At 35.3% G+C, this 72,089-nt stretch overlaps 2 protein-coding genes across 3 annotated transcripts; one reads left to right on the plus strand and one right to left on the minus strand.

The window, feature by feature from the left end:
• The first annotated feature begins 13,729 nt into the window (after window positions 1–13,729).
• On the plus strand, window positions 13,730–23,518 carry LOC127075217 (uncharacterized). Of its 2 annotated transcripts, none has more exons than XM_051016706.1 (10): window positions 13,730–14,364; window positions 15,202–15,276; window positions 15,386–15,948; window positions 16,786–17,418; window positions 17,524–17,678; window positions 20,962–21,173; window positions 21,268–21,401; window positions 21,530–21,792; window positions 21,885–21,988; window positions 22,935–23,518. In XM_051016706.1, the coding sequence occupies exons 1-10, from the start codon at window positions 14,061–14,063 to the stop codon at window positions 23,003–23,005; spliced, it is 2,514 nt and encodes an 837-aa protein (XP_050872663.1). In that variant the 5' UTR covers window positions 13,730–14,060; the 3' UTR covers window positions 23,006–23,518. The 2 variants fall into 2 exon arrangements, with proteins under 2 accessions (XP_050872663.1, XP_050872662.1); XM_051016705.1 differs by having other exon boundaries at window positions 13,731–14,364; window positions 15,199–15,276.
• A 673-nt stretch (window positions 23,519–24,191) lies between these two features.
• LOC127075218 (uncharacterized) lies at window positions 24,192–26,651 on the minus strand. Its single transcript, XM_051016707.1, has 2 exons — window positions 26,389–26,651; window positions 24,192–24,789 (listed from the first exon to the last, which is right to left on the minus strand). Exons 1-2 carry the CDS (start codon window positions 26,501–26,503, stop codon window positions 24,500–24,502), a joined length of 405 nt encoding a protein of 134 aa, XP_050872664.1. The 5' UTR covers window positions 26,504–26,651; the 3' UTR covers window positions 24,192–24,499.
• Between the last annotated feature and the right edge of the window lie 45,438 nt (window positions 26,652–72,089).

Below are 72,089 nucleotides of genomic sequence, written 5' to 3' on the forward strand. Positions count from 1 at the left end.
ATCATGTTATCCTTAATATCAATCATCCATTTTGGTGGATTATGGTTCACACCTTATCAACACCCAAGTTCCATTGATATTAAGGATACACGAACGTATCAACCATGAATCAAGGGTTTGTTGTAAGTCACGAGCATGGAGTTTCGGTTAAGAACCACCCAAAGGGAGTGTACTAGGGTTTAACCTGCCAAACATGTTCTATAAGAGGTTCCCATAGTCATCATCCCATCTTTCGGATATTATCGAAGAAACGACTACTCGTATTCCAAAAATATTCTCAAGAGAGACTCTTATGAGCGTAGTATCGTGTAACAATCGTATCAAATCTTACACTTGAACGATTTTCGCACTACATCCTAAGAATAGGCCAAGATGGGCTTAGTAAGCTAAGGTCATTGGCTTCTAAGGTCTATATTGGAAAGAGTAATTTCTAACCATAACTACTTGTGTGACATTATTGATCCCAACATGACCTCCACCAAGTGAATGGGCTTGCAAGTCAACTTGATAAGGAATAACTCCACACAAGTCAACAAGATTATGCCATTCTCCTATCCTAAGTGTACTCGAGTTCGGGTATAGAACTCATCTCACAAAGATCACCAAGCATACGAGGAATTAATATTCAAGTAATTCAATTATTACATACAATACAGTAATCCCAAATTGCACAAAAATATGTCACAAAAACAACATACAATATAATACAACAAAGGTGAAAAGTAGGCAAAAACGATCCCCAGCAGAGTTGCCACTTTCCTGTAGCAGGGTATTCGTTACCATTAGAGATATTGACTAAATCCAAGGTAAATCATACAAGTCGAATCACCACCGCACTTCTATTTATCCAAAGGAATGGTTAGAAAGCGAACAAAAACCTAAAAGTTTTATCGAATCAAAAACTAGTAAAAGAGAGTCAGAGATCTGGGTAAGGGGGTTGGTTATGTAATGGGAAGGTGTTAGGCACCCAAAACATCCTAGGTACTCCTAGGGAGCCCTTTTCACATTTGTCGTAAGGTTGTTGTTTTTGTGAAAAATTTATTTGTGCAAACATGATTGAAGAGATGAGAAGAGAATATACAAGTTTATTTACATTTTGTGTTTGGATGGATAAACCCATTGCCTACGTACCCTCTTAAAAAGATTAGGATCAAAACCTCGTAGTTCGGGGTAAAAATCTAAAAAAAAATGAATTGGTGAATTGATTGGTCCAAAAGCCTTAAGGTCTTTTGTTATCAAAGGGAGAAAACTCAACCTAAAACCACAAGTCCACCACGTGAGGATAGCTTCAACATGCTAGTGAGGGGTTAACCCTATAATAAGCATGGAAGACTCATTGTCCACCACTAAGGATATAGGTGAGTATTACATCTACCACAAGGATAACTCGAACCTAATAGCTAAAGGTTATGAAAATTTTGATTAAGAAAGTGGCCATTGAAACCACAAAAAGACATTTGAATGGGTTTTATTTACCAATGAAAAGTATTTACAAAGTACGGTCAAAGTTGACTTAGAGATTCAATTCAAAATAAGTATTAAGAAAAGAAAGTTTGAAAATCAAAAGCATAAGGCTTAGGTTTCTAATGTTGAAAACAAAGGTTAAATGTTTGCACAAAAAGTTTTGGCTTGGGTTAGAATGGAGAGAAGAAGAAGAATGGCTAGAGTCCTAAGCATACAAGAGGTAAGGAATAAGAAGCAAAACCACAATGGAGTTCCTCTCTTGAGATCATATTGATGATCCAAGTAGCTCCCATCCTTTGGAATAAGCAATCACATAAGCATAAACTCAAGTAATCATCAATCAAATACACTCTTGGGAAGCTCCTCAATGTGTCTTAGGCCTCTCTCTCTCTTGGAAGCTCATGGCAATGGTTCCTCAAGTTGGCTCAATGTTAGAGTCCCTAGCACAAAGATAACACACATCAAAAGGTTCTATTAACAATCAAAGAATGGACAAGAGGGAGTTTAGAATATGGTCCTTTCAATGTTCATCTTCAAGCTTTAAGCATTCTAAAGGCATGAGGCCTAGTTGCTCTTTGACATTTAAGCATTCTAAAGGCATGAGGCCTAGTTGCTCTTTAACATTTAAGCATTCTAAAGGCATGAGGCCTAGTTGCTCTTCAAACTCCATTAGCTTGGGTAAAGTCCTAAGATCTAAGTCCATTTTGTCCAATTCTTTGCATTTGGTTCACAACAATCAAAATAAAATACAAGCACAATAGTATATACACAACTATATGCTCAAGTGAGCAAAAGGCAAATGGCATTAGCATAAACATGTGCTCAAATGAGCAAAGGGAAAAGCAAATGAATAATATGTGCAAGAATAGTAAATTGCATAAAAGTAAAGAGCAAAAAGTAAATGTTAATGGTTAATGATTAGTGTTAGTAGTTAGTGTGCCATAAGGCAAATTTAGCGCTATGTTAAGCAATCGTAATTGGACTTATGTAGAAGTCACAACTATCTGAGGCCGGTCAATAATAATGTAGGCAACAACACAAGTTAGAAGTCTTGATTAGTGAACCAAGTTCCAACAACTTGTCATGCCAAAAAGAAGAAGAGAATTGATCTTGTATTGGTTTAAGTCTTTTGCATGATTTAGGAAACAACCTATCCTTAATGCAAATCCATTCACTTGATCAATTGATCAAGATGAATTAGATTTGAATCAAGGAAGATTAAGTCTCCCTAATCAATGCTAACTTATCAACCTTCAACTCATTGATAAAAAAAGAGAAAGAAGAAGAAGAAGAAAGAGATGAATAATGGAAAAGGAAATGGAAAGAATGAAGTGCATAAGGTGAAATAAAATATATAAATCCATGTGTGTTATCCAAATGACATTGAAAGTCAAAGTCAAACAATGAGAAACCAGAAATGGGATGAATATTGGAGGTCAAACAATAAGCAAAATATTTTTGGCATTTTTAATATTAAAATAAACTTGAATTAAAAATAAAAGAAAGGTCAAACTTCAAAATCACTTCAAATCAACCTTGAAATGTCCAAGTGATTTATCCCAAGTTCAACAAGGTCAAACAAAGTTTGACAAAAAATTTCAGCATTTTTAAAAGTCAGAAACTATTTTTAATCAATTAAAAATAAATAAAAATAACCTAATTGAATTAAAATCTCAAATAAATCTCAAATCAATTAAAAAATTGATGAGAATATTTTTCATAGATCCATCATCATTCAAATAGGTTAGGAAAATATTTTTGTATTTTTTGAATATCAAAAACTATTTAAAATGAATTAAAAATAACCAGAAAAAAGAAAATTCACAAAAAATATCAAATGAGAAAATAAAAAATATTAAAAATCAAAATTAGAAACTAGAAATTATTTGGAGAAGAATGCAATTGGTCCCATATTTTTTGGATTTAAAATGAAGAAGTTATGAATTTTTGAAAATAAAGGAAATAAAAGAAATTAAAACAGAAATTAAAAAATTCAAAAAAAAACAAGGAGCGTCTGATCAAGCCTCATTAATTGACGTGGCTGATCAAACGCTTCAGATATGCGCGCTCATGGTGGTCTCCAGTCAAACGCGTCACACAAGGCATTATTAAAAGTCATAAGATCCAAAGGCTGGGATACAAACTCGAGATCAGATCCAATGGTCCACAATCCGTCTGGCAAAGGGACGGTGACCGGAGCCACCGTCTTCTCCGGTGAGCATGAAGATTCCGGCCAAAATTGCAGGTTTCAAAAGCTTAACCAAAATACACGATCCATACATCATTGGAAAGCTGGGATGATGTACATCATCCCTGTACCATTGGTTTCTCCTCTAGATCCTCATAGAGAGAGAGAAATCAAAGAGAGAAAATCATGGTGTTCATGCTGAACTTCATGGATTTCAATAATTGAGTATTCAAAACAAATGCCTTTATGAAGAGGACTTCAGCCAACACAATATCCAAGCAAATAGATCTAGAAATAATGAGTTTCGAAGAAAAAAGCAGTTGAAGAGAACCTTTGGATTGTGGTGATCTGAGCTTGCTTCCTTGCTTCCTTTGGCCAAACAGAAGTACAATGGACTATGAGAGAGAGGTCTAGGAACTTTAGATCTAGAAATTCAACCAGATTTAGTTGAATTTCAGATCTGAGAAATTTGAGTGAAAATGAAATAGTTCCTTTGGTGAGAGGTTTGGTTTTCAGTTCAGCAGCATTTCAGGTTGATTCATGGATGGAAATTGAATGGAATGATGCTTCTATTTATAGATGGAGAGGCAAGGCAAGTGTGATCAAATCCGTGTGCATGAAATTGGATATTCATTGCATGGGCTTGCATGATCATGCAAAAGTCCCAAATGCAATCTGCAGTGTAATTGAGCTGAAATGGACGTGTAATTGGCAATGCACAAGCTTGTGTAACGAGTTCCAACATGTTATGCACAATTATGCCTAAAACTTCTCCTCTTCGAAAATGCCATTTGCCAATCCAAACATGAGCATGTGAGTAATGGTTGGAAAGGTCTTGATGTAAGGAACAAATGTTATGTTTGGCAAAAATCTATTTGAAGTGTGGAAATTAGTGAATTTTGAGTTTAAAGTGTAAGGTGCAAAACATGCAAAGGCAAAGTTTCCAAATTTGAACAATGTTCAAGCCCCTCTGTTTTGATGATGCAAGCCTCAAATGAAAAAACCTCCAACATCAAAGTTGTAGATCTTTTCAAGAAAATCAAAATTGACTTATATTTTGCATCATTTGTATTTTTTATGAAAGAGTTATGGGCACTTGAAGTTGGACTTTTTTTACTTTCAATGCATTTGGTCCAAAGTGACCTATAATGTTTTGCATTATCACATGTATTTCCTTTGAGATTTTGAAATTTTGTTCAACATAACATTTGAAGTAGACACCTTAAGATTTTCAATTCATTTGATCCCACCTCAAAATCACAAAAAATGAATGAGTTATGTTCTTGGGAAGTTGACCTAAAATTAGGGTTTCAGTCAAAATGACCTATAATGTATTGGAATGGGAGATGACCTTCCAAGCTTCAAATAAATTTTTCATGAACATGAAAGTTGTTCACATTGTCCTTAAGAACATTTTTGATTTTGGGATCATCCCCATTTGACCAACACATAAAAAGTTAGGTCTCAGTGCACTTCAAAATAGTTAGATGAATTAACTGATCCACTTCTCAAGTTCATGACTCATATCTTGATGAATTGATGATTGAGGACACTAAAATAAGTTCAAATATGCATTAAATGATGAATTAAATAACTTCCCTTGATTGTATTTGATCATGGGCTGAGGTTGCTTCAAGAGCAAGGCATTGTGAATGATCAGATGAACTAGGGTTTCCTTGGGGAACAAACCTCAAACCCTTTGACTTGCTTTGATAAAAATGATGAATTGAGATGCTAGGGAGGCATATTTGATGGATGAGAACTTTGGGAACCATTACCATGCTTGCTATCATCTTCACTTGACCATATTTCCGTACAAAGGATCTCCTTGAAGCTCTTGACCTTGTGATTGCTCAAGCTACAAACAAGACATGTTAGTGACATATTTTTTGTGCTTTTGGTTAGTAAATAAAATGAGAAAAGCAATAATATACAATTCAAGCATGCTTGGTGATCTCAAACCACTCACAAGGGATCCCACCCAAAGGTAAAGGGAACCAAGATGCTTATGATCCTTGAGGCAATGCAAATGCAATGTTATGGTGCCATGAGGGATCTTAGGGACTAAATTGGGGTCTTACAGATGGTGTATAAACCAATAACAAAAATTAAAAGGATGGTGTCTTAACCAAGAACTGAAATTAAAAGTGTGGTGTCAAAACCAAGAACAAGAATGTAAAAGTGGTGTCTAAACCAAAAATTGAATTGAAAGTGGTGTTGTAACCAAGAACTGAATTGAAAGAGGTGTCATAACCAAGAACCGAATTGAAAGTGGTGTCTTAACCAAGGAATTGGTGTTTTAAACAAGAGATGATGATTAAACCAAATAGAGAGGTGTTTTGACCAAGAGATGGTGATTAACCAAAGAGAGTGGAGTTTTAACCAAGAGATGGTGATTAACCCAAAAAGGGGGACGTTTTAATCAATAAATGGTGATTAACCTAAATATGAGGGTGTTTTAACCAAGAGATGGTAGTTAACCCAAAAAGATAGGTGTTTTAACCAAGAGATGATGATTAACCCAAAAAGAGGCGAAGAGAGAAATATTATGAAATAATCTTCGATATTGGTTGTGATTGATTTTAGTCCAAAGATGAATGTTAAAAATTGTTTTGATTTGAATTGAACTAAAGTCTATGAATGAAGGTGAATACTTTGAACAACTGGGTCCTTGCGTCCTGTATTCAAAGATGTTCAGAATAAGGATAGGAATGTTCCCTCTCATTCTTCACCATTTCTTAAGGCTTGTGACATATAATTCTTATCATATTTGTTAAGTGTTTTATGGTTTATACTTGACATTGGATCAAGTTTATTTGCAAAAAATGGTTTTAGTCTTGAATGGATAAAGAGAGAGATATGATTAAAATAATGGGATATGATACCGAAGATAGGGAATGAAACTTGATGTTGTCATGTATTAACTCTACCTAATTCTAGGGTCTTAAAATGAGGATTAAAAAAGAGTTTTAGTCTTATATGGATGAGAAAATAACATGGGGAAATTATGATATTAAATGGGAATAATTCCTAATGTTCAAGTATTTCATCAATTAATAGATCATGAATTAACTAATTAACTAAGTAAAATGGATGAACTAATCCATATAATAATTGAGTTATCTCAAGTTAAAAACTAAAATTAAACTAATTAAAAATTAGTTGCCAAAATTAATTCCATTAAAAATTGATCTAATTTGATTAGCAAAGTTAATCCCCTAAAGACTAAAATTTAGTCAGATAATATTGGTAATAAAAAATAAATAAAAGGATAAAATAAGTAAAACAAAAGCATATAATTATTTCAATGATTTAAACCCATTACCAATTAAACTAGGACATATAGTAAAATAAAAAAGTTGTCTATATGTTGATAATTTGTCAAATGCTTGAGTGTTAGTTATTTAATTACTATTATATAATTACATATGTTTCTATATGACTCATGTTATTAGCAACAAATACATATATATCACTCACATAATAACAATATAAAACTTAATAGAAATAAATGAAGAAAAATATGAACAAACATTATGTACACATGACTCAATTGAGATAATAAAAAATGAATAAAAGGATAAAATGAGTCAAACAAAAGCATATAATTATTTCTACCATTTAAATCCATTACCAATTAAACTAGGACATATAGTAAAATAAAAAAGTTGTCTATATGTTGATAATTTGTCAAAAATGCTTAAGTGTTAGTCATTTAATTACTATTATATAATTGAAGAAAAATAGGAACAAGTATCATGTACATGAGACTCAATTGAGATTTTATGAGCAGAATTTTTCTGCGTTTAGTGTAGAAATTTCCGAGTTAGTGCAGAATTTTCAGCGTGTAGTGGAGAATTTTTTGTGCAAAATTTTCCGGTTTAGTGTAGAATTTTCTACATGTAGTGCAGAATTTTCGGTGCAGTTTCCGATTTAGTGCATAATTTTCCGCGTGTAATGCAAAATTTTCGGTGAAATTTTTTCAAATTTGATGCAGAGTTTTCCGCGAGTAGTGCAGAATCTTCCGCGTGCAATTCAGTCTCGGTTTAATGGTTCTCGTTCTTGCATTTTTTCGATTTTGATATAATTACAGGTTCGAATTACATGTGATTTGAGACTGATTTTGATGAAATTTTTTATTCTTACATAACAAACAACAAGTATACAATTCTATAATAATAAATGAGATGAGAATTCGTCGATGAAATTGAATAAAAATATATATTTCACTATTGCACGCAAGGGAGAGGGTGATTATGGGTGGAATAATTCTAGCCCTAGGATAGTGATCCTATGGAGAATCTTATCAAGAGTTGAGAATGCTCCTCAAAATGGTAGTTATGATTTATGTTAGTTTGGAAGTTAGTAGTTGGTTAAACTTTGATTTGTCCTAGGTATAAGGACCATCAGATTATGATCCAAGTAAGAGATTTATCAATGGTTGGAAATTAATTTAAGCTTTAGTTGCGGATCACTATTTTCAATCCTTGGATTGATTTTTATGAATGACTGAGATTGAATAGAGATTTGGTTGAAAATAGAAGTTGAAATTTGTGTTAGTCGGGTAGTTATGGTAGTTAAGGGATAATTGTGTAATTGAATGATTGTGAGTGCATAGGTAGTTAGAGACAAATGATGCTTGGTTTTTGCAAAAATATCAAGTTGGAATGTAAGATTGAAGGTCATTGGTGATTATGCATGAAACTTAGAATTTTTTAATGCTTTTGTCTTTGATTTTTTTGTCATGAATTTTTGGTGAATTATCACATGACTATAAGTACTTTTAAGAAGTGATTTTACGTTGAAAAAGTGAACTTTTGAATGGTGTAAACTTATGGATCAAATTCTGACTTTTGGGGCATGAATTAATGTTGGAAAGTGTTGAAAAAAACAAGTATTGAATTGAAGGAATAATGCAAAAAAAATTGTGTAGTGCAAAATTTTGTGAAGTATGCAGAATTTTTTTATGACTTTTTCATAGCATTTTGATGATTTTAATTCATGATATGAATGTCTAACTTGATGTACATTCTTCGTTGTAGCAAAGTGAGTATTATGGTGGAAGAATGAGCTTGAGGGGACACCGAAGAATGAAGAAAAAGTCATGAGAATGAAGTTCGATGGAAGATAAAATCTTAAGTTGTTGGAAATTAACATTTGTAACATAATCATAGAATAATTGGTTTTTAATGAATAATAATGAGTCCTTTGGTAAAATGTTTGCAGAATAGGTCTAAGAAAATTCAGGAGTGAAAATTGAGTCAATGGTCAACAATTGACCAATAAGTCAATCGTTGACTAAAAATCAACTATACCAAAATTTTGTAGTTTTTTTCTTGTAATTGATCCATTTTCTTGTAATAAAGCTTGTGATACTTGTAATGTATTACAATTACTCATGAATGAAGATATTCCCTTTATTTTAAAAAAAGTCAACAAAAGTCAAAACATGGTCAAAGTAAAAATAATAAGAAAATAGTCAACAATGATTAATGTTCATAACGATACAAATTCAGTAACATCCAATCAATGATGAAAAGTCAATAATAATTAAAAGTAAATGGTAATGATAAATTCAACAATTATGATAAAAGTTGAATGCGTGAAAAAAGTCAACATTAATGGTAAAAGTCAACATTGACCATAACATGATTACCAATATTGAAATGATCAAAGTTAATCAATAATCAATTATAAGTCATAAACCAACAAAATATAAAGATTAACGGAGAACCTTTGAACCATTAAGCAAAATGAAATGTAAGGTGAACCAGATGAAACTTTTTATGGTGTATTAGATGAATTTAGTCTGAGCCAGAAAATAAAATAAAGAAAATGGATAAAAGAGTGGGGCAAAAAATTGCGGTATGACAATTGCCTTTATTTAACTATCTTTAATCGTATGATATGATTGAAGGTAGTTAAATATAGAAGACCCAAATTTTCTCCTTGAAAGAAATAAAATGCAATATAATGCAATGAGACTAGATGCATTTCTTTTGATAACTTATTTGATGAGGATTGACTAAAATACTTTGTTGGGGAATAAATCAATCGTAAAAGAGATGTATGTAGTCATATTTTGTGTGTTGTATTATTTGCTATGCATTATGCTTGATTTGCATGCAATGCAATGATGCAAATTTCTAGGTGAAAGGAGTGACTAGTATTGATAGAGGTGGACTCTGGTTCTGATTTTTGGTATGGTGGTGAATTAAAGGTGTAACGGCAGTTGAGGCAGTTTGACCCAAATTGGAAGCGTTCTCAGCATGTCATTCTTAAGATTGAAATCTGGCTTCCATTCTCTCAACAACATTGGCATGTTCCTGATCGTATAAGGCCCCCACTCATAAGCACCGTATCCCTATCAGCATAGGAATGAAATCGCAGTATGAAGTAACCTTCTTCATTATAGTACATGTCTGGGAGTTTGACGAAGTTCCACATTTTCATCATGAGTTACTTTACTACATTCATGCTTAAATCTCCTCCTAGCACATACATGATCAAAGCAGAATCCCAAAATTCTACCTCTTTCTCTATGTCAGCTTCTTCGATTCCAATTTCAATCTCTTTGTTAACGATCTTTGGCGTAATAAACTCGATTGTCATTCCATTCCATGGGTTCCTACTTTCGCTCAGCATTTCAACCCATAATTTTCCGCTCTCAATGTTCTCGTCTAGTGTTTTTAGGGTTTCTGATTCAATTTGTATTTCTTCACTTCCTCCCCTTCCGTCTTCATAACCTTCTTGCGTATCATTCTTCACTACTAATTCCTCTTGTTGATGGCCTCTTCCCGTTCCGACGAACGCATTGACCGATGACGACGACACCTGCTTTTTTGGTCGCCCCAGTCCTCTCAACTTCGTCATTTTCTTTATTATTTTGTTTCTGGGGTATTTTTTAAATGATTATGCATCAAGTTCTAAAATATATGCATTAAGAATAATAAAATGATATTATGGGAGGAAATCAAACACCACATATATCTTGATTGAATTAATAACGGAAATACAAACTATCAAATTAAATTTATATGTGTGTGGTTGAATTTATAATTTGAATTTTTAATGAATTGACCGTTTCATAAAACTCTTCCTTTTCTAAACATTAATTTTTACAATCATTAAAAAGAATATAATTAAAAGTGTAACTAATATTTGTATGAAAAATAAATTATAACTAATATACAATATAATGATGATAACGTTAAAAACTAAAAACTAAAAATTAAATGAATAAATAATTACTATTGAAACACAATTTTCAACAAAATAAATCAAATAAAAATACAGTTATTTGTTACTTTATATAAATTTTAAATTACTTCATTTTTCAAAAGTATTTGTAAAACGGTTACTAGATACTTTATTGATACTAATCAAAAAGAATATTGTTGGTAGATTTTAAGAATAAAATAATATAATAACATTATAAATAAAATTAAAATTTGTAAAAAATAATTAATTAATTAATTAAATCAAAATCCCCTTTTTAACACTTTCTCTTTTATTTTGTCACTCCAAACTCTGATTTATTTACTAATGAAACCTATTTACATTCACTCCTAAATTAAATGATTTCATTAAAATTGTCTAAAATATCCTATATTATTATCATAAAAAAATCAGAAAAGAATAAAATGATTTTTTATTTTACATATATTGTTTAAAGAAAAGTATGGGTATTTTTTAATTGAGTTACATTTTAATAATGTATAGTACTCAGTTTTAGTTACTCGTCTTTTTATATATCTTTTATATTATTTAATTTTAAAAATTAATTGTAAATAAATTATCTTTTTATTTTGAGTAAAAATGATAGATCATAAGACATTATATATATATATATATATATATATATATATATATATATATATATATATATATATATATATATATATATATATATATATATATATATATATATATATATATATATATATATATATATATATATAAATATATATATATATATATATATATATATATATATATATATTTTATATATATATAGCTTATATATATATAAGCTATATATATATATATATATATATATATATATATATATATATATATATATATATATATATATATATATATATATATATATATATATATATATATATATATATAAGCTATATATATATATATATATATATATATATATATATATATATATATTGTAGCTTATTATTATCATTTTTAATATTGTAGCTTAATATTCTATTATTATTATTAATTATTAATGTAGAGTCAATTTAATAAAAAGTATATTATTTATATTATTATTATTATTAGTGGTTGAATATATTATTATTATTATTATTATTATTATTATTATTATTATTATTATTATTATTATTCATTTTTAATATAGGGTCAATTGTCATGACAACTTTGAATTTATATATATTAAGATTAAGATTAAAATAAAAATAAAAATAAGATTAAGACAAAATTAAGAATAAGATTAAGATTAAGATAAAATATTAAGATTAAGATTCTTAATATAGGGTAAAATTAATAAAAAATAGAATTATGATTTTTTTTTTCAAGAGGTGCTATCTTGATGACACATGGTTAGGGTTGCCATAATGACAACTTTAAATCAATATAAGATTAAGATTAAGATTAAGATTTGATGATTTAAAAAATTAGAAGGAAAACGTAATATTTGATAATACAATACTTCAAACACAATTAATTCAATTTCATAAATATGTTATTGTATTTCTAAACACTCGTGTGTGTGTGTGTGAATTACGATAATCATCGTGAGTGTCACTACGCATAAGGATAACAAAATTAGGGAATTATTTAATGCACTCTATGGATTAATAGCATACCTCATAAAAATACAATAATATTTTCAGATTTTAGAAATGTATTTCCGAAAGCACCTCAACTCAATACATTTCTGAATCAAGTTCTAAATTAATGGAAAAAATTTACGGAGATGTATGTCCGTGTAACTTATGGAGATGCTTCTCCGAATTCTGTTTGTTCAAAAATGCGCCAGAACCCTTTCTCCTTCCTCAATTTTAAAAAACACTTTGAAAGTTCTCAAACCCTCTCAACTCACATTCTCTCAAAATCATTCAACCAACTTCAAAACTTCTTTCATCAACATCAAATTCATTAAAGAGCTCATTCAACACTGAAGTAAACTCATAATTTGTAAGTTTTTTATTTTTCTAAACTTTTGAGTTTTTATATAAATTTGTAGAAATTGATGATTAAGTTATGAAATAGATAATTTATAACAAATTTGATAGTTTATACATAATGAGAAATATGTTTGGTAGGTACTTTTATTGATTAATGCATTATTTTTGCTCTTTTGGAGAACTGCATTACCACCGTTGACGTTAGTGCGAGTTACAGAAAATTTCGGAGATACATCTCTAAATTTTGTCAATGTTTTGATTCCCAGAAATTGGAGATGCATCTCCGGAGTATTTTAGTCTATTTTTTTTGTTGCTTGTACTCATTGTGTAACGCTTGTGTGGTTTACTTACATACATTATAAATGATGAAAAAGATCGATTGAGGCATGCCAGAATCCCAAAGCATGCATCTGTTTAGAGGAATGTCACCTACTTATGCATTCCTGCCTCCATCTTCCCGTAGGCGATATGTTTCACCTTTTCAAACATCTGAGACAACAAAGATAACCGAGTCACCAAAGGTACCTTAAATAGAGATACCCCGGACCCAGAAGGCAACAAAAGGGTATTTGAGGCATCCTAGATCCAGAAGGCAACAGAGACACCACAAAGGTGTGGAGGAGACCCATTAGACTTGTCACTATTGTCTTTTTATCCGATCGATACCGACAAATATGACAAATATGACAAGTATGTCAGGAACGGGAAAGATAAACTTAGTTAAATTCATTGTTGTTAATGTATTATATATTGTATGTGATGAAAAAATACCCATTAAAAATTTAAAATTATTTCTCAAATTCTATAGAAGTATCTAAAATAATGTTTTGATGCACTTTTTCATAATAACTGAACAATTACATTCATATAAAAGAAAAGTTAAGTGAAATCTAATAAAATTTACCCCGAACCCAAACGGTGCGTTTAATTTGGCGAATTAAGAAATTGATTTTCAGTGTACAGAGAGAGTGTAAGAGTTGATAGCAGATTCAGATCGAGATTGAAGTGAATTGGTTGATCGTACTTGGTGGTTGCATCAAGCAACTCCACTTCTTACAATCAATCCTCTTTGCTTCAATTCAATTCCACCCTCCTGGTATTCCCCCAATTTCATTCCCCATAGATCCTTCAATTTCCATTTTCATTCCTCAAATCTTCGATCAATTCACAAAAACTCTTAAACCCTAGCCACTGATTTTGAATTTCTCAGGTTTCAAAATCATACAAAATCATACAAAATGAATTTCTTGATGCGTTCCTCAACACACGTACAAGCAGATAGAGACAATAAACCTTCATCGATTCCAGAACCTCGTGTTGATGCGCTTCCTCCTCCTTCTCCTCCTCCTCCTGTTCAAGGCTCTCACTCTTTGGAGAGTCTATTGTCGGAAGATCCATATGCTCGGTATGGTACAACAGTGGAGCAGTTTGAGGGAGAGATTGATGGGGAGAATGGAGTTCATGATTTGAAAAATGATGCTGCTTTGTTGGCTAAGCATTTGGATGTGTCTGAAGAAGAAGGATGGATTGCTATTCCTTATAGTATGTGTTACTCAATTAGTGTATTGGTGTTATGTTTTTTATTCTTTGAGTAGTTTATGTTAGATTTGTTAGAAAGTTTTATATGTTGTTGTTATATGTGCTATGTTTTGGTGTGCTATGTTCTAGAAAGATGAGAGATCTTGGAATGAAATGAAAAATATGGTTAATTTTAGTTTGATTAGAAAGGTGGAACAGAATGACTTCAGTTTTGTTCTGTTTTTTTCACTTAATAATACCCCGGGTTGACATGTTGGAGTTTGACTAAACTTCATAAATGATTTTTATTATTTATTCGTGTTTTAGAGGGATTCAGATTCGGATTCTTTATTATTTATTCACACAGTTGGTTATTGGCTGTTAGATTAAGATCACACCGATCATATTTCAAGATCTATTTAAATATTGATTTGGTTAATTTAGTATATGAGCTGTTTGATTTCATCTAACGGTGGGTCAAGATCCCTTGACTGCGTGGTTGTGTGTTTTCTTGACTATGAGGAATCTGAGTTAGTTTTAGAGATAGAACGTTGTAGGACACAAGATTAAAAAGAGGTGCGTAACATTTTCATCATTCTATTTAGGGTGGTAGTACTGAAGAGGACTGAGCAAAACTTTTTTTATTCAGTTATGACTGTTTGTCAAATTCTACTTCAGTGGCAACTGAGTTTCGGATGAGTGAAATTACGAGCACAAGATGATTTTGATTGGCATTCATTTTAGAGGGGTAGTGTTTACAATTTGAAGTTAGGGGAATAGTTTTTTTATTGTCTTTACTTTTAGATTGTCTGTTCAGCTTGTTCTAACTTGATATGTTTGTTTCCATTTTTCTAATAGAAGAACTTCCTGAAGACTGGAATCATGTGTCAGATATCCAATCCCTGCGTCCTCTAGACCGTTCCTTTCTCTTTCCTGGTAAAATTCTTTCCTTCTTTGGAGCACAATTCTCTGTGTTCAAATATGTTATTTGGTCTGCCAGGTCGTTCAGAAAGTCACATGGACCTAATTTTAACTTATAACACAGGTGAACAAGTTCATATTGTGGCATGCTTGTCTGCATGTAAGAATGACACAGAGATTATCACCCCCTTTAAAGTTGCTGCCTTGATGAGTAAGAATGGCATAGGTCACAGCCCTAACAAAGAAAATGGGAACATCGAGCACAGAAATAAATCAGTAGCTGGAGAAGAGCAACTTAGTCCTAGTGGTCAAGATGAGAACAAGGAAAACCTGCCAAAGGCAAAGGCTGATCACCCAGCAGATGTTTCTTCTGGTGAATCCCTTCTAAGAATGGAGGTTCATAAAAGACAGACTGCATCGTTGTTGGACAAATTCAAGAGTTCACACTTTTTTGTGAGGATTTGCGAGTCTGATGAGCCACTTTGGTCTAAACATGGTTCTTCAAAAAAATCCATCTCCTCTGAAACAAATGGCCAAAATATCTCGTCAATTGAAGTGAAAGAAACTGTAAAACACGAGTCTTCTATTAGTGCAGTTATTGATAGAGCAAATTTTGATGCAACTATTTCTGGTGGAGTGGCGAGAAATTCTGTAAAGTGTTGTGCCCTACCTAATGGAGACATAGTGGTATGTGCCATAGAATGTTGATAATACAATTAAGCATTTTCTTTAGCTGAAGTTTTTGTAATTCTCTTAAGATCCACTGTCAGTTGGGGCATTATTTCCTGGTTCAATATGGGACTGATTACAAATCCTCCTCTTCTTCCCTTTTGATCACTTAAAATTTTCATTTTCCCAACATGCACACTTACTAGAAGCTTGGCCATCTTTTACTTAAAGTATAAAATTGTTTGTAACTTTTATAAACGTATGTGTGGGCATGCACCAATGTCTTGTGTATATTAAGCTAGAAATAACTCTTAGATGCAAAACATGGAATCCAGTTCATTTGTCTATCCTGATTGTAAAACTCATAGATGAGGTTGTGCTATGGGCTGTTGCATACTCAGCTCTGTTTTGTCTTGTAACTGCATTATCAACATTTAAAATCCTTACATTTCTCTAGGGAATTTGGAGCAAACAATTTCTATATGGTACTTGGCCTATTAGGGAGTATATTAACTTATGCAACTATCATTGTTAATTATTAATGAAATTTCTAGGACATATATTTGTGTTGGGAAATTGTTGCACTAATCTAGTTAGCTTCTTCTCTTCACTGAACATGAGATTTGTTAAGTTTTGAATATATTTCATGGGCGTTTTCCAAGTTTCTTTAATACTTCGAAAGATCTTTGTGAAGTATTCTTGTGAAACTCATGTGGATCAATAAATGCAGTTTTTATAACTTGATTTGTGGCATATTTTGTTTTCAATACACAAAATCCCCCTAAATATGCTGTTGAATAATTTCATTTGCTCAGATTACTGATCTGATTCTATTTCCTGTTTGGAAGGATCCAGGTTCTTTTACAGGTGAATGTTGGTGTTAATTTTCTTAGAGACCCTTGTATAGAAATTCTCCAATATGAAAAATATGAAGGGAAAATATTGTCTTCTGAGAACCAGGACAATTCACTTTATACAAATCAGGATCCATGTGGAGACCTATTGAAATGGATACTTCCATTAGATAATCTCCCCTCTGGGTCTCGCCCATTATCTCCTTCTCGTTTGCCTACAAACTCAGGAACCAGTAGCACCTCTCAGAGGTACAATTCTTCACCCTCATCTGGCCCTCAGATATTCTCTTTTGGCAGCCATTTTAGAAGTTATTCCATGTCATCATTACCTCAAAATACTATTCCGCCGCCTGGTCCTTTGAAAGCAGCTAGTTCTAAGCCAGATTTTGACACTGATGAGTGGGACCAGATCTCATCTCAGAAGTTTTTAAGGAAAAAAAATGAGGCTGAAGAACTTTTGTCTTTTCGAGGTGTCTCATTGGAGCGAGAAAGATTTTCTGTTTGTTGTGGGTTGCAAGGTATCTATACCCCAGGAAGAAGGTGGAGAAGGAGACTTGAAATAATTCAACCTGTAGAGATTCATTCTTTTGCCGCTGACTGCAATTCAGAGGATCTTCTGTGTGTTCAAATAAAGGTTTGAACTTTTGTACCTTTTTTGGGGGGTGGCGGAAAGGCCATTTATACTGTCAATTGTTGCCGGCTTCTGTTTTTTATTAATATTTTACAAGTTGTTCTTCAGAATGTTGCTCCTGTACATGCTCCGGATATTGTCATATTTATTGATGCCATTACCATTATATTTGAAGAAGCAACAAAAGCTGGACCACCGTCATCATTACCATTTGCATGTATTGAAGCTGGAAACGACCATTCTTTACCAAATTTATCCCTCAGGTTGTTATTCTTATTATGTTTCTTAATATTGTTTTTATTGTTCCTTATCCGATATCATGTTGCGCACCCTATGTTGATCAGTTCTATGTATTCTCTTGCTGAGTGATCCTAATCCCGCAAAAGGGGGGAAAATTGTTTCAAGATGCTATGTAATCTATCCCCTTGCCCTCCTGCAAATTTGGGAGGAATGGTTATTTTAACTTTTGGCAAAGTAAGGGAGGAGGGTCCAGTTCTTCTAATTTATATGAATCATTTCCCCTCTTCTTTTGGTAAAAGTTGTTCCTTCCTATAACTTCTTCCCCTGTTAACCCAATCCAAACATTAGCTTTACTAAAAAAGTTTTGCCAACTTTGCGCTGCTGTTATTGTTCCAGGGATTTGGGTTGGAAAGATGTAGGATTAGGGTTATAGAATGCAAGAGTAATTTAAAAAAATATATTAAGATGAACTGTGGTTTGAAATTATTAAGAGAATCTGTTGGACAAGTATCATTTAATGTAATTGACGCCTTTTCAGGCTAGAGGTAAGTATCTGGTTTTGAGGGTGAGTTTTTGTGTTTAGACAATTTTATAAAAAGCTTTTTTTTTCTTTGAAAAAATTGCGTAAAACATTAAAAAAAGGGTATACTTTTTTAAAGTAAAAAAGGAAGAATGTAGGTATGAATAGGAATTAATTTTTTGTCTTTGAAAGCTACCGACATATAAAGGGCTTTCTTTATTTTGATTAGTAAAATGATATAAATTAAAAAGAGGATGATGAGATATGGTTGATCAGGCTAACGGAATTTACAAATGAAATATTTTACTAGTATGAATTTATGCTGCTGTTCAGGCATTAAGATGAGGAAAGACTGAGTTCAGTCTTTAGTATTAAACTAGACTCATGGAACTAGATAAGTTAAAGATGGCACATAGGACATGAATTTTATTAGAATGTATTTTCCCGTTTATCTAATTTGACTAGTCAGTGCTTTACAACAGCTACAGTTCTCTCTAATAAGAGCTGTAACTTGTAACATCTTGGTTCAGTTGGTATTCCTACTGTACCTTGCGTATAATCCTTTGTATGAATGAATGGATAAACATGATCAAGGTTTAAGTGGAGTGGGGTGTTAAGGTAAAAGGCACAATTAGAGAAATAGGGAAAAATAGAAAGGTTTCAATCTGAGAATTTTATAGTTTGTGTTAAAGGGGAAACCCTTTGTAAGGGGCAATCTTTAGAGGCGATTCTTTCCTCTTGTTATCACTAATACAAATGATAGGAAGATTTCATAATGTTCAACCATGATCTCAATAACTTCCAATAATGCTCTATCATATTATATCATGAAGTTATGGGAAAAAGTGATTGAACGGAGACTAAGAACTCAAATTTTCGATAATCAATTTGGTTTATACCTAGGAGGTCGACCATGGAGGCAATTTATCTACTACGGCGTGTGATGGATCGGTATTGGATGGATCAACAAGACTTGCATTTAGTGTTTATTGACATGTAGAAGGCATATGATAGATTGCCTAGAGAGATCTTGAGAAAAGCTCTGGAAAAGAAAAGGGTTAGGATTGTGTATATTCGAGCTATCCAAGATATGCATGAAAGAGTCTCGACTAGTGTGAGGACACAGGGTGGAGAGACGATCGATTTTTTCATAACAGTATGATTGCACCTCGGTTCAACACTAAGCCTTACCTTTTTATTTTTGTTTTGGATGTACCTACAAAACACATCCAAGAGCTAGAACCACAATGTATGTTTTGAGAAATGATATAGTTCTATTTGGAGAGTCGACGAAGGAGTTAAATGAGAGGTCAAAGACTTGGAGACTAGACTTAGAAGCGTAAAGCTTTCACCTAAGCAAAAATAAGGTGAAGTATATGGAGTGTAAGTTTAAGAAAAGGAAATGTGTTTCTAACCTATAGGTGAAAGTTCGATATCATATCATACCACAGGTTAAATATCTTGTATCCATAGTACAAAACGATGGAGAAATAGAAGGATACGTAAACCATCTAATTCAAGTTGGGGTGGTTGAAATTGAGGAGGGTCTCAGCCTCAGGTGGTTTATGTGACACAGAAGTACCACTCAAATTGAAGGGAAATTTCTATCGGACAGTGGTAAGACCAATGGCATTGTACGTGACGGAATGTTAGGCGGTAAAGAACCAACACAAAAATAAAACAAATGTGGCAGAGGTGAGGATGTTGCGTGGATGTGTGGTAAAATTAGACGAGATAAGATTAGAAATGCCAATATTAGAGTGTGTTGTGGTAGCACACATGGTAGAAAAGATGGTGGAAAATTGAGTTAGGTGGTTTAAGCATGTAGAGAGAAGACCCGTGGACTTTGTAATTAGAAGAGTAGATCAAATGGAGGGTAGTCAAACAACTAGAGGTAGGGGAAGATCTAGAAAAACCATAAGAGAAACTATTAGAAAAGATCTTGAGATTAACGAGTTGGATAGAAACACGGTTTTTGATAGAACATAGTGGTGTAGTTGGATCCATATGTAGCTGATCCCACTTAGTGGGGTTGTTGTTTGTTGCATTGTTTTATTATATCATATGTTCAACCAAAACATATGTTCCACCAGATCAGATGGAGGGTAGTCAAACAACTAGACGTGGGGGAAGACCAAGAAAAACCATAAGAGAAACTATTAGAAAAGATCTTGAGATTAACGAGTTAGATAGAAACATGGTTTTTGATAGAACATAGTGGCGTAGTTTGATCCATATGTAGCTGATCCCACTTAGTGGGGTTGTTGTTTGTTGCAATGTTTTATTATATCATAAGTTCAACCAAAACATATGTTCCACCAGATCTCAATAATTTCCAATAACATGTTCAACCAGATCGAAATAACTTACAGTAACATATGTCATGAGTCATATCTCTATCAAACTATTGACGTCTAAGTCTTTCATAATAGTTTACCCTAATTTATTTTATTCATGTGCCTCTAGCGATTATAATGAGAGGGTTGTGTCGGGCAATCAACATATTGATGGTCAACGTAAAACTTAGTTGAATCTCTATGACATAATAAGGCATGAAATAATCCAAAAAAAAAGCCTCGGTGAATGCCATGTTTATCTTTGTTTATGGACCTACAAATATTTTCCACTCATAATTGGGAAAGAAATTGTGTTTCACATACACATGTCTACGGATCTTGGGGTTGGATCAATCTGATTAGCGTTTATAAAGAGAATGTGAAATTCAGAATTTGGTTTATATAGTTAAGTCTACTATTCTTCATCTTATTTGAAGTTTCTAATTACAGGAGAGGTGAGGAGCATTCTTTTATCCTTAAACCTGCAACATCTGTTTGTAATCATCTAAAGGTTCTGGATGAAAGTCCTCGCTTTTCAAAGTTGCAATCTGGAAGCTCGGCATCAAAACCAAGTCTTTCTTCCATAAGTCTTGACAGAAGTAAGATTCCTTCAATTGACGATCAGTATGCAGTTATGGTATCATGTCGATGCAATTATACAAGTAAGCCTTTTATCCCCCTTGATTTGTTCTGTTGTACCAACGACTATAAAGATGTTAACTAGTGTTCTTTTCTCTCGTTCTGTTCTTAATAAAGCATCAAAATTATTCTTTAAACAACCAACCAGTTGGCGTCCACGAATGTCGAGGGATATTATGATTTCTGTTGCATCTGAAATGTCAGGAGAATCTCCAGGACCTTATGAAAGAAACTCCCAACTTGCTGTGCAGGTCAATAGATGTTTAAGTTTTGACTATCTTGAGTTGAGATCTTGCATTAATGCTCATATTTTGTTTACTGTGATTATTCTCCTACTAAAATTACAATTAGATTAATCTAAATGCCATTTCTTTGTCAGGTTTTAACTCTTCAAGCTTCGAATTTGACATCTGAAGATCTAACTTTGACAGTGCTTGCTCCAGCATCTTTTATTTCACCCCCTTCAGTGGTTTCACTGAGTTCACCAGCCACTCCATCGAGTCCTTTTATTGGTTTCACAGAATTTCTGGGAAGGATAAATGACGATGGCAGACCTCAAACAGTTTCTAAGAATGATGATGTCATCCCTAATTCTGGCATGAGTTGTACACATCTGTGGCTCCAGAGTAGAGTTCCACTGGGGTAATATATTATGTCTTGTTTTTATTTTTTTGGTTTTGTTTAAAGTTTAAATGCGCATTGATCAATTTAAAACCATGTATTCTCCACATCAGATGCATCCCATCTCAATCCACATCCACTATTAAGCTTGAGCTACTCCCGTTGACTGATGGCACAATCACGCTTGACTCTCTGCAAATTGATGTCAAAGAAAAAGGTATGGATCACCATACATTTGGATGATGCTTTTTTTGTTAGGAAAATAGACATTTGGGAAATTGTACCCAGTGAGTTGTTGGTCCCTGAATTATGCAGTACAATGTATTATGGTGGACACAATCACCCTTGATGCAGCCCAACCTGTATCAAAATAATTTACTTTCGCTTTGACCATTTTTTATAGAGCCCCATGGCTCGATTTTTTTTATAGATATCTCAAGATATTAGAAACTGCATCCTTATGAGAACTTCGGAGGGATGAAATGAATTAATTGACGGCACTTCCTAGGTAGGAAATGTTTGGACATATAAGTCAGATTGTTAAATCACCAATACCATTTAAACTTGTGGGAGTTTCTAGATCAGATTTTAACTGCCATCATCTGTAGCGTGTTTAAGATTTGGAACCATTGAAATATCAAAAAGTATAGCTCCCCACATGCTAACCTCAGAAGGAGATTCTGAAAATTCCCATTTTACTTCTGAATTTCTCATGAACTAGTGCCTAAATCCTTGGTCTGGAATCTGGTTACCCACATACTAACCTCAGTGGCTAGCATGTTGTGTCTATGAAGGGTTCTTTTGGAATTTTTGGGAAAAAGGGGAAAAATAGATGGACTATTAAAAGCTCTACTCTACCAATACTTCATATTTGACCAATCACTTGTCTGCATGACAAAAATTTGCAACTTAAATGCATCAAATTTTAGTCCTGCATATTATATGATATGGTCTTGTATTGGTTCTCCCCGGCATATATTTCCTTGCAGAGCGTCATTTGGGTCCATCCTCTGTTATTTATTCTGCATTATAATTTGTTTCCTGTTCTCTCTAGTCATTACTTTATGTATTTCCATGTGCAAACTGCAAAGCATGTTTTTACATATATGTCCCTCAAATATTTTTACCATGTTTGGTTTATCATGCATTCTGGTTTTAAACAGGTGTTACCTACATCCCTGAGCGCACACTAAAGATAAATGCAACTTCTAGCATTTCTAAGGGGATTATTTAATATAGACAAGCCGGTTGAATTTCATTGAACATGTCATCTGGGGCTGTAGGGGCAAAGTGGAATGATTTGTTTGCTTGCATTTCATTTTAGAACCGCGACTTGCTCCCAGTGGCACGGAAGTATCTTCCCTTACTAGAGCATTGTGATTGAGTTGGTGTGTGATTTGTTTGCTTGCATTTTAGAACTGCAGTCACAACTTGCTCCCAGTGACAGAGTTGGTGTGTGGATTTATTTAGAAATAGAGCTTCACTTGTGCATTGTAAACCACGAGGTTAAGATAGATGATTGTTTCATACCCCTTTTAAGGGGAAAAATGTAATCTTTATAGATAAATCTATTTTTTATGAAGATGTACGTATGTGACTTCATATTTAAGGCAATGTGGCATCTGGATCCTGGCAGTGGCACCTGCAATTTATTGTCTTTCCATGTTTCAATTGACATCAGTGGAAGGAAAGCATTGTAACATGGATTTTATTTTATTCACATTAATAGACATTTGATGTGACTCAAGTGATTTGCTTTCTGTGGCTGCTTATTTTATGGAGTAGAATATTTACAATATCTGAGAAGTTAGTCTTGTATTAAACATCTGGTTCTTATGTATGGGAAACATGGTTCCTTCCAGCATTTTTGCAATGTTTTCCCAACTACCGTTAGATATATACCCAAACAAAAGTCATTTTGTCTGATAAGTTGTTGACAAGAATTAAGAAAAGGCTCATTGGTGTAATATACTTGGGTTGGAGACATGGAATCATTCTCTTGCAAATGTCTAGAATAAATTCATAATTGTCTTTTTACCTGAATTTTTTTCTATGGCGAGAAATCAAACTATTAGTTAGGCTTACCCTTATGCAATGTAAATTTAACTCATTGACGATTTAGTAAATGTATCTTGATTATACTTGAAATTCGGAGTATGCATGAGAGCTTATATCAAGTAAATTGGTAATTGGAATACAAGTCTGTTGTCTGATAGTCTTAACAACAGTATTAAACTAAGTTATTGGTTTTATTCTGTTTTGGATATGGTAAGCTTTTCTTTCATTCTTTATTGCTTTAGTTTAAAGTTAAAATAACCACAATAATCATTTACTCGTCAACTAAGTAAATGTTATAAATGAGAAAACATTATTTTACTCTTTATATTTATGTCCTTGTGAAATTTGAGAAAAATTACTCCTTGTAAATGAAATATGTCATATATATAACTAAATACTATAGGAAGACCGAGTTACATAACATTAGGAAATCACTCAGTACACCACACGATGAGGTAATGTGTATACTAGTTATCTCCATGCTTCAGCTTCACACATTATCAGAAGAGAGAGAGAAAAACAAAACACATTATATTACACTATCTTTGCTAGCAATATTTACACACCAACATCTCTATTTGAGTGAAATTCATATCAAATCCTACTATTTTATTTGAAATCCATTCTCAAAGTGATGGAAAGATTGTGTTGCTATTAAGAAAATTTCATTCTATAGACGAGACCGGATGAATACTCTTTTCCCATTTTCCTGTATTAGATTAATTCCCTTAAAGCCATTATCACCCATTTTATTTGGAGGCTGAGAATCTTCAACAAGCTTGTTTGATGTTTTGTACTGCTGCTTAATATTATTCATCTCTTCCTTCACTCCCTCCACTTTTGTTTCAAAAAGGAGTTCATTTGCAACCTTTTTATCAAGGTGTTTCTTGGTCTTTAATGGTGTCAACATCGGTATATTTATCAGTTCTTTCCGCACTGTCTTATCTGCATGTTTTCTGTCTGCAATAATCATAGTAATGATATTAGAGGGATTACTTGAATTGTTAAAATATTATGTGAAAAGTAATAGAATTTGTTTGAAAGTTTGTTTGGACAGAGGAGATTTTAGGTTTCACAGTAAAGAGAGTAAATTAAATAGAGGTAGTCCAATTAGTACCGGTAGAGAAGGAATAAGAACAACCAAGGAAAAGCTATAAAAAAGGACTTAGAAGTCAAATGTTTAAATAAAAATATGATCAATAAAAACACATTATTAAATCGTTTGATCTATATACCTGACCCTTTGTGTCGTCAAATATGCATACACACGTTAAAAATTGTTTGAATTTCAATTCTCATATGTTGATTTTTCATTCAACAGATATAACTCATCAGTTTTTCTTCTCAGTATTGATTTTAGAGGTGGTAAATCCCATCACGTAGATGATTGCCTTAGTCATAAAACAACGGTAATCTTAGGACATAGTATCGGAAAAATAAATGACAAGGACAGACTATTAAAAAAAATAAGATAACGAGAAGGAGCAATGCATCATAAAAAAAAGGGACAAGTTGCATAAGAGTTGTCCTCCTACCCATATGCTCAGAATTGTAAGATAATTTTGAAAATATGTAACATGATGATACATACAACAAAACATTTGCACATCTTCAAATTAAATCAGATAAACTTCTCCAGGACTTATAACCAAAGAGAGGTTGAAAAGGTTTTACATCTACTTATAAGTTATAACTTTTGTCAATTTTTACAAAACTGTCTCATCTTCTTCCATAAGCACTTGGAAGAGTTTTCCCTTGAGAAGAAGGGTCAGGGTTTGATCCCCGCGGCTAACAAATACCTCTTTCCCAACCAAATCAACTACTAAAATTTCCTATCAAAATAAAAATTTTATACTTTTGTGCATTTCATAATCTATCTCATTCAACTTATTTACATTACATATTCCAGACCAAACTTTGGGCTGGCCTAAGCCCACTTATTATTGGTGAATGTTTGATCTTAGCCGACTATCACTTCATCCTAACAGAAAATGGTTACACTTTCAAACAATATATGATATCATCACAAATCCAAAGCCATCTCAAGTTTTTAGAGGCCATCGGTAGGTTAGCCGCAACTTAACCCTGACAAAACAAATAGAGGTATATTTAACTATGATTTAACCGTGACTATTTTATGAGGCCCTATTTAGTCGTGGGACAAATTTTGGACCATGTGCGGCCTTGCACAAATCAAGGCCTTTTTTATTCTAACCCTATACCTCTATGCATCAATCCCCTACTGACTTGAGCGTGAGACTCGTTGGGCAGGGCAGCATAGCCGCCATGCACTCCGATCATCTTTCACCATCTCTTGCAGCCACTAAATCTTTAAATTCAGGTTTATAACAGAACAACATGCAGTTAAACTTATAAACTTTTGTAAATTAAAATCCAACAAACTAATTTTAAATTAAAAATCATACAAATATACAATTCCTAACTAAAACGATTCCATTATTCTGAAAAATAACCGAATACCATTTCTTTATCAAAAGAATGATCCCGAAACAAAACGGAAAAAATATGGATTAAATCGAGTAAGAAAGAAAAACCGACCAGGGATGATTTTGATATAGCCGTCGATGGCGGAGTCTACGGCGAACTTGACGAAATCGGTAAGGATTTGGCTTAACGAGTGGCGGCCAGCAACGTTGGACACGGCGGTGGCCATCCCGGCGATGAGTAACTTTCGATTCCGATAGGATTTTTATCGGGCAAACCAAGGTGTGTGTGGTTGTGCTTCGCTTTCAATTTTGTATTGATTATGGTATTTCAATTCTTTACTTGGTCTTGGCCTCTTTGGTATAGATGATTTACTTTCAACAAAATAAATAAATTGCTCTAAAAAATTTAAATAAATAGATTTTTATGATTGATATAAAGTTTTTTTTGTACTTTATAAAAATTATTTCATGTGAATTAAGAAGGATATAAATACATTTTAGTTCAACGAATACAAATTGAATGTAAATTTTTAGTAATATTTGTCACTTCATCTATTAATAAAAAAGAATTTAATTATTACACATTATTGATGTAAAAGTATCCTAGATGTTAAGAGTCCTGTATCGGACAATATATGGCCTGAACATGTGTTTATAATGGGGGGCAGTCCTCACTCTACCAACCGATTTTGTAGGGTTGAGTTAGGCCCAAACCACACATTCTTAACATGGTATCAGAGCCTTGTTTAAGATCCGGTGGGCCACCTACTATGGTTTCCATAAGTGTTTAATAAGATCCGGTGGGCTTTGACTTCCACTTTTATTGTTCTTAGCCATAAAGACAGCTGCTGAATTATCGCAAAAAATCTTCAGAGGTTTAGAAATAGAATCCATGATTCTAAGCCCAGAAATAAAACTCTTAAGCCATACACCATGAGAAGTAGCCTCAAAACAGGAGACAAACTCGGCTTCCATAGTAGAAGTAGCAACCAAGGTTTGCTTAGTACTTCTCCATGAAATAGCTTCATCAGCCATCATAAAAATATATCATGATGTTGATTTGCGAGAATCAACACAACCAGCAAAGTCAAAGTCTGAATAGCCGATCACATCAAAATTGTCCGTCTGCCTATACATTAGCATGTAATATTTTGTTCCTTTAAGATATCTCAACACATTCTTTGCAGCTTTCCAGTGATCCATACCTGGATTACTCTGATATCTTCCTAAGACTCCAACAGCAAATACAATGTCGGGCCTTGTGCATACTTGAGCTCTTTCTCTAATGGCTAAATACTTTATGTCGATGTGCTTGCTTTGACTTCCACTTTTATTGTTCTTAGCCATAAAGACAGCTGTTGAATTATCGCAAAAAATCTTCAGAGGTTTAGAAATAGAATCCATGATTCTAAGCCCAGAAATAAAACTCTTAAGCCATACACCATGAGAAGTAGCCTCAAAACAGGAGACAAACTCGGCTTCCATAGTAGAAGTAGCAACCAAGGTTTGCTTAGTACTTCTCCATGAAATAGCTCCATCAGCCATCATAAAAATATATCCTGATGTTGATTTGCGAGAATCAACACAACCAGCAAAGTCAAAGTCTGAATAGCCGATCACATCAAAATTGTCCGTCTGCCTATACATTAGCATGTAATATTTTGTTCCTTTAAGATATCTCAACACATTCTTTGCAGCTTTCCAGTGATCCATACCTGGATTACTCTGATATCTTCCTAAGACTCCAACAGCAAATACAATGTCGGGCCTTGTGCATACTTGAGCTCTTTCTCTAATGGCTAAATACTTTATGTTGATGTGCTTGCTTTGACTTCCACTTTTATTGTTCTTAGCCATAAAGACAGTTGCTGAATTATCGCAAAAAATCTTCAGAGGTTTAGAAATAGAATCCATGATTCTAAGCCCAGAAATAAAACTCTTAAGCCATACACCATGAGAAGTAGCCTCAAAACAGGAGACAAACTCGGCTTCCATAGTAGAAGTAGCAACCAAGGTTTGCTTAGTACTTCTCCATGAAATAGCTCCATCAGCCATCATAAAAATATATCCTGATGTTGATTTGCGAGAATCAACACAACCAGTAAAGTCAAAGTCTGAATAGCCGATCACATCAAAATTGTCCGTCTGCCTATACATTAGCATGTAATATTTTGTTCCTTTAAGATATCTCAACACATTCTTTGCAGCTTTCCAGTGATCCATACCTGGATTACTCTGATATCTTTCTAAGACTCCAACAGCAAATACAATGTCGGGCCTTGTGCATACTTGAGCTCTTTCTCTAATGGCTAAATACTTTATGTCGATGTGCTTGCTTTGACTTCCACTTTTATTGTTCTTAGCCATAAAGACAGCTGTTGAATTATCGCAAAAAATCTTCAGAGGTTTAGAAATAGAATCCATGATTCTAAGCCCAGAAATAAAACTCTTAAGCCATACACCATGAGAAGTAGCCTCAAAACAGGAGACAAACTCGGCTTCCATAGTAGAAGTAGCAACCAAGGTTTGCTTAGTACTTCTCCATGAAATAGCTCCATCAGCCATCATAAAAATATATCCTGATGTTGATTTGCGAGAATCAACACAACCAGCAAAGTCAAAGTCTGAATAGTCGATCACATCAAAATTGTCCGTCTGCCTATACATTAGCATGTAATATTTTGTTCCTTTAAGATATCTCAACACATTCTTTGCAGCTTTCCAGTGATCCATACCTGGATTACTCTGATATCTTCCTAAGACTCCAACAGCAAATGCAATGTCGGGCCTTGTGCATACTTGAGCATACATAAGACTTCCAACAACAGAAGCATATGGAATGTTCTTCATTTTTTCCCGCTCAAAATCATTCTTAGGGCATTGATTTAAATTAAATCTATCGCCCTTGACAATGGGTGCAACACTTGGTGAACAATCTTTCATTCTAAATCTCTCTAAAACTTTATTAATGTAGGTTTCTTGTGATAGACCCAAAATTCCTCGAAGTTTATCTATGTGGATCTTAATGCCAATGACATAAGATTCCTCACCCATATCCTTCATATCAAAGTTTTTAGATAGGGATTGTTTCACCTCATGTAGAAAACCTTTATCATTGGTTGCAAGTAGTATGTCATCCACATACAAAATGAGAAAACAAATTTTACTCCCACTGACCTTCTAGTATATACATTGATCCATGGGGTTTTCAATAAACCCAAAGGAGGATATCCTTTCATGGAATTTAAGATACCATTGACGAGAGGCTTGTTTTAACCCATATATGGATCTCTTAAGCTTGCAAACCAAATGCTCACCACTATTAGAAGAGACACCTTCAGGTTGTTTCATATAAACCTCCTTCTCTAAATCACCATTAAGAAAGGCTGTTTTCACATCCATTTGATGCAACTCAAGGTCAAAATGTGCAACTAATGCCAAGATGACACGAAGAGAATCTTTCTTAGATACAGGAGATAAAGTATCAGTCTAATCGATTCCCTCCTTTTGAGTAAATCCCTTAGCAACGAGTCTGAACTTGTATCTCTCAATGTTGCCTAATGAATCTTTCTTGGTTTTAAAGACCCATCTACAACCAATGGCCTTTGTCCCATTAGGTAACTCTATAAGATCCCATATGTCGTTGTTTTTCATGGAATTCATTTCATTATTCATGGCATCATACCACAAGTTTGACTCTTTTCAACTCATGGCTTGTCTAAAGCTCTCAGGATCATTCTCAACTCCAACATTATAGTCAGATTCTTGTAGATACATAATGTAATCATTAGGAATAGATGATTTTCTTGTCCTAGTAGATCTTCTTAATGTTTGATCAGCATTTTCTTGTGGATCTTGTTGTTCAACTAATTGTTCATCATCTTGATGACCAACTTGATTTACTGGATCATCAGTAGCTTGTGGAGTCTCGATGATTGGTTGATCAACATCCATTTGAACTTGAGGGATGTTGTAAATAGTAACCAATCTATTACTTGAAGTGGAAGGTTCATAGTCTATATGATCATGCACAGAAATTGAATTTTTGATTTGATCGCTCCCACTAGTCAAATGATTTTCAAGAAACTTTGCATTTCTTGACTCCACAATCCTAGTTGTATGAGATGGACAATAAAATATATAACCTTTAGACCTTTTGGCATATCCAATGAAATACCCATTAATGGTCCTCGAATCTAGTTTCTTTTCTTGTGGGTTATAAATCCTCACCTCAGTCGGACATCCTCAAATGCGCATATGTCGTAAACTCGGCTTCCATCCTTTAAATAACTTAAATGGTATCTTTGGGACAACCTTGGATGGAACCCGGTTTAGAATATATACAGTCGTCTTTAGTGCTTCATTCCACAATGATTTAGGAAGATTAGAGTTGTTAAGCATACTCCGCACCATGTTCAATAATGTTCAGTTTCTTCTTTCTGCAACACCATTTTGGTTCGGAGAACCGGGCATGGTGTATTGGACAACAATTCCATGTTCTTGAAGAAACTTAGTAAATGGACCAGGTGCTTGTCCACTCTCAGTGTATCTACCATAGCATTCACCACCCCGATCTGATCTCACTATCTTTATTTGTTTTCCACACTGGTTCTCAACTTCAGCCTTAAAGACTTTGAAGGCATCTAATGCTTCATATTTATTGTTAAGCAAATAAATATTCATATATCGTGAGTAATCATCTATGAAAGTAATGAAATATTTCTGACCATGTGCATCCATATCAGGACAGCATATGTTTGTATGAATTATTTCTAATATACTTGAACTTCTATTGACACCTTTCTTAGACATGTTGGTCTGCTTTCCCTTAATGCAGTCAACACAAGTTTCAAAGTCAGCAAAATCTAGAGCATTAAGCACCCCATCTTTTACTAATCTTTTAATTCTCTCTATGGAGATATGTCATAATCTCCGATGCCATAACATAGAAGAATTCTCATTAATATTATACCACTTAGTGCCAGTTTGAACATGCATTGAACTATAAATGGATTCGATTTATAAATTAATACGATAAAGACCATCAGACAATATACCATTCCCAACACATTCCGAATTATAAAATAATTCAAACAAGGTGTCTTTAAAATTAAAGGAATATCCAAAAGGTACAAGTCTAGAAACTGAAATCAAGTTTCGTGAGAAACTTGGTACATAAAAGGTCCTTTCTAATTTCAAAACAAAACCATTATTCAAAATTAAATTGCAAGTTCCAATAGCTTCCACATGTGAGTCCATTCTGCTTCCTGATAGGACAGTCCGCTCACTTCCCACTGGCTTCCTTAGGTTTTGAATACCTTGTAAGGATTTTTTATATGGATTGTTGATCCAGAATCAATCCACCAGGTGTTAATATTAACATCGGTCATATTAGATTCATAACAAAGAAATGAAAATAAATTACCTTTCTTCTCAAGCCATTCTTTGAATCCAGGACATTCCTTCTTCATGTGTCCTCCCTTTTTACAGAAGTAACACTTTGCTTCTTTCTTGATATCACCTTGCGGTGGTATTTTGAATTTCCCTTTCTGATTGGCTTGTGACTTGTCAGTTTTGAAAGCTTTATTCTTCCTGCGAGTGCTTGTCAGCAATGCACTCTCACTCTGTTCCATTACAAGCCTTTCTTCTTCCTGGACACACATGGTCATTAATTCATTGATTGACCATTTGTCTTTATGTGTATTGTAGGAGACCTTGAAAGGCCCATACTCAGACGAAAGAGAGTTCAGAATATAGTGCACCAGGAAGGAGTCATACATATCAACCTCAAGTTTCTTAAGTTGAGCTGAAATGTCACGCATTTTCATTATGTGCTCACGCACACCTTTCACACTGGTGAGTCGGTAGGAGGAAAATTTCATAATTAATGTGCTTGCCAAAGCCTTTTCAGAAGTGATGAACTGATCGTCAATGGCTTTAAGCAAATCACATACATTCTCATGTTGATCGACAGAACCACGTATTCCACCCGTGACCTTAGCCTTAATGAACATCACACTGAGCCGGTTGGATCTCTTCCACCGCTCATATAGTGCGATTGCAGCTGGAGTACTTTCATTTGTAATTGCAGGTGGTTCGTCTTTCCTAATAGCATAATCTATGTCCATCCATCCTAGATAGAGGAGAATTCTTTCCTTACATACCTTATAGTTATCTCCTCTGAGCTCGGGAATATCACATCGGATATCATAAAAATTAGCAGGTTGAGAAGCCAAAAAGATAAACAAAATTGATGTCAAAATTTGAGGCATAAATATTATCCAAATTGTATGTATTATCAATATAAACATACCATAAAATAAATCTTGCAACATAAAAATTACCTGTGGGCTAAATTTTAATGTAATAAGATTTTTTTAAAAAATTGCGATAGATTTTTCAAACCTCACACTTTACGTGCATGATATAATTTTGTTTTTCTATCCAAAATTAATACTTTATGATAAAACTATCAAATTATGTACCAATTCATAATTCCTGTGGGCAAGTTATGAAAATATTTTGACATTTTATCCTAATTAATCATACAAATATAATAAAAATTCCTGTAGGATAAAATTCATTATACCACGCATAATTAATTACAATTTTATGTCTAATAATTTATGTGATCTCAAAATTTTAAAAAAACAATCTCAATTAATTTAAGGATGTTGTGGCTAATCCAAATTAATCAAAATTATAACGATCACTAGACATAGTAACTCAATTATATGAGAGAACAAAATTAAATAAATAAGATCTCTTGTATAATTGTTTAACAAAATAATAACATTATAAATAAATTTTAATTTATGCACAAATTTAATTCAAAGATTAAATAATAAGGCATAATGATCAGTAAAAATGAAATCATATGGATATGAACAGAATCAAAATACACGTTTAACAAAGCAGCCTAGCGGTAACATTCATGAATGCCATGGATTAGGACCTGAGTTTCAATACCTAGCCATAGAAAAAGAACAACAAGATTAATAAAACAAAATGCGGAAATAGAATTAGAGGTTTTACCTCCAAGCTCATGCGGAAATAGAATTAGAGGTTTTAATGCGGAAACAAAATATGTATTTCTTTTTCTCTGATGAGAGAAAGCTTTGGGGACCAAAGACTATTTATAGGCTTGATTCTAACATCAAGAATTTAAAGCCATTAAAACTCATTACCACCCAATTAAGTAGTCATATCAATTTACATTAAAACCAAAATAAAACATACCCTTTTCAGAACCAAAATCCCAAAACTATGAACCACATTAAAATTGTTTTTTTATTTATTATAACATGCAATCACTATGAATATAAATGCAAGAATAAAGTTAGAGAGATGACATCGAGATTTATAGTGCTTCGACATTAGTCCTTGCTTGACCTACGTGCACTCTTCAATGGTTACCCATTGGAACCCGCATAGTTCCTTGTAATTGACAAATATTTTCAAGAGTTCATACAATCACCAATCCACGATTTACAAATGAGAAAATAAATCTCCTAATTTGGATGTTGAGTTGTATCTAGCAAACTTGTCAAACTCTTATACGTAATCTTTACTCGAATATGTTTCTTGAACCTTCCAATAACACTAATTCTGCTCCAAGCATTCGTGTGCAGCTATCAACCCCTTGATCCTACCAATTCTTTAAACGGTAATATTTTTCGAAGATTCAAGAAGAACTCCGCCATATCTGTAGCCTTCTACACAGTTACTACTAAGGCAATGCTAGAGAGAAGAATCTACTTCTTTTCAATGGAATTTGTCACCACCATTAATAATCCTTTTTTTTCTAGCAACCTGAAAGCTTAACAAGATATCCAAGAACGACTAGTTTCAAGTACTCGCCTCTTTTAATTTATCTCAGAACTCTAATTGATAAGATCTGAACTCAACTGAAGTGGAAGATGTGAGATATTCGTAGTAAGACTTTGAACACTCAAAACCTAGCAAATTGATTTTGACATAAAATCACACTGAAAAATATTAACACAATGATGTATGTTATGTTTGAATGATGACATAAAATGATTTATATGTGCTTGAGATGAAACACACAAAGTGGTTGAAAAAAGGTAGTTAGATTCAAATCAAGAAAAATATGATTTGAATCAAATGAGCAAAAATGGAGTGAAATGAAAGAAATACCCAAAATTTTAAAATTATGCTAGTTGATTTGAATAAATGAATATGTGATTCAAATCACAAGCCTTATGATTCGAATCAAGAACAAAAAATGATTTGAATCAAATTGCCCATTATTGACAGGATTTTTAGGCAAAATAATTTGATTCGAGTCATGTTGAAAGTTTGGTTTGAATCAAATCAAACAGAATCAAACATGATTTGTGAAAAATGAAATTGATTCAAATCATGTGCAAATTTTGATTCGAATCAAATCAAACAAAATCTGTTCACAAAAAAGTGATCAGGATCAAGTGAAAACTCTCATCAGGATTGTCGCAACCCTAAAAAAATAAATAGAAGTGCAAAAAAGAGAAATGACAGAAGAGTCGCCACCGTGCGTTATTTATCCCAAAGGAGGGAAAGGAAACGCTCGAAGTAAACTTGAAGAAAAGAAAGGAAAAGACAAGGTCTCGCAACCAAATCTTGGGTTCGGGAGTCGATTATGCGAAGGGAAGGTATTAGCACCCCTACGCATCCGTAGTACTCTACGGGATCCACTCTTGTTGTTCTTGTCTAAAGGGTGTGTGTATATCTAATGTACTATTTACTAAAAGAGGGGTCAAAAGAAAATGACTCGCACGGATGTTGCATCCACTGCATACGTATCTCATTTAAATATGAGAATCAGAGTCTTCGTAGCTCGGCTACCTATGGGTGAAAGAGATGTGTGCTCGCTAAGACATCGCGTCTTATGCCCACGTATCTCATCTAGAATGAGAATCAGAGCAAAACGTAGTTCAACTAACTACGGGAATAAGGGTCTTGATTGCAACTAGGGCAATAGAAAGGGAAGGTCTCGATCGCAACGAGGGCGAGAGAAAATAATCGCAACGAGGGCGAAAGCAAGCAAAGATTAGTTGTTAGTTGTCAGTCAAAAACTCGGCAAGATATCGCATCTCGTGCCTACGTATCTCATCTGGAATGAGAATCAGAGTTGCCGTAGTTCGGCCACATAGGGGTTGTCATCTGAACATGGACTTACAAAGGAGGACACCAGTTGTGTCAAAGGAGAGTGGGCAATGTGTTCATGTCCTAGCAGCAGGTGTCGTAGCTCGCTGAATCGAGTCTTAGGCAGTTACCTCTTTGCAATAGAATGGACTGACATGCCACAGGATCAGAGACGCACGGTGTAACACCCTTCTAAAATACCCCAAATATTTAATTAAAATAGCAATATATCAATCAGAGTAATTATGCAATTAAGGGTGTCACACAATCATTTCACACCATTCACCATAATAACTGTCATGCTCTTTTATTAATTCAAAACATAAAGCATTTGCACAATACGCAGCGGATAGAAATCAAATCAATCATGCAGAACATGTAACACATTACATATAAAATTATTCAACAAGGTAAAACATCCCGTCTCGATGTTACATCTATCAGAGCATGACCCACTAAGGAGACTACACTAGACTCCAAGCACTAGCTTCTACTCAATCACTGCTCGTTACCTGAAAAATAGTTGTAAGGGTGAGTTCCTCAATCGATATAATAAGCATTATAAAATATCATGTAATGCTAAGTAAATAACACATTAATCACCCTAATCATATCACACATTCGGTAACGGCACATCAACTCAAATGGCATACTCAACACCCACACAATTCATACTCATACCCAATGCCAACACAAACACACGTATAATATTGGAATACAACCATTCATATTATACGTCATACATACATTATACAATGAGACTCCATGCATGCGGTACCGACTATTCGTGAACATATAGTTCACCTCACCGATCAAATCCAGATACGGCTACCAAGCCCACTAGTCCCACTCATTTGAGACCTAGTGACTCACTCACTAATTCCTCACCACGGGAATTAGCTACCACCAACTCACTAATTCCTCACCACGGGAATTAGCTACCACCAACTCACTAATTCCTCACCACGGGAATTAGCTACCACCAACTCACTAATTCCTCACCACGGGAATTAGCTACCACCAACTCACTAATTCCTCACCACGGGAATTAGCTACCACCAACTCACTAATTCCTCACCACGGGAATTAGCTACCACCAACTCACTAATTCCTCACCACGGGAATTAGCTACCACCATAAAGACTACAATATGCATGCTAAATCACCTAGCAATGCAAACTCATCAACAATAATCCACAATGGACATATACTCACACTCTAAGCCATAAACAGTCCATTCACAATTGCATACATAACATATACATTCACAGCATTATGCATACCATCATACATTCATCAACACACGTATCAAAACATCATATCATGTCAAATAATTAATCACAGTATTAGCACACTCCACTAATACCTATACTGCTCAAAACAGCGGGAATTAATCCCTATTACATCATACGCCAATATAGGCCAAACACCAATTATGCACACATTATTCAAATATTAATTTTTCCAATTTCCAACAGTGTTAACCGGTTAACGCCCTGGGTTAACCGGTTAACGCAACACAGAACACGCTTTCTGGCAAAACTCAACAGTGTTAACCGGTTAACGCCCTGGGTTAACCGGTTAACGCAGACAGAACAGCAATTTCTCAGAAATCACAACAGTGTTAACCGGTTAACGCCCTGGGTTAACCGGTTAACGCAAGCAAAACAGCAATACTTCACAATTCCTAACAGTGTTAACCGGTTAACACCCTGGGTTAACCGGTTAACGCAAGACAGAAAGATGTTCCTGCGCTAACACGAAGCAGAATGCAGAATTCTCCGCATTTTCCGCCGTTGGAGGACTTCCGGACCTCCGATTCCGATTCCGTAAAAAGCTATACGTTCGGAAAATCACAACTAACCCAAATACAAATTCAATTACAGTTTTCACATCATCTAATCATCACCATTTTTCAACATTCATAATCCAATTAGGTCAAATCAATGGCTTATCACTACCCATTACATGTTAACCCATAATACCCATTAAACGACGATAAACCCCCCTTACCTGAGTTAATCCGGCAATCCTTTAGCCTCAAGCTCTTCTCTTCTCCAACCTTCTTCCTCTTGCTCTGCCTCTTTGCCCTTTTCCTCTTTTCAGCCGCTTCTCTGCTTTTCACGTGAAACCCTTTCTTTATCAAATGGGACTCTTTTCTTATTTCCAACTTATATATATTTTCCAATAATTATTATTCCAATAATAATAATAATAATAATAATAATCCAATAATTCCAATTATTTAATTAAATTAATAATTATAATATTAACTTAAATTAAATAATTATCTTATTTTTATCGGGGTGTTACAACTCTCCCCCACTAAAAGAGTTTTCGTCCTCGAAAACATACCTCAAGCGAATAACTCCGGATAAGACTCCTTCATCTGACTCTCCAGTTCCCAAGTCACATTGCCACCTGCTGGTCCTCCCCAAGCTACCTTCACCAAAGCAATCTCTTTACCCCGCAACTGCTTCAACTCTCGATCCTCGATCCTCATAGGTGATGTTTCAACAGTCAGGTTATCTCTCACCTGTACATCATCTACTTGGACCACATGCGACGGATCAGGAACGTACCTCCTCAACTGAGACACATGAAAAACCTCATGCAATTTTGCAAGTGACGGCGGTAAAGCGATACGATAGGCTGCCTCTCCTATCCTCTCCAAAATCTGATAAGGACCAATAAATCGAGGTGTCAACTTCTTCGACTTCAAAGCTCGACCAACCCCAGTTATCGGAGTAACACGAAGAAACACATGATCTCCCTCTTGAAACTCAAGTGACTTCCTCCTCTTGTCGTGATAACTCTTCTGACGACTCTGAGCAATCCTCATCTTCTCCTGAATCATCTTAATCTTTTCCGTAGTTTGTTGAACAATCTCCGGTCCAACCACAACACTCTCACCGGACTCATACCAACATAAAGGCGTCCGACATCTCCTACCATACAAAGCTTCAAACGGTGCCATACCAATGCTCGAATGAAAACTATTGTTGTAGGTAAACTCAATCAAAGGTAAATAACTATCCCAAGCACCTCCCTTTTCCAAAACACAAGCCCTCAAAAGATCCTCTAGTGACTGAATCGTCCTCTCAGTCTGACCATCAGTCTGCGGATGATATGCAGAACTCAATCTCAGCTTAGTTCCCAAAGCCCTCTGCAAACCTTCCCAGAACTTCGATGTAAATCTAGGATCTCTGTCCGAAACAATACTCGACGGGATACCGTGCAAACTTACAATTTTCTCAATATACAACTCGGCTAATCTCTCTAACGGATAATCCATTCTGATCGGAATGAAATGAGCCGATTTCGTCAATCTATCAACAATCACCCAAATGGCTTCAAAATTCTTACTTGTCCTCGGTAAACCAGAAACAAAATCCATACTGATACTATCCCACTTCCACTCTGGAATAGCCAACGGTTGCATTAGCCCAGACGGCTTCTGATGCTCAATCTTTGACTTCTGACAAGTCAAACAAGAATAAACAAAACTCGCAATTTCTCTTTTCATTCCCGGCCACCAAAATAACTTTTTCAAATCATGATACATCTTCGTAGCTCCAGGATGAATACTCAGGCCACTACGATGTCCTTCCTCAAGAATACTCTTCTTAAGTTCGGTAACATCCGGAATACACACCCGATTACCAAATTTCAAAACACTATTCTCATCAACTCTGAATTCACCACCTTGACCTTGATTCACCAGAGTCAACTTATCAACCAAAAGCACATCGGATTTCTGACCCTCTCTAATCTCATCCAGAATACCACTCGTTAACTTTAACATTCCCAATTTAACACTATTGTGAGTACTCTCACACACCAAACTCAAGTCTCTAAACTGCTCAAATAAATCCAATTCCTTAACCATTAACATAGACATATGCAATGATTTCCGACTCAATGCATCAGCCACTACGTTTTCTTTACCCGGATGGTAATTCAAACCAAAGTCATAATCCTTCAGAAACTCTAACCATCTCCTCTGTCTCATATTCAGCTCTTTCTGATCAAACAAATACTTTAAACTTTTATGGTCACTGAAAACCTCAAATCTTGACCTGTACAAGTAATGTCTCCATAACTTCAGAACAAAAACCACAGCTGCCAACTCTAAATCGTGTGTCGGATAGTTCCTCTCATGAACCCTCAGTTGTCTCGAAGCATAAGCTATAACCTGCTTATTCTGCATCAATACACCACCCAAACCCAACAATGAAGCATCACAGTAAACCTCAAATGATTCCGACGAACTCGGTAATATCAGAATAGGAGCAGTAGTTAACCTTCTCTTTAACTCTTGGAAACCTTCTTCACATTTTAAGTCCCAAACAAACGCTTGCCCCTTTCTAGTCAACATCGTCAACGGTAACGCCAACTTAGAAAATCCCTCGATGAATTTCCTATAATAACCAGCCAAACCAAGAAAACTCCTTATCTCAAAAACTGACTTCGGAGCTTCCCACTTAGATACCGCTTCTATATTAGAAGGATCAACAGCAACACCACCTCTTGAAATCACATGACCAAGAAAACTAACCTCTTCTAACCAAAATTCACACTTTGACAGTTTAGAAAATAACTTCTTTTCTCGTAGAACTCCTAAAACCACTCTCAAATGCTCAGCATGCTCTTCTTCAGATTTCGAATACACCAAAATATCGTCAATAAACACCACAACAAACTGATCTAGGTACGGATGGAAAATCCTATTCATATACTCCATAAACACTCCAGGCGCATTAGTCACACCAAAAGGCATTACAGAATACTCATAATGTCCATACCTCGTTCTGAAAGCAGTCTTCTGAATATCCTCAGTTTTCACACGTATCTGATGATAACCCGATCTCAAATCTATTTTGCTGAACACACTCGCACCAACCAACTGATCCATCAAATCATCAATCCTCGGCAAAGGATACCGATTCTTGATCGTCACTTTATTCAGTTGCATGTAGTCCACACACAACCTCATAGTACCTTCTTTCTTCTTAACCAATAACACTGGTGCACCCCACGGTGACACACTCGGACGAATAAAATTCTTATCCAACAGATCTTCCATCTGACTCTTCAATTCAGTTAACTCAACAACAGACATACGGTACGGAGCCATCGACATCGGCCTAGTACCAGGTACCAAATCAATCGAGAACTCAACTTCACGCTCTGGCGGTAATTCATTCACTTCTTCCGGAAACACATCAGGAAAATCACACACCACAGCTAGATCGCAAATCACCAGTTTATCTTTAGCCTCCAAAGTCGCTAACAGCATAAACAACTCTGCCCCATCTACTACTGCCTCATTCACCTGCCTTGCTGATAGAAACAAACTCTTTCCTTCCTCATTCTCAGGAAAAATCACAGTCTTATCAAAACAGTTGATATAAACTCGGTTAAACACCAACCAGTTCATACCCAGAATAACATCAATCTGCACTAGTGGAAGACACACAAGGTCCATCCCAAAGTCTCTACCAAAAATACTCAAAGGACAATTTAAACAAACTGAAGTAGTAGTCACTGAACCCTTCGCAGGAGTATCAATCACCATACTTCCATGCATCTCAGATATCTCTAACTTAAGTTTCACAGCACAATCCAAAGATATAAAGGAATGAGTCGCACCTGTGTCAATAATAGCTACAAGAGGAAAGCCATTAATATAACACGTACCTCGGATCAAACGATCATCTGCAGAAGTCTCAGAACCCGATAAAGCAAAGACCTTGCCTCCCGACTGGTTCTCTTTCTTCGGCTTAGGACACTGTGGACTGATATGACCCACTTCTCCACAGTTGAAACAAGTCACAGTCTTCGACCGGCACTCTGCAGCCAAATGACCACCTTTTCCACACTTGAAACACTTCTTCTCATTACTGGTACACTCATGGATACGATGTCCAGCCTGACCACATCTGTAACACTTAGCAGGGGCACTAGAGTCTCCCCCACTAGGCCTCTTCATTCCACTCTGTCTCTGGAAACCTTTGCCAGCTGCATACGGTTTCCCACGATCATTCTGATTCTTGCCTTTCCTATCAACCCTCTGTTGATAGCTCTCCGCTCTGGCTTTGGTATCCTGCTCAAAATCCTGCAACAGTCAACCAAATCAGAAAACACTCTAATCCGTTGATACCCAATAGCCTGCTTAATCTTGGGGCGTAACCCGTTCTCAAACTTCACACATTTCGAAAATTCCCCAGTAGCCTCATCATAGGGAGTGTAATACTTCGACAGCTCTGTGAACTTAGCAGCATACTCAGTAACAGACCGGTTGCCCTGCTTCAATTCCAAGAACTCTATCTCTTTCTTTCCTCTGACATCCTCTGGAAAGTACTTCCTCAGGAATCTCTCTCTGAACACAGCCCAAGTGATCTCAGCATTCCCCGCAGATTCCAACTCAGTGCGGGTAGCAATCCACCAATCATCTGCTTCTTCTGACAGCATATGCGTACCGAACCTGACCTTCTGGTTATCGGCACACTCAGTCACTCGGAAGATCCTCTCGATCTCCTTTAACCACTTCTGAGCGCCATCTGGATCGTATGCTCCCTTGAACATTGGAGGATTGTTCTTCTGGAACTCACTCAGTTGACGAGCAGCTCCCATTCCCACAACATTCGGATTCCCTCCAAGTACTCCAGCTAGCATACCCAGAGCCTCAGCAATCGCAGCATCGTCTCTACCTCTTCCAGCCATCTCTATTCTGAGAACCCAATCAAGCTAAAACAATAAGTACTGATAGGGTTACACAACACCTATCCCGTACAGGGAAAACAGAATAATTAAGACTCGACTCGACCGACTATGCTCTGATACCACTAATGTAACACCCTTCTAAAATACCCCAAATATTTAATTAAAATAGCAATATATCAATCAGAGTAATTATGCAATTAAGGGTGTCACACAATCATTTCACACCATTCACCATAATAACTGTCATGCTCTTTTATTAGTTCAAAACATAAAGCATTTGCACAATACGCAGCGGATAGAAATCAAATCAATCATGCAGAACATGTAACACATTACATGTAAAATTATTCAACAAGGTAAAACATCCCGTCCCGATGTTACATCTATCAGAGCATGACCCACTAAGGAGACTACACTAGACTCCAAGCACTAGCTTCTACTCAATCACTGCTCGTTACCTGAAAAATAGTTGTAAGGGTGAGTTCCTCAATCGATATAATAAGCATTATAAAATATCATGTAATGCTAAGTAAATAACACATTAATCACCCTAATCATATCACACATTCGGTAACGGCACATCAACTCAAATGGCATACTCAACACCCACACAATTCATACTCATACCCAATGCCAACACAAACACACGTATAATATTGGAATACAACCATTCATATTATACGTCATACATACATTATGCAATGAGACTCCATGCATGCGGTACCGACTATTCGTGAACATATAGTTCACCTCACCGATCAAATCCAGATACGGCTACCAAGCCCACTAGTCCAACTCATTTGAGACCTAGTGACTCACTCACTAATTCCTCACCACAGGAATTAGCTACCACCAACTCACTAATTCCTCACCACGGGAATTAGCTACCACCAACTCACTAATTCCTCACCACGGGAATTAGCTACCACCAACTCACTAATTCCTCACCACGGGAATTAGCTACCACCAACTCACTAATTCCTCACCACGGGAATTAGCTACCACCAACTCACTAATTCCTCACCACGGGAATTAGCTACCACCAACTCACTAATTCCTCACCACGGGAATTAGCTACCACCATAAAGACTACAATATGCATGCTAAATCACCTAGCAATGCAAACTCATCAACAATAATCCACAATGGACATATACTCACACTCTAAGCCATAAACAGTCCATTCACAATTGCATACATAACATATACATTCACAGCATTATGCATACCATCATACATTCATCAACATACGTATCAAAACATCATATCATGTCAAATAATTAATCACAGTATTAGCACACTCCACTAATACCTATACTGCTCAAAACAGCGGGAATTAATCCCTATTACATCATACGCCAATATAGGCCAAACACCAATTATGCACACATTATTCAAATATTAATTTTTCCAATTTCCAACAGTGTTAACCGGTTAACGCCCTGGGTTAACCGGTTAACGCAACACAGAACACGCTTTCTGGCAAAACTCAACAGTGTTAACCGGTTAACGCCCTGGGTTAACCGGTTAACGCAGACAGAACAGCAATTTCTCAGAAATCACAACAGTGTTAACCGGTTAACGCCCTGGGTTAACCGGTTAACGCAAGCAAAACAGCAATACTTCACAATTCCTAACAGTGTTAACCGGTTAACACCCTGGGTTAACCGGTTAACGCAAGACAGAAAGCTGTTCCTGCGCTAACACGAAGCAGAATGCAGAATTCTCCGCATTTTCCGCCGTTGGAGGACTTCCGGACCTCCGATTCCGATTCCGTAAAAAGCTATACGTTCGGAAAATCACAACTAACCCAAATACAAATTCAATTACAGTTTTCACATCATCCAATCATCACCATTTTTCAACATTCATAATCCAATTAGGTCAAATCAATGGCTTATCACTACCCATTACATGTTAACCCATAATACCCATTAAACGACGATAAACCCCCCTTACCTGAGTTAATCCGGCAATCCTTTAGCCTCAAGCTCTTCTCTTCTCCAACCTTCTTCCTCTTGCTCTGCCTCTTTGCCCTTTTCCTCTTTTCAGCCGCTTCTCTGCTTTTCACGTGAAACCCTTTCTTTATCAAATGGGACTCTTTTCTTATTTCCAACTTATATATATTTTCCAATAATTATTATTCCAATAATAATAATAATAATAATCCAATAATTCCAATTATTTAATTAAATTAATAATTATAATATTAACTTAAATTAAATAATTATCTTATTTTTATCGGGGTGTTACACACGGAAGGTCTAAAAAATGGGGAAGTTCTGCCCTAGAGTTGTCATGCAATGTGGACCTATGTGTTAGGATTTACAAATGGGAATATCTACCTAATGTTAGCATGCAAAGAATAAGGGAATTCTACCTATGTTATCATACAAAAGAATAAGGGAATTCTACCTATGTTATCATACAAAAGAATAAGGGAATTCTACCTATGTTATTATACAAAGGGTTCTACCTAATGGGAACAAGGATCGACGAATGGAGCAAAGAGAGGAACCATGGGTAAGGGTAGATGGCGATGCAAGAAGCAATCGACTTACAGGTGGTAGATGGCGATGCACGAAGCAATCGACTTACAAGAGAAATGGAGATGCATGAAGCAATCGACTTACAAAAGGATGGATGAATACGTGCTGGTTCTGTTAAGTTTTGAAAATGATTACTCGACATTGAATCAAGGTTTTGATCTTGTTTTGAAATGGTTATCGGATGTTCATTTTAATTCTTGTATTAACAGATGAATAAAGAATGAAAGAATAAACATTATACACTTCATGGGAGAGGGGTACATTTGTTATGAATGGGGGTTGTTCATGGCAATCAAACAATAATAATATATGCCCCATACACCATACAAGTAGGCAACAGTTAATCAAACAGATAAGATAAACAAACATGTATATGATCAAATCAAATGAATCAAAGAATGATATAAGGGAGTATTAAACAATATATGAGAAGTATAAACATGTTAAACAATCAAACAATAGAAGCATGGATGAAAGAAACAAGTAAATAAAATATCAGATGAATCAGACAGATGCAACTATGCACACAAAGGATCAATGAATAATTTAATCGAGAAATGATGCAAGGATCAAGTAAAATCAAGATGAGAGGCCTCTAATACATGGCCTATGAGATGAACAAGGGAGGATCAAAAGATCTCTTCAATTGCCCTAAGCAATCCCTAAGTCAAACATCAATCATAAAAAAGTCAACTGAAAAGTTAAGTCAACTTAAACATTATGGAATAAATAGTAAATTAATCAAGAAAATTATGAAAAATTAAACTAACTAAGGTGGGGTCAAGACACCATCATCCCCCAAAACAATTTTAAAAATAATGTGAATTAGTGTATAAATTAATTGAAATAAAACAGAAGTCAAATGAAAAGTCAACCAAACAAACTAGGTCAAAAATAAATCCAAAATAAATTGAAAATGAGAAATAAAATCCTAAGAAAAGGTCAGGTTGACCATGAGACATTGGTCAACCCTCATCCCAAAAATCAGAACCTAAAAATAATTCTAAGTCATGAAAATAAAATTAATAAAAAATGTGTGTTAAAGTGGACTATTTGAAACAAATAATTAAAATGAAATATTAACATTAAATAAAATATGAAAATAAAAATTAAATAAATTAAATAAAACATTAAGAAATGTGAAAAGTATTTTTGGTATTTTTTATTAATAAATAAAATATTTTTTATTAATTAAAACAAAACAGAAAAAATAAAATAAGAATAAAAAAGAAAGAAAAAAGAAAATAAATGAGTAAGTGGTGATGGGCCTGAAACGCAGGTGTGGATAGCAGAATATGCACCAGACCCGGTCCACATGATTTATTTCCAGGCTTGACATAAAAGAATGTACATTTATTAAACCATGTAGACATTGTGCATCGATCGGTCATGCCAATTATAAGTTACTAGCGGACAAAACAGGAAATGGATGGACAAGATCAAAAGCAGCGCATGCGATCCAAAGGCACGGAGCGTGACACATATCTTTTCTTCATGCAACGTAAAAACCTAAGAAACATGCAGCAGGAAAACGCGAAAACGCAGACCATTTCTTCCATTTTCCACACAAGATTTCTCACACCATGGTTCATGAAATGGGATGGTATAAAAAACAAAACTCAAGTACGAAATGAGAGGAACATAATGGTGTCTTGTTTCATTAAAAATAAGGACTTTAGCATGAAGAAAAATGAACAACAAGGGGAGTATATGAACACGGGTACCGCCAGAAAACAACAGCATAATCTTCAAACTTAAAAACAATACCTCATGGTGAGGGTTTCATGGATAAGCATGGCACAATAACAACATGACGATGAACATGGTATAATGGCATAAAAAAAACAGTGACAAGCGTAGAATGAGCATGGCTAAAATCATGGTATGAGCATGAAATATTACCATGGAGGAGAGTGAAAAGATGCTTACCTAGTGGATGTAAGGTCCACTGCCTCTTGATAGTGGAGGAAAATGGAAGAAGATGTGCTGTTTCAATGGTGTTGCAAACTTGAGAAATGGAAAAATGAATGAAACTTTGTCTTTTTCCTCCTGCCTTGCCTAGATCGAAATATACCAGCCTCCTTCTCAGATTAGGGTTTATGATGTTTATATATGTAGGGTTTGAAATGTTTAATGGGCTTGCAATGTTTGTTTGGATTCATGAACAACATGTGTAAAAAGTGATGCAAAAGGTGAGGTGTATTAGAAGATCTAATTGTGGCAAAGCTTAAGTGAGTGAACATAAAAGTGCATGACCAAATGAGGAAAAGCATGTGGCTGGTCGTTTTTGTGGTCTGACTGGTTTGGCTTGGTCTGGCATGAAAACAACTCAACAGGGTGACTTTGAGACCTTATAACTTGATGAGAACATGACCAAATGGCAAGGCAATGCAAACAGTTGGAAGAGGGCATGGAACTTAACATTTTTCATGTTGAACACAAATTGAAATGATGAGTGGAAAGAGGTGAAAAATGGCCATAAAGTGCAGGTCCCATAACTGCAAAATGGTTGGGCCAGTTTGGCCTAAATGCTGCCTAAAAATTCAGTCCATGATGCCAACTTTAGATGAGTGCATCTCTCAAACCAATTATCCAAATGGGATGATTCCAAAATGATGTGAAAGAGGACATGTCAAGGTACAATTGTCATGAAGAAAGTATTTTCAAAATATACCTTGAAGTGCAAGAAAACTGGCCCATAAGTCTTGACAAATCTTGCAAATTTTGGACTTAGAAAATTTTCTAAGTGTTCTAAAATAATGTCTCACTTTGACCAAGCATAACTTTCTCAATTTTAATCCAAATGGAACAAACTTTATATATCTAGAAAGCTTGGAACAAGAGGAACAACTTTCATGTTGGAGAAATGTTCAAATGGAGCTTGCATCTTGATGGAAAATTGGCTTAAAGTGGGTGCAACAACCATAAAAACTTGCCCTAAATGGAAAGTCAACTATTTCCAATTTTAGTAACTTTTTCAATTCCTGATTAAATGATGAATCCATGATCCAACCTTGATCAAATTTCACATGTAGGATCCCTTAGGCATGGGTTTTGAGATTCCACCCTCAAAATGTCAGGAGTTGACTTTGCTGGCCCCACAGTTGACTTTTCCCAAACTGTATGATTCCCGATTCCATTGATCAATTGAAGCACCTCTGGCTCAAATAAAGAGCTGATTTTTTTGTATGTAGACCCTTGTGGACATATGGAGGGCCTTGGAAAAGAGTTTCATCCAAGGAATCAGAAATAAACCGATTTTATACCAAACCCTAGTTTTAGGGCAAAATGATCAGGAACTGATTGCACTGATTGCCAATGGATCTTTCTGAGATAAATGCGAGTCTTCCTAGACCAAGATGCCTCTCCAATCATGACATGAATGAGCCCCCTTTACTTCCAACCAAACATTTCCTATTGCAGGTAGCCATGAAACCCTGATTTCTGATTAAATCCAGATGCACACTCTGAGAGCCCTGAATCTTCCACTGATGAACTGAGGACCATAATAAGACATATGGAACCCCTTGAGACCCTTGAGACTTGTATACATAGAAAATGAAGTCCAATTCTCAGTCTTTCTTTGTGTGGGCTCCTTCTGTTAAGGAGTGGTCAATCAGGCCCTGATTTCCAAAGTCACTAATGCAGTATGCAATGAGTATGACCTAGTATGATGCTAATGCAATGTGAAACACAATCCCATGCTTCCAAGAAAAATGAAGGGTAAATTTTGGGGTATTACAAGGATCAAATTGTTGAGTTAAGCTACTGTCCAATTTGATCAGAATCACGAATTCAGTGTAAAACTGTCTGATTCGAATCAATCTTGTAAAATCTCAAATTTCAAGTTTTCAAAAGCTTTTTGAGATTTTACCTTGAATCAAATTTATTTCAAAAGCACAAGGGGATTTCATTTCACTCACATATACTGTTGATCAAAGAGAATTTAGATCAAGATAAAATATAACCAAAGTTTTATACATGTTAAACATGAGAAATGCAATCATGAAGGAGACTCAATGAATCAAAACAAAGACATACATGAAATTGATAAGACAAGCAATAAAATAACCGGATAATAGAGACATGCAACTGCAATCTCCCCCTTTTTAATGCTTGGAAAGCTTTCACTTGGAACTGAGTCGAGCTTTGAGTAACACATATAACTCTCCCTGAAACATTGCATACAAACAACTCACAACATAAAAAACATAAAAAACAATTCTAGACTCATTACAATTTCTCTCCCTTTGAAAACATCAAAGAGAGATAGTTTGAAACACGTCTAAAACCAAGGATAAACAAACACAAACATATAGTTCCAAAGAACATATGAGCTAAGTAGCTAAGAAGTATATACAACAATCATGATCATATATTCAACGAAGATAAACATGTCACAAGCAACATAACACAAATAGACATGCAACACAAATGTTCAACAACTAACAATTAAGTGATCAAACTTGTAAATCAAGGTATACATTAACAATCATAAATAAAGCATGGCCAAGTTATAATTCACATGATTAGCAATACATATTTAAAAGACTTAAATGCATGTAAGAACGATCGAAGACATAAACTAGAGATGAACTAGTGAGATATGGAGGAAATAAGCAAACCAATGCATAACTCTAGCACAAAACACATAAAATGATACAAGGGTTAGAAACATCCCATTATAGGTCGGTAGAAGCTACAATTTTCTATAAGAAAGTGTTAGCGCAATCAAAATATATATCAAACGAAACTAAAGGCCAAAACTTCATTCTACTTAAGGCAAGATGAGTTTAAGTCTCCAAATTCCTTATAGATTTTATGGAAGAATTCCGAAGAAAACAGTTTTATAAAAATGCCAGTGATGACTTCTCGACAAGTCTATCGATAGTATCACAATAATAAAAGACCGAATCCACATGTACTGTGTTCGAACAAGCCAACAATTATGCAATGTAAAGAAAAAATAGTAAGTGGGGGGAAGGGGTTAGGTTTTTAGATGGAAAAGAAATTACAAGTTTGAAACATAAGTAATTAAGATGGTTAGGTTGTCTATTAGAATCCCCTTATTCTATCTTGTTGATATATGATGCCTTGTATGAATGGTCGTGTCCTTATAATCTCATGGCAAATTAACAAAACTGTTATAGCTGATCCCTAGTCCGCCAGCGTAAGCAGGGTTAGGCTATATACAGAACGTTAATTCCCTATGCCACTACTCGGGGTCTCCTATCCTTATTCAACCAACGTAAGTAGAATAGTTGCCCTAGGTCCAACATATAGGCTAAAGGTCAAAATTCCTTATGTGTCTAGAATCAGATTAACAGAGTATCTCAAATAAAAAGCATTAAGATTAAGAAACAACTTAATAAAATTACAATTCATACAAAGTCAGGCTAATATATAATGCCAACAAGATTGAATAAGGGTTATCATCACATAACCTAACTTAGAGAAGTTTAGCTACTCATAGTTAAAATTACAATACCAATTGAATAAAGAAGAATATCATATGAATTCCCTTGAAGGATTGGCCTCTAATGGATTCCAATGCTCTCAAGATCATCCTTTGATGTTGTAAAATCGTGTTCCCAGTGCCAAATTTTGTAACCCTTGTGAAAGTGCATAATTTCCCCTTTTAAAGGTGTCCGAATAGACCTGAACACGTCAGAAGAAGGCCCATAAAAGTGCATAATTTCTCCAATGACTTCCGCTTCTTTTTCATAACAAAATTTGAAATTATGGATCATATTGTCTAGTACCACAAACCCAAACTTAAAACGTTGCTCATTTCCAAGAGCAATCATAAACTTAATCTTTTTCTCCAAAGAGAGGGTGGAAAGAAAAGGTCTTTCAAGTAAATGGCTATGAATTTAAGGCTACGTCACCAAAATAAAGACTTGCGCAAAGTGTTTAGCAAAAGGATATTCCTATTACTACAGGGTTGCTTACAAAGGCTCAAAGTTATTAACAAAAAGAATTGCCTCAATGTGTGTTGATCAAACTTGATAACTTAATCGGGAATAAGTCAAACCAGATAAGAGAATAGTGCATAGATGCACTAAAAAAGAAAGAGAAGTGCATAATGGAAGTATTTGGCTAAATCCTTACCATATGAGGTATTTGTACGTTGAGTACACGTCTGTTGATTTTTTTCTCATCCTTCGCCTTCAAGTTGCTAGTTGCTAATTTGATGATCAAGTCTCTTTTTGACGCTCAATACTCGTAACACATCAGGCGCAAGGGATACCCTCGCGCCGGTGAAAACTCCTTTTTTCATCCTCTTGTGACCTTCACTACCTTTCTCTTTCAACTGATAACATGTCTCAAGATCCTCCACAAACGATGTCTATTTATATGCATGAAACACCACCTTCTCCTTATTAAACTTTAAAATTAACTCACCGGTCTCCACATCTATTTTAGCCTTCCCGGTTGACAAAAATGGGCACCCGAGAATCACCGACCCTTCCAAATCATTTTTCATGTCGATCACCACAAAATCTGCATGGAAGTTCAACACATTGACATGAACTAGAACATCTTATACAACAATAAGCAGACGAGTTACAGGTGAGTCGGCCAAAGTTAGTGTTATATTGCTCGATACAATCTCGCCTATCTCCAATTCCTTGAATTTGCTCAGCGGCATAACATTGACGCTCGATCCTAAGTCATATAAATCATGTGGGATTTTCATCCCCCCAATGGTGCAAGAAATATTGAACTCTCATGGATCATTCATCTTTGGTGGAACTTCTGATGGTTCTCCCACCTCTTCTTTTTCAGCCATGTTGATCTGTTCTTGCGCCAACCTGTGCTTTTCGCCTTTAAGTAGTGCCTACATAAAATTAGCAAACTTGGGAATTAATTCTAAAATTTCATGAAAAGAAAGAATTACTGAAGTTGTTTCAACATATATTTAAATTTTTCAAACATTTCTACCTCATCCTCTTGTACCAGTTTCTTCTTAATGATGGGATATGGAAGTTTTATATAATTTGGTAAAGGTGGATTTGGTTCACTCAGAATTTGATCCTTTGTCCTCTTCCATGGAGAATTTTTATCAATAAAGTAATCAAGGGTGACTCCTCTTTCTTCTTTGTCACCTTAATTTCCATTCTCCTCCTTTTCACTTTCATCTTTCTTTCCCTCAATTTCGTCCTCTTGAACTTTTTCTATTTCCTCCTTTCTAGTAACCAACCCAAAATCTGCTTCCATAACTTTGCAAGTTTCATTCTTGGGATTATCAATGGCGTTCCCGGTGATTCCTTCACTTGAGCTAGGCAAAGCTTCTATTTTTCTAGATAATTGACCAATCTGAGTCTCCAAATTCTTGATTGACGCATCATGGTTTCTAGCAAAAATTTCATGGTTCCTATTTGCCTGCTCCAAACTAAGATGAGTGGCCTTGATGAAATTTTGTAAAGTCTCTTCCAACTGTGAAGGCTTCTTTTGGAAGTTGGAAGCTTGTTGGTTTCATTGCATAGCTTGGTTACCACTTTGGTTTTGGTTGTTGCTCCAACGAAAATTCGGATGATCCTTACATTCCGGATTGTAGGTATTGGAATAGGGGTTGTTCTTCTGAAAATTTGCAAATTGGGCCTCTTCACTCACCCCTTCCAACGAAGACCTTCCGTTTTCATGTCCTCATCCATAAAAGTCACATTTAAGTGATTGTACCTGCCTCATGTTAGCTTTATTTAAGCAGCCTTCAGCTAGTTGCTTATTTAACAATTCAATTTAAGCTAATAATGCAGTATGAGTATCAACAGTTAACATACCTTTGGGCGTTCCACTAGTTTCAAGCTTAACCGACATTTCAGTTTTAGAACGGTACTCCTTCATACACATTTTCTCAATGAGGTCTTTTACCCGTGGTTCAATCATTTGTCTAATCGTGCCTTCTGCAGATGCATCTAGCAACATACATGTTTGACTCTTGAGACCTTTAATAAAATTTTGCATCTACTCCATATTGTTCATATTATGATTGGGGCATCTGCGTAACAGTAACTTTAATATCTCCTAAGAGTCATACATTGACTCAGTGTCTTGTTGCTCGAAATTGACAATCTCAGCTTTTCTCTCAGTAAACTGGCTAGTGGTGAAAAACCTTTCCAAGAACTTATCCTTTAGCTCCTTCCATGGTAGAATGGTTTCATTTGGAAGGCACAATAACCAATCATTTTCCCTTCCAATGAGTGAGAAACCAAACAATCGTAACTTTACCTGGTTGTCTGAGACACCATCAGGTTTGCACATCGAAGCAGTTTTGTAGAAGCGTGCAAGATAAGCCCATGGATCTCTGATAGCATTCTCGTCGAATGGATTGTCTCTTATACCTAAAAGCACAAAATTCTTAATATTAAAGTTAGTAGGGTCTGCCAGAACAAACCCTCTAGAAACCTTTCCTTCATCAGTCCATTTGCAATAGTCCCCCATAGTGAGGGGTTGTGATGCTGCCATGTTATCCTCCTCTTCAAAATCTGAAGAAAATATTAATGAATCTCCTTCAGCCAAACTCACTTCTCTAGCTTCTTTTCTTATAGCACGTGCAATTATTTCAATTTTCGGATCAAATGGTAGTAATGATGACCCTGAACTACGCATACACAAACATAAAATACCTCAGTATGATAAACAAGAAAATAAAACAAAAATAAAAAATTAAAATTAAGAAAAATAAAATAAGTTGCACAAAGCATTGCTCTGTTGCAATCAGCAGTCCCCGTTAATAGCGCAAAAAACTTGATGACTTCTCGACAAGTGTATTGATAGTGTCACAATAATAAAAGATTGAATTCACATGGACTGTGTTCGAATAAGCCAACAATTATGCAATGTAAAGGAAAAGCAGTAAATGGTGGTGGTGGTGGGGGGGGGGTGTCAGGTTTTTAGACGGAAAACAAATTACGAGTTTGAAACAAAATTAATTAAGAAGGTTATATTGTGTATTAGAATCCACTTATTCTCTCTTGTTGATGTATGATTCCTTGTATGAAGGGTCTTATCCTTATAATCTCACAGCGAATTAACATAACTGTTATAGTCAATCCCTCATGAAATAACTCACTAACCACTACTCGGAGCTTTCTATCCCTAGTCTGTCAATATAAGTAGGGTTAGGAAATGTATAAAACATTAATTCCATATGCCACTACTTGGGGTCTCATATCCCTATTCAACCAGCGTATGTAAAATAATTTCCCTAGGTCCAACACCTAGGCTAAGGGTCAGTAATCCATATGTGTCAAGAATAAGATTAACAAAGTATCTCAAATAAAAATCATTAAGATTAAGCAACAAATAAATAAAATTATAATTCAAAGGATTCATACAAATCAAACCAACATATAATGCCAACAAGATTGAATAAGGTTCCTCATCACACAACCTAACCTAGAAAAGCTTAGCTACTCATAGTTAAAACTACAATACCAATTGAGTAAAGAAGAATAACATATGAATTCCCTTGAAGGATTGGCCTTCAATGGCTTCCAATGCTCTAAAAATCACCTTTTGATGCAGTAAAATCGTGCTTCTAGTGCCAAATTTCGTAACCCTTAGGAAAGTGTAGAACTTTCCCTTTTAAATGTGTCAGAATGTACTATAACGCGTCATAAAAAGGCCCATAAAAGTGACCAGCACGCACATGATGAAGCTTTTAATGCCCCATCGCGTGCACGATGCTGCACGGAGGTAGATGTGATTATTTCTGAAGCTTCACTCTTTTTTGCTCCTTTTTTCACTCAAAATTTCCTTAAGTCCATAATTTGCACATTTAGCTATTTTTCCTTCATTCTTTGGTCATTCCTTCTCATATTTGCTCGACTCTCACTTGTTTTTCTCCGATTCTTTGATTAAATACATGCAATGACAAATTGGCATCAGTCAGCCAACTGACTTTTGATTTCAACATACTAAAAAATAATGCCTCCTTTCTCAATATGATCCCTTGGGAAATGGTGTCGGATATCAATGTGTTTAGTCTGTGAGTGTAACTCTTGATTCATAGTAAGACTTATAGCACTAGTGCTTCACACTTTATCGGAACATGACCAAGCTTTAAATCATAGTCCAATAGTTGTTTCTTAAGCCATAAGACTTATTCATAACAACTACTAGAGTCTACATATTCAACGTCGTCAGTAGAAAGAGTAACAATATGTTGTTTCTTACTATGCCAAGAAACTAAGAAGATTCCAAACAAGTGAAATCTGAATCAGAATATCCTACTAAGCTACAACCACTTCCCTTTGGATACCAAAGACCGTGATTGGCGTTTCAATTAAGATACCATAAATTTCATTTAACGGTCTTAAAGTGGGAATCCTTAGGTGATGCCTGATATCTAGCACACACTAAACATGATATCATGTCTACTTACCATTAAATAGAGTAAGAATATGATTATACATCGATACCTGGTTATGTCAAAATTCACTCCTCTTTCATCTTTATCTATGAGCACATTTGAAGCTATTGGAGTTGAGATAGTCTTTGAATCTTTCATCTCGAACTTTTTGAGAAAATCTAGATAATACTTTATTTGACTTATGAAAGTCCCTTATTCACCTTTCTTGATTTGTAATCCTAAGAAGTATAACTCTCCCATAAGTGACATCTCAAACTCCGTGTGTCAAACTATCAAAATCTTGACAACGAGATTCGTCAACAGTGCCAAATATAATATCATTAATGTAAGTTAGATCTAAAAGAATATGATTTGCTTATAAAAAATGTAATTTAAAAATCGTTTGATACAAGGAGAGTTTAATGAAAAATATTTTAATGCAACTAAAACATTATTTTGATGCAAACAAAAATTAACTTTAATGCATATGCAAAATAATTTTGATGCATGTGAGAAATAGTTTTGATGCAAATGAGAAATAATCTTGAATGGTCTCAATGAAATGAAGATAATTAAAAGTGAATGAGATAGATAGAGTGCAAATACACAAAGATAAAACAGAATGAAATGATCATACAAATTATGATGATCTAGGACTAAACTTTTTGCACAAGTAATGTAAGAAAATAACAACACTAATACAGTAAAAATAATATAGTGTGATCAAAAATATGATTGAATACATCTTCCTTTACTTGTCTTGAGAATCCCTAAATATTCCTAGACACTCCTGGATAGAACAACAATAGATAGAACTAGATACCCAATTTTATTTGGGTCCCGGGGGTTAGTTGAGTTACATTTAGGAATCCATATCATTTTACCATTGGAAACTTGATTTTTACTAACATGACAAACATGTCTAATGTGACCCTTATCTCCACAATAATAACAAATAGCTTTATATGAAACACTCATTCTATTTCTCCTAGTGACATGAGAAAAACCCTCCCTTTTTTACTTGAAGAACTAGAACAAGTATTAGATAGTGTGGTAGCATCTGTCAAATGTACTTTAAGAGTTTCAATTTCAGTTTTTAAAACTGGATAATTAACACATTCCACAACTTCTATCTTTTCAGCTAAAGTATCTGAAACAATACAGTACTCTCCCACAAGAGAAGTATGAACCTCCCTTAAATAATCTAAAGCACAATTAAGATTATTTATCTTTTGTTCAAGTGTATCAATTATTTCTTTTTTGAGAGCAATTATCTTAAACACTTTAATGGGATCATCATACATGGTATTGAACACACTAGGCAGTTCACTATAAGTTAGAATCATAATTATATACCTTTTAAGTTCCACTTTTCTTTCATGCCATCAAGAAAAAGTTGGCACACTCATCATCTGAACTCAAGCAGGAGTCGGAGGAGGAACTCTCTACCTCTTCCTCCCACGTGATGTCCTAAGACCTTTGGAAGATTTTCCATTCGTCTTGTAGGAACCTTTGTCTTTGCTTTTATGATGTTTGGTAATATTTGGACATGTAGTTCTACAGTGTCCCAATTTACCATATTTATATCATGTGATCTCATCATCTTCTTTCTTGTGATCCTTCTTTGGTGGATGAGTATTTCAAAAATTAACTAAACCTTTGTCGGTATGGTTGAGCTTGTTTCTCTTAAGATATCTATTGTAGCATCTGATGAATACACCCATTTATTCTTTTTTGGAAGCTTCTTCGTCAAAATCGCCACTTTCTTCCTTTGACTTCTTCACTTTTGCGGATGAAGTTTTCAAGGAAATATCTCGCTTCTCTTCTTTCCCTTTCTCTTTCTTCTTCAAATTTACTTCGCTATCGACGAATCGTTTCAGCTCATTCTCATGCTTGGCTAACTTTCCAAACAGTTTTGTAATATCCAAAGTGCTAAAGCCATTTTCTTCTTTTATCATTGTGACCTTTGGTTGCCACTCCATGCACATGGATCTCAATATTTTGTTAGTACAATCTTTGTTGGAAAATGGCTTACTTAAGTCTTGCAGTTTGTTGATCAAATGGAGGGATCTAGTTGGCATGGAATCCACAAATTCTTCGGGTTCCATACGAAATATTTCAAAATCCTCTGTAAACATATTGATTTTAGAATCCTTGATGTCCTACGTTCCCTCATAGAGAGTTTGGAGAGCACCTCACATACCTTTAACACTCGTATGATGTGAAATCGAATAGAACACTTTTGCACTTAGTGCCGAAATAATTATGTTCCTCGCTTTCAAATCATATGAATCCTTTTTGGTTTCATCATCTGTCCAATATTTAGGGTGTTTAACAATGTCATTATCGCCCTTGGGAATATATGGTCCCTCGGTGACGACACACCATAAATTTTTGTCAACTGACTACAAGTGTATATACATGATCGATTTCCAATATGTATAATTTTTGTCTTTGAAAACTGGTGCTCTATTATATGCTCCCTTAGGATCGTTATCTTCCAACATATTCACAAACTTTTGGATGTCGATTAAACACAATTAAAAGAGCATTTCATGATGCCAATTGTTGGGTGTGAATATGGAATTAGAAAATAGTCTAGAGGGGGGGGGGGTGAATAAACCCAAATAAAAAATGCAACCACCATTTTCCAAAATCAGAGTGTTTTCAAAAATGAGTTGCGAGCGAAAGGTTTGAAGCAAAAATGAAAACTATACAATTGATTATGATCAAGCAAACACATAGTTTGTTTGGCAAATATAAAATATTACCAAAATAATGAATGTTTGGTACGAGTTAACTCAATTTGTGTAGTCATAAGAAGTGTACACAATTGATTCTATGGGGATTACTAAATTCAATCAGTTTTCAGATTTATAAATCACAATAGTAGCTTGACTAGTTGTCCAATTCCATCAAAATCTAAGCTTTACGTAATTAATCGCTATCAACAACAAAATGATATAATACTGCAGAATTGAAAAACCTAGCATACAATCACTACTAATATAAATTCAAGAGTAGATTAGAGAGATGACACCGAGATTTATAGTGTTTCAGCGTTCGTCCTTGCTTGGCCTATGTGCACTCTTTAATGGTTACCCATTGGAACCTGCATAGTTCCTTTCCATCTGACAAATATTTCCAATAATTCATACAATCACCAATCCACAATTTACAACTGAGAAAATAAATCTCCTAATTTGGATCTTGACTTGTATCTAGCAAACTTGTAAAACTATTTTATGTAATCTTTACTCGAATACGTTTCTTGAACCTTCAAATAACACCAATTCTGCTTCAAGCCTTCATGTGTAGATGTCAACCCCTTGATCCTACCGATTCTTTGAATGGTGATATTGTCCAAAGATCCGAGAAGAACTCCGCCTTATCTGTAGCCTTTTTTTCTACACGGTTACTACTAAAGCAGTGCTGAAGAGAAGAACCTACTTCTTTTCAATGGAAATTTTCACCACCATTGACAATCCTTCTTTCTTACTAACAACTTGAAAACTCAACAAGATCTCCAAGAACGATTAGTTTGAAGTACGCACCTTCTTCAATCAATCTCAGAACTCTAATATACAAGATCTAAACTCAATTGAAGTTGAAGATGCAAGAAATTCGTAGCAAGACTCTGAACACTCAAAATAGAGAAAATTAATTTTCACACAAAATCACACTGAAAAATCTTAACAGGATGATGTATGTTATGTTTGAATGATGACATAAAATAATTTATATGTGCTTGAGATGAAGCACATAAAATGGTTGAAAAAAGGTAGTCAGATTCGAATAAAAAAATATGATTTGAATCAAATGAGCAAAATAGTGTGAAATGAAAGAAATACCCAAAAATTGAAAAATATGCAAGTTGATTTGAATCAAGAAATACGTGATTCGAATCACAAGCCTTCTAATTCGAATCAAGAACAAAAAATGATTAGAATCAAATTGCTCAGAACTGACAGGGTTTTTAGGCAAAATAATTTGATTCGAATCATGTTGAAAGTTTGATTCGAATCAAATCAAACAAAATCAAACATGATTTGTGAAAAATGAAATTGATTCGAGTCATGTACAAATTTTGATTTGAATCAAATCAGACAAAATTTTTTGTTCTAAAAAAAGTGATTAGGATCAAGTGAAAACTCTAATCAGGATCAAATTGTTAAGTTAAGCTACTATCTAATTTGATCAAAATCACGAATTCAGTGTAAAACCGTATGATCCAAATCAATATTGCAAAATCTCAAAATTTCAAGTTTTCAAAAGCTTTTACCTTGAATCAAATTTATTTCAAAAGCACAAGGGGATTTCATTTCACTCACATATGTTGTTGATCAAAGAGCATTTAGATCGAGATCAAATCAAACCAAAGTTTTATGCATGCTAAACATGAGAAATGAAATCATGAAGGAGACTCAACAAATCAAAACAAAGACATATATGTAAGCGATAAGACAAACAACAAAATAACCGAACAATACAGAAATGCAACTACAAAATCTACCGTTGGATTGAAAGCTATTATCATATAGATCACGCCTATACAATTTCACATTAATAAAAAATCATTTGATATCTTAAAGAGAATGATAAAAATTAATGATTTTCATGAAATTTTGTAAGAAGTTAGTTTTTATGTATTTCGTTGACATGTCAAATCATTTCTGATTGATATTAAGTTTTATAGACATGATCCATATGATAATAGCTTTGAATCTAACAATAAATTTTGTTATACAAACATGCGATAAAAAATTATCGAAGATGTCATGTTACGTGGATCCAGGATCCTAGGTGAGGGGTACAAACTTTTTTAGTCAATTAACTATTATTGTATTAGGGATATACAAGATCCATTGTGATCTTATAATTCATCCCAACTCAAATGCAATGAGATAATTTGACTGATTCCAAAATAAATATAAACAAAATTGGAAGACAATATACAAGAACACACTTAAATTAAAAATAAATTCGAATTATTGTTCGGGTTATCCGTCTTGGCCCGAAATGAGTTTGAGGATAAATGAATTTTTTATCCTCGCTCAATATCACTCTATCAATAAAGTAGAGAAATATTCAAAAATATCTTTTTTATAAATAGAAAGTTTCCTTTGTAATTATATGCATCACACATTTTTTATTTAAAGTCATGTTCAGATTTACAAAATTAATATGATATTACGATTAAATTCAGATTGCATATAACCTGACCTAACATGTTATTTGTACACCACTATTTTGTATATAAAATTTATATAAACTATTGATTTTTATAATATAGTAATGAAATACAATAATTTGAAAATAATATACAAAATATTGATTTGTGAATAATTATGAAAATAAAATAAGTAATCTCATGTTAAACAAGCCAAACAATATTCATTTATAATATAATTTCTTAGGTTCCATTGTCATATCTTAGTAAATTAATTTTGAAAATATTTTATTTGAAATTTTGCATTCAAATTCAGATTACCATATTTATTTTGTATGTGTTCGATTGGTGAATATTTTTAGAATATAAAATAGTGTTTATTTTAAAACAAAGATAAAAAGAACAATAAAAATGAGAGATTATTAAATTTTATTAGGAAATTAAGTTAATACAAAAAAGAAGTTATTAAATAATAGTTATTTTGTTTGTTAATAAAACTTCAATTCATCAATGGTATAGTTGTAAAATTGTGTTCAATCTTCGTCACAGTATTTATTTAACACATATGTTTTATTTTCTAATATTTTGAGAACTTTTTACTTAAATAATCCATTTTTTCAAAAAAAAATATCTCAAAATAACTCATTTTTCAGATTAATCCCCAAACTACTCCACTTTAAAAAAAACGTTAAGACGTAGGTGTCAGATGAATTGACGCCTACCCTTAATTTTAAAGAGGGGGCGTCAATTGAATTGACTATATCACATGGTGTTGCCAATCCAATTGGCGCCCGTGTGTAAAAAGTGAGAGGAGACACCAATTGGTCTGACGCCTCCGTGTATTGGGTGTTTTTTTTGTATAAATAGATGTGTTGGATGATTCATTTTTCCACATCTCTTTTCATTATATTGCAAACATGTTTCGTCTTCGTCGCCGATATGGAAAAGTGATTTATTCGAGAAACAAGCCTCCGATGGAGATGATATTCTGGAACATCTGTCGTTTCGAGCAACTAAAGAGGGAGTTGATTTATTAGTTAGACGGAAACATATCTGAAGGCGAAAAAATTAGAAGTATTGAGAGACTCGATGTCATACGTGGATATGTGCGAGTAAAAATGATAAGGATGCTAGGGAAATGATGTTTAGATCAGATGACATCAGTTTGATTGTTGTAATCAATTATAAATTTTATTTTTAAATGTTGTAGCTAAGTATTTTTTATTTGTTTTGATATTTGTTGTTTGTGTTGTTTATTTAGACATGTTCGGTTTTAAGTGTGTTTAAGTTTGAGTGATGTTTGTTGTTAATCTTGTTGTAACAAAAAGTTATTAATATATCAAAATCAAAGGTTACACAAATTGAAAGGAGGTACTAAATTATGATGCATAGTTTTCTCCTAGATTGAGACATTTTTTCTTATTATGTCCGGGTTGATGATATATACTACATAATCTTATCATTTATCAGTCGTATCCATTTCTGTTCTAACACGCGTGTTGTTTGGCCGTCCTTTTTTCTTTCTTCGCATCTCATCATTGTGTCAAACTATGTCCCCTTGATATGGATGTCAACATTCCTATATTGCTAGCACTGAGAAGCTTTCGTTATAGACATTCATGACGGTAATGGCCCTGTAAACATCAGATAGATAAATATAAGCTTCTTGGCGAGTATGTGCCCATGCCACAATGACATGGGAGCAAGGAATATGGAAAGCTTGGAACTTTCCACAATCGCACCAACTTCTGTTTAGTCTAACATAATAGGATAAATTTGGTCTCCCCTTATTATGGTCCATTGTTTCTTGTACACTAAAATTTTGCCTATGACGATCAAAGATTATAACCGCGTGTGTGCTAGCTTTGATAGTTTCCTTTTTCATCACTTTCATACAACATTCACTGAATAACTGACCTGACATTAACATTGCACTCCATCTTTCACCTTTGGTTGCGAAGGTCAATGCCAACCTAAAATAGGTTGTTCTGACCAATGCGGTTATTGGTAGATTTATAATGCCTTTGAATACACTGTTCATGCATTCCACAAGGTTTGTTGTCATGTGGCCCCATCGACAACCTCTGTCAAATGCCCATGTCCACTGCTTTAATGATATGTTATCCACTCACCTTCCTGCATCTGCATTAGACAATCTAATTTCGTCATGGTAATGTTGAAATGACGGCTAAGTTAGAGCATACCCTGCATTCACCACTTTTTTCAAAGGTTCTTGTCTTTGATTGCACGCATGAAGTTTTGTGCGACATGTCTAATGCAATAGACATGGGTAGAATGAGGATTATGACATCCATTATCATGGTTATTGTAAGCACTCTCAATAGCAACATGTCTATCTGGAATCAAACAGAGATTGGCTTGTGGAGCGACATGTGTTTTGAGATGACTAAGGAAGAAACCCCAACCACCAACGATTTCACCTTAAACCAGAGCAAAGGCAATGAGAAAGACATTATTGTTGTCGTCTTGTACAACAACCATAAGTAAAGTTCCATTGTATTTTCCGTATAACCATGTTCCATCAATTTGAATAATAGGTTTGTAGAATGCAAAATCTTTGATGCATGGTTGAAACACCCAAAAGAGGCGGTGAAAAATTCTATTTCCAACAACACAAGTTTCGTCTGGCGTAAATGCTTGAAATGTCTCTATAATTGCAACAGTTCCCAGTGCGCATGTTTTAAGTGCCTATAAAAATGGTGACAATTCTTTGTATGAATCCTCCTAGTTGCCGAATACCTGTTCAACAACCTTTGTCCTTGCAATCCACGCTTTCTTATAAGAGGAAGTATAATTATATCGTGTGACGATATGAGATATTATTATACTTACCTTCACTATTGGGTCTTTGTTAACAAGTGGAAAAATGTCTTGACATATCAATTCAGCGCTTAATTTTCGGTGATCCTATACAACATTAGTGGTAATGCAACTGTGAGGTGGGTCTATAGAAGCTATCTCCCAAGAATCGCTTCTCTTCCTATGAGACGCAGCCAACCGGAACTTGTAAAGGATGTTACAACATTCGATGACATACCTTCTCAAATCAGTGCGTTTCACGATGAAATCAGCAGAGTTATCCTTGTGAAATTTTTTGATAGCTCACACGCATTCTTCTTTAGTGCGGAACATGTCTCTCACTTTTAACTCACCATCTGATCGTGGATACGGGTTGTAAAAAAATTGTCGGATGTGTCATCTTCATGCAAGTCCATGTTTGTCATATATTAAGGCGGATTATATACATGACTTGGAGGTAATGGTGTTGTATAGTCATCATCTTCAATATTGTTGTTCAACATATGATCGACCTGTGTCTCGGTTTCTTCTTCTTCTTCTTCATCAACGACGTTGACTTCTACTTCTGCTTCTAGGTCGACTTCATCCGAGTCTTCTGAATCAAATTCATCAGATTCAGCTTGATTAGTTATTTGAGATTGTTGAGATGGTATACTTTGTTGGAGATTAATATATAACTCAATAGAGTTGAAACCAGAATGTTCGTGACTAACAAACATATAATCGACATCTTCATCGTCTCACACCTTTAGTGGGTAATATTTACATTGGTTGTTTTCGAAATAAATTGGATTCTGGTACGTGATTTGTGACACAAGACAAGATCCTAGACATGATTCTATTCGTTTTTTCAAATGCAAGAAATTTGAATTTCTCTTGATTGTAAATCAGATAGTATCAGTGTTTTAAAAACTAAACCCATATACATCACACTCATATGTCTCACCGTTGCAGTGAGTATTGATGATATATTTGGGTGCAGGTGACATAATAAGATAATAAAGTTGTGTAGGTTTTACAATGAATTTGTGTTGCTTTGAGTAAGAGTATGAATTTGTGTTGGTATGAGGAAGATCATTAATAGAAGAACGTGACATGACCATGCATGCAAGAGCTAGCGTCATTTCATTTGGCGCCTCCTTTGAAATTTTGAACATAGGCACCAGTACATATGGCGCCTTCTATGCATACCCTCGAGATTCTGCACTGCATGGTCATGCAGCCTAGTGAAAAGACCATGCATGCAAGACCTGCCACGAGATAGCCACGCAACTAGACATCTATGAAGGCGCCAATCCATATGGTGCTAGCATGTAAAATATACATGTGCTCGACAATTGAATTGGCGCTAGGATGCATTTAATGCATGCACACTTATGCAGACATCTCATTATAAATAGCCATGCAACTCAACACTTCTTCATCAACAACAATCACTTCTTCATCCGCAACAAACACTTTTTCATCTGCAGCACTATGACAAGATGTCTCTACTCACTATGGGTGAATCGCATAGAGGCACATTCGCAAACATAGCAACTTATGTAAGCGTTTATGTATTGTCATATTTTTATAACACAATTTTTTATAAAGTAACTTATTTTTTTGTTTATTTTTTATGATGTTTCTAGGTTTCAAACTCGTGTCCACAAATTTGTTGCCATGGAAGCGTTGATTCAACCTTATGTCGAACTCGCCGATTTTGGACATGTAAGCAAACCATGTCTTGGTCGGTTGATACTAAATTTATTCTAGCTTTATGTGAAAGATGGCGTCCCGAGACACACACATTCTGGTTTTTAACCAGTGAATATATCGTGACGTTAGAAGATGTCTACATGTTATTGGGTCTGCCTATTGAGGGTAAGGCGGTAAATGGTAAAATAAACTATGCGAATTCAATTTGCATGGAACTCTTGGATGTTGACTTGTAAGATGATAACTCGAGAGGTCAATGTATACTTCTTTCACGCCTTAAGGCATATTGCAACAACTTACAGTTAGATGAAAATTCTACTAAAGATGCTCGAATAATAAAAACTAGGTAATATATTATGCTTTTAATTGGTTTATTTTTATTTCCCGAAGGTAGTGGTTCTAGTATGCATGTTATGTATTTACCTTTACTGAGACATGTAGATAGAATAAGAAGTTACAGTTGGGGGTCTGCTTGTTTGGCTTATTGTATAGCTCTTTGTGTAAAAATGCACAGAAAGACACATCTACATTTTATGGATGTGCTATTTTGCTCCAAGCATGGGGTTGGCCCAGACTACTGTCCCTAGCGCCCGTCAACCACAACCCGTTCACATTCCCGTACATACAAAAGTAAGCTCTTAACAATGGATTATATTTACTTACTTTACCGATTATTATCTCTAAATAATATATTTACTTTTTTGGTGCAGATGGTCGGCACGTGATATGAGTTACAACATATGTCCTAGACACTGTATTACCCAGTATCGTAATCTCTTGGATCACCTTCGACCAGCAAATGTATTGTCATTAACCGGATTAATTCGTAATAACTTATTTTTTAATATCACCCATTTTATAATCTAATATATTTTCACATTTTAGTTCATTTGGCGTCCATATCTAAACTTGGATCATGACCATGAAATCGACGAACAAGATGCAGCCGTTTGGACTGCATGGACACTGATAATAAGATTCACCACTGTGGAGATGCACCATAATGATCGTGTTAAATTGTAGTTCGGTATGCTTCAACACATCCCAGATCCCCCGAATTGTAACACCCCGATAAAATATGATAATTATTTAAATTAAGTTAATAGTATATTTATTAATTTAATTAAATAATTGGAATATTATTGGATTATTATTATTGGAATAATAAAGTTGGAATATATATAAGGAGTTCCATTTGGTAAAAAGGGTTTTTCACGTGAAAACCAGAGAAGCGACAGAAAGTGAGAAAATGGCAAAGAGGAAGAGCAAGAGAACAAGGGTTGAAGAAGGGAAAAGCTTGAAGCTAAAGGATTGCCGGATTAACTCAGGTAAGGGGGGTTTATCGTCGTTTAATGGGTATTATGGGTTAACATGTAATGGGTAGTAATAAGCCATTGAATTGACCCTAATTGGGATGAGGAATGCTGTAAATGATGATGAATAAGTTATGTTAAAACTGTAATTGAATCTATATGTGGGTGAATCGTAAATTTCTGGACGTGTAGCTTTTTACGGAATTGAAATCGGAGGTCCGGAAGTCCTCCGACGGCGAAAAATGCGGGGGATTCTGCATTCTGTTCGTGTTAGCGCAGGAACAACTTTCTGTCTTGCGTTAACCGGTTAACCCAGGGTGTTAACCGGTTAACACTGTTATGAATTATGAGAAATTGCTGTCTGTCTTGCGTTAACCGGTTAACCCAGGGCGTTAACCGGTTAACACTGTTAAAATGTGCCAGGAAGCGTGTTCTGTGTTGCGTTAACCGGTTAACCCAGGGCGTTAACCGGTTAACATTGTTTGGAAAGTGGAAAATTGATATTCAAATATTGTGTACATATTTGACGTTTGGCCTATATTGGTGTATGATATAGTAGGGATCATTTCCCGTTGTTTTGAGCAGTATAGGTATTAGTAGAGTGTGCTAATACTGTGAATTATGATTTGGCATGATATGAATATGATTCTGTGATGGATATGCTGATAATGTATGATGGTATGCATAATACTGTGAATGTATCTGTTATGTATGCAATTGTGAATGGACTGTTTATGGCTTAGAGTGTGAGCATATGTCCATTGTGGATTGTTGTTGATGGTTGCATGCTAGGTGATTTAGCGTGCATAGTATGGCCTTTATGGTGGTAGCTAATTCCCATGGTGAGGAATTAGTGAGTGAGTTATTGTGGATTGTTGTTGATGTTTGCATGCTAGGTGATTTAGCGTGCATAGCATAGCCCTTGGGGTGGTAGCTAATTCCCATGGTGAGGAATTAGTGAGTGAGTCACTAGGTCTCAAATGAGTGGGACTAGTGAGCTTGGTAGCCGTATCTGGGTTTGATCGGTGAGGTTGAACTATGTGTTCACGAATAGTCGGTACCGCATGCATGGAGTCTCATTGCATAATATATGTATGACGTATAATATGAATGGATGTATTCCAATATTATACGTGTGTTTTGTGTTGGGTTGAGTATGAGTATGATTATGAGTTGATGTTGCCGTTGTTGAATGTGTGATCTGATTTGGGTGATGAAATGTGTTAAATTACTTAGCATTACATGATGTTTTATAATGCTTATTATATCGATTGAGGAACTCACCCTTACAACTATGTTTCAGGTAACGAGCAGTGATTGAGTAGAAGCTAGTGCTTGGAGTCTAGTGTAGTTCCTTAGTGGGTCATGCTCTGGTATATGTAACATCGGGACGGGATGTTTACTTTGTTTTCAATTGTGGTTGTTGAACAGTTTTACATGTAATGTGATTACATGGTTTGCATGATTGATTAGATCTCTATCCGCTGCGAATTGTGCAATGTTTTATTTTGATTAATAAATGAGCATGACAAGTTATTATGATGAATGGTGTGAAGTGTCAAGTGTGACACCCTGAAATTGCATATCTACTCTGATTCATATTTTGTTGTTTTAATTAATTATTGGGGTCTTTTAGAAGGGTGTTACATTAGTGGTATCAGAGCATAGTCGGTCGAGTCGAGTCGTAATTATTCTGTTTTCCTGTACGTGATAGGTGTTGTGTAACCCTATCAGTACTTATTGTTTTAGCTTGTTGGATTCTCAGAATAGAGATGGCTGGAAGAGGTAGAGACGATGCTGCGATTGCTGAGGCTCTGGGTATGCTAGCTGGAGTACTTGGAGGGAATCCGAATGTTGTGGGATTGGGAGCTGCTCGTCAACTGAGTGAGTTCCAGAAGAACAATCCTCCAATGTTCAAGGGAGCATACGATCCAGATGGTGCTCAGAAGTGGTTGAAGGAGATCGAGAGGATCTTCCGAGTGACTGAGTGTGCCGATAACCAGAAGGTCAGGTTCGGTACGCATATGCTGTCAGAGGAAGCAGATGATTGGTGGGTTGCTGCCCGCACTGAGTTGGAAGCTGCTGGGAGTGCTGAGATCACTTGGGCAGTGTTCAGAGAAAGATTCCTGAGGAAGTACTTTCTAGAGGATGTCAGAGGAAAGAAAGAAATAGAGTTCTTAGAATTGAAGTAGGGCAACCGGTCTGTTACTGAGTATGCTGCTAAGTGCACAGAGCTGTCGAAGTATTACACTCCCTATGATGAGGCAGTAGCAGATGGGGCAGAGTTGTTTATGCTGTTAGCGACTTTGGAGGCTAAAGATAAACTGGCGATTTGCGATCTAGCCGTGGTGTGTGATTTTCCTGATGTGTTTCTTGAGGAAGTGAATGAATTACCGCCAGAGCGTGAAGTCGAGTTCTCGATTGATTTAGTGCCTGGTACTAGGCCGATGTCGATGGCTCCGTACCGTATGTCTGCTGTTGAGTTAACTGAATTGAAAAGTCAGTTGGAAGATCTGTTGGATAAGAAATTTATTTGTCCGAGTGTGTCACCGTGGGGTGCACCAGTGTTATTGGTTAAGAAGAAAGAAGGTACTATGAGGTTGTGTGTGGACTACAGGCAACTGAATAAAGTGACGATCAAGAATCGGTATCCTTTGCCGAGGATTGATGATTTGATGGATCAGTTGGTTGGTGCGAGTGTGTTCAGCAAAATAGATTTGAGATCGGGGTATCATCAGATACGTGTGAAAACTGAGGATATTCAGAAGACTGCTTTCAGAACAAGGTATGGACATTATGAGTATTCTGTAATGCCTTTTGGTGTGACTAATGCGCCTGGGGTATTTATGGAGTATATGAATAGGATTTTCCATCCGTACCTAGACAAGTTTGTTGTGGTGTTTATTGACGATATTTTGGTGTATTCGAAATCTGAAGAAGAGCATGCTGAACATTTGAGAGTGGTTTTAGGAGTCCTACGAGAAAAGAAGTTATTTGCTAAACTGTCCAAGTGTGAATTTTGGTTAGAAGAGGTTAGTTTTCTTGGTCATGTGGTTTCAAGAGGTGGTGTTGCTGTTGATCCTTCTAAGATAGAAGCGGTATCTGAGTGGGAAGCTCCGAAGTCAGTTTCTGAGATAAGGAGTTTTCTTGGACTTGCAGGTTATTATAGAAAATTCATTGAGGGATTTTCTAAGTTGGCATTACCGTTGACGATGTTGACTAGAAAGGGGAAAGCGTTTGTTTGGGACTCAAAATGTGAAGAAGGTTTCCAAGAGTTAAAGAGAAGGTTAACTACTACTCCTATTCTGATATTACCGAGTCCATCGGAACCATTTGAGGTTTACTGTGATGCTTCATTGTTGGGTTTGGGTGGTGTTTTGATGCAGAATAAGCAGGTTGTAGCTTATGCTTCGAGACAACTGAAGGTTCATGAGAGGAACTATCCGACACACGATTTAGAGTTGGCAGCTGTGGTATTTGTTCTGAAGTTATGGAGGCATTACTTGTACGGGTCAAGATTTGAGGTTTTCAGTGACCATAAAAGTTTAAAGTATTTGTTTGATCAGAAAGAGCTGAATATGAGACAGAGGAGATGGTTAGAGTTTCTGAAGGATTATGACTTTGGTTTGAATTACCATCCGGGTAAAGCAAACGTAGTGGCTGATGCATTGAGTCGGAAATCATTGCATATGTCTATGTTAATGGTTAAGGAATTGGATTTAATTGAGCAGTTTAGAGACTTGAGTTGGTGTGTGAGAGTACTCACAATAGTGTTAAATTGGGAATGTTGAAGTTAACGAGTGGTATTCTGGATGAGATTAGAAAGGGTCAGAAATCCGATGTGCTTTTGGTTGATAAGTTGACTCTAGTGAATCAAGGTCAAGGTGGTGAATTCAGAGTTGATGAGAATGGTGTTTTGAAATTTGGTAATCGGGTGTGTATTCCGGATGTTACCGAACTTAAGAAGATTATTCTTGAGGAAGGACATCGTAGTGGCCTGAGTATTCATCCTGGGGCTACGAAGATGTATCATGATTTGAAAAAGTTATTTTGGTGGCCGGGAATGAAAAGAGAAATTGCGAGTTTTGTTTATTCTTGTTTGACTTGTCAGAAGTCAAAGATTGAGCATCAGAAGCCGTCTGGGCTAATGCAACCGTTGGCTATTCCAGAGTGGAAGTGGGATAGTATCAGTATGGATTTTGTTTCTAGTTTACCGAGGACAATTAAGAATTTTGAAGCTATTTGGGTGATTGTTGACAGATTGACAAAATCGGCTCATTTCATTCCGATCAGAATGGATTATCCGTTAGAGAGATTAGTTGAGTTGTATATTGAGAAAATTGTAAGTTTGCATGGTATTCCGTCGAGTATTGTTTCGGACAGAGATCCTAGATTTACATCGAAGTTCTGGGAAGGTTTGCAGAGGGCTTTGGGAACTAAGCTGAGATTGAGTTCTGCATATCATCCGCAGACTGATGGTCAGACTGAGAGGACGATTCAGTCACTGGAGGATCTTTTGAGGGCTTGTGTTTTGGAAAAGGGAGGTGCTTGGGATTGTTATTTACCTTTGATTGAGTTTACCTACAACAATAGTTTTCATTCGAGCATTGGTATGGCACCGTTTGAAGCTTTGTATGGTAGGAGATGTCGGACACCTTTATGTTGGTATGAGTCCGGTGAGAGTGTTGTGGTTGGACCGGAGATTGTTCAACAAACTACGGAAAAGATTAAGATGATTCAGGAGAAGATGAGGGTTGCTCAGAGTCGTCAGAAGAGTTATCACGACAAGAGGAGGAAGTCACTTGAGTTTCAAGAGGGAGATCATGTGTTTCTTCGTGTTACTCCGATAACTGGGGTTGGTCGAGCTTTGAAGTCGAAGAAGTTGACACCTCGATTTATTGGTCCTTATCAGATTTTGGAGAGGATAGGGGAGGTAGCCTATCGTATTGCTTTACCGCCGTCACTTGCGAATTTGCATGAGGTTTTTCATGTGTCTCAGTTGAGGAGGTACATTCCTGATCCGCCGCATGTGGTCCAAGTAGATGATGTACAGGTGAGAGATAACCTGACTGTTGAAACATCACCTATGAGGATAGAGGATCGAGAGTTGAAGCAGTTGCGGGGTAAAGAGATTGCTTTGGTAAAGGTAGCTTGGGGAGGACCAGCAGGTGGCAATGTGACTTGGGAACTTGAGAATCAAATGAAGGAATCTTATCCAGAGTTATTCGCTTGAGGTATGTTCTCGAGGACGAAAACTCTTTTAGTGGGGGAGAGTTGTAACACCCCGATAAAATATGATAATTATTTAAATTAAGTTAATAGTATATTTATTAATTTAATTAAATAATTGGAATATTATTGGATTATTATTATTGGAATAATAAAGTTGGAATATATATAAGGAGTTCCATTTGGTAAAAAGGGTTTTTCACGTGAAAACCAGAGAAGCGACAGAAAGTGAGAAAAGGGCAAAGAGGAAGAGCAAGAGAACAAGGGTTGAAGAAGGGAAAAGCTTGAAGCTAAAGGATTGCCGGATTAACTCAGGTAAGGGGGGTTTATCGTCGTTTAATGGGTATTATGGGTTAACATGTAATGGGTAGTAATAAGCCATTGAATTGACCCTAATTGGGATGAGGAATGCTGTAAATGATGATGAATAAGTTATGTTAAAACTGTAATTGAATCTATATGTGGGTGAATCGTAAATTTCTGGACGTGTAGCTTTTTACGGAATTGAAATCGGAGGTCCGGAAGTCCTCCGACGGCGAAAAATGCGGGGGATTCTGCATTCTGTTCGTGTTAGCGCAGGAACAACTTTCTGTCTTGCGTTAACCGGTTAACCCAGGGTGTTAACCGGTTAACACTGTTATGAATTATGAGAAATTGCTGTCTGTCTTGCGTTAACCGGTTAACCCAGGGCGTTAACCGGTTAACACTGTTAAAATGTGCCAGGAAGCGTGTTCTGTGTTGCGTTAACCGGTTAACCCAGGGCGTTAACCGGTTAACATTGTTTGGAAAGTGGAAAATTGATAT

The sequence above is a fragment of the Lathyrus oleraceus genome, chromosome 4 (genome assembly GCF_024323335.1).
Source record: "Lathyrus oleraceus cultivar Zhongwan6 chromosome 4, CAAS_Psat_ZW6_1.0, whole genome shotgun sequence".
Taxonomy (NCBI): Eukaryota; Viridiplantae; Streptophyta; class Magnoliopsida; order Fabales; family Fabaceae; genus Lathyrus; species Lathyrus oleraceus.

What these genes read in the sequence shown, in the direction of transcription:
- LOC127075217 (XM_051016705.1), top strand. Translation starts at nt 14,061, where the DNA reads ATGAATTTCTTGATGCGTTCCTCAACACACGTACAAGCAGATAGAGAC. An exon ending in CCGTTCCTTTCTCTTTCCTG is followed by an intron (nt 15,277 to 15,385) that starts GTAAAATTCTTT and finishes CTTATAACACAG; the next exon opens with GTGAACAAGTTCATATTGTG. An exon ending in TACCTAATGGAGACATAGTG is followed by an intron (nt 15,949 to 16,785) that starts GTATGTGCCATA and finishes GGAAGGATCCAG; the next exon opens with GTTCTTTTACAGGTGAATGT.
- LOC127075218 (XM_051016707.1), bottom strand. Translation starts at nt 26,503, where the DNA reads ATGGCCACCGCCGTGTCCAACGTTGCTGGCCGCCACTCGTTAAGCCAA. An exon ending in CTATATCAAAATCATCCCTG is followed by an intron (nt 24,790 to 26,388) that starts GTCGGTTTTTCT and finishes TGATTATTGCAG; the next exon opens with ACAGAAAACATGCAGATAAG.